Source organism: Taudactylus pleione, unplaced genomic scaffold, assembly GCF_031769625.1.
Source record: "Taudactylus pleione unplaced genomic scaffold, aTauple2 ptg000214l, whole genome shotgun sequence".
In the NCBI taxonomy this organism is placed as follows: domain Eukaryota; kingdom Metazoa; phylum Chordata; class Amphibia; order Anura; family Myobatrachidae; genus Taudactylus; species Taudactylus pleione.
In genome coordinates, this window is record NW_028284616.1 from 4,085,375 (window position 1) to 4,157,463 (window position 72,089).

The following is a 72,089-nucleotide window of genomic DNA, read 5'->3' on the forward strand; positions in this document are numbered from 1 at the left end:
GTCAAGGATTTGGACTGGTGAGGTTGTGGCAAAATGGGTGGCTTCTGGCATAACTTGGATGCAGCTCTGGGTTTTCCAACAGATGGAAGTGAAGAGGCACAGCTCGAGCCATCTTTCAAAAACGTTAAAGCTGAGATCATAAAACTGCCAATCTATACGTGCTGTGCCACTTTTTCACTTGTCAATGATCTTTGTGAATTGCTTCCAGAGGTTATTTGAGCCTATTGTTGAGATATTTGGATCCCTCATGAAGCCAGAATTTTAGCTATGTTCCGGTAAACCATACTGTCTTTAAACAGTGCCAGTGATCTGGTGCTGCATCTGTTCCTCTCCTCTTATAGTCAGGAGGTCCTGGACCCCTACCTGCATCCAGGTGCCATTGATTTTATTTTTAAGCTGTGGCTCCAGTAACCTGCTTTTACTTTAGCAATAACTTGTCTCCTTGCTGTCTGCTCTGTTGGACTCTACATCCCTTTTACACCTTTGATGCGTGTGCAGCAGTTGTGTCCTCATGGCTTGCAAGGCCACCCCCCATGAGTCTTCCCATTTCGGGGCCATGACTGCTTGCATGCCTCTGTTGTCATCAGTGGGGGCTTCCTTGAGGATTTGTGATTAAGTTTTCTTGATTTAACACAGATACCTTTATACCATATTTTAAAACAACAAAATCCATAAATTTGCCTCATAAAAATCAAATGTCAAATGTAGCCCTGTGCATTATGTAAGCCCTTTGCATCCACCCTTACCCCTCCTCCCCCTCGACGTGAGTCCAACAATGCCGAAGCAGCTGATACCCCCAAGTGTCCCCAGCACTGCAAATACCTCCACTGCTGCTGTTCCACTTCCCTCCCCTCTATGCTGGATGGCGCTGTGGACTTTAAACTTACTGGTCTTCTCATGTCCTTCTGCATTCAGGATTACACAGGGGCTGCAGATATAGGTTGGACCAGATAACCAGGGTTAGCCCTGGCATCCCATTCATACTGCCATTCAACTTGGGTAGGTCTCATGTTAAACCCTATAAGTTACACGGTTTGAAATACCAGGTGGCTCAAAACAGGTTTTTCTCTTTAAGGACTCTGTCAGATTAGACAAAATCCCAGGTTGCACGCTCACGTGCAATAACCCAGAATTTTGAGGCTAGTGTAAAGGGGTATTAGAGTAGGGTATACAGAACATGGGTCAGTAGTGTAACGTATAGAGGGGTCCATAACGTAGTGGCAGATATAGAGTAGTGTAAGGTATAGAGAGGTCATAAAAAATTGTACTCTAAAGTGCTTGCTACACTATTAATAAATTAAGATTCAACTTCCAGAAAAAAGTGCGCAATCTGGCTAAAATATATGCAAAGATGTGATGACACCCACGATATGCATTGCACATATTAAGCTTCAACTATTTGTTCTTTTGCAGAATCTAAAGCAATGTCAACTTCTACCAATAGCTTTTTTTCAAAAACACTGGACTGCTGTGATAATTGATGATTCTTAAAATTTACATTTGGGGGTTTGATTGCATGAGTGATGGCTGATTTGCACTTAATGTGGTGAACTTACTGCATGATTGATGTCTTTATAGGCAATGTGGGGATCTGATGTCATATGGAATATCTGTTTAACCTTAAAGGGGTGTTCAGATGGCATGGGGAATTTCTGCATAGCATTTAATTGCCAAGTGAAAGGGTGATCTAGTGCTGGCCTGACCAACCTGTGGCTGTCCAGCTATTGTGCAACACATCCCAGCATGCCCTGCCAGTTTTAGCATTCCCAAAAGCAAAACTGTAGCAGGGAATGCTGGGACTTGTAGTCTCACATAAGCTGGAGACCTACAGGTTGTCCAGGCCTTGTCTATTGACACAGGTAAAATCTAATTGGCATTTATATGCCATTTGGAGGGGTCAGATTGCATGAGGTATGTTTATTTGGCACTTACATGGCATTTGAGGGTGGTCTGATGGCATTGGGGAGGTATTATTGCCACTTAGAAGGAGTTGTAGAGTCAGATATCATTGTGGAGGTCTGTTTAGAAGTCATGGGGCATGTGAGTGGGAGTCTAAGAAAATTCCAATAAAGTAGTTTCAACTTAGAAATATGTAGGTCTTTTATTTTGCAAAATTATATTTTAAAATATATAAATGATGGTATCGACCCAATATTGGATAATGTTTCCTGCGGGCAACAAACCAATTCTACAGCATATATAGGACTCCCTCACTTTAAATATACTATGGCATTGTGTACATGATATGCAGCAGTATTATATTATAAACATGTTTAACAGTATTGCAGGACAAAATATATGTAATTAAGGTTTAAAGAATTTAATGTGTACCTGAAATATAACAAGTTATGATGTTTCTTTCTTCAAGGATCTTATATAGACATTTATTGATCTTTCCTACATCCTATGTAATGGTTTACTGTCGCTGGTAGCACCTCTCCTTTAGAAATTATAGGACAAAATGAAGTTTCAAACTGTAATAATTTCTCAATAGACTTTTATAATAAAAAAATGTCTCCTAAATATATTTTGGGGATAGATGATCACTCCGTTGTGTGTTACAGTTGACTTGGAAATACAGGTAAATTAAAAATTATATTTTTGAATAACTTGGGTACTATTTAAATTATATTTTGAATTTTTCCGATATTTTATTGTATATATAGATAATTGAATAAGCTTTGTGCTATTTCCATTAGGAAAATGTTTTTTTTTGATTATTATAAAACTTTGTAAAAAATATAAAAAAATTTAAACCACAATTTAGATTGTACAGAGTTTTGAATTTGTCTGTATTTAAAATCTATAAAATGCAATGCTAATCATATTTTATTTTTTTATATTAGCTTTCAATTTTCAACAGTAAATTTCATCAATTTTTGGATCCCATATACAGAGCAAAGTTAATTGCCTTAAATTGAGACTTAAAACATTGGGAGAGATATACTAAGCTCTGGAGAGTGATAAATGACCAGTCACTCAGCTCCTAACTGTCATGTTACAGGCTGTAATTGAAAAATGTCAGCTGCTGATTGGTTGGTCATTTATCACTCTCTACTACATTCCAGAGCTTAGTACATCTGCCCCATTGTCTAAGAATTTACATTTTCAAAGTAAGCTTACTGTAGCGTTCCCACTAGGATGTTTAAGCAGGGCACAACAGCCTGGAAGATTTTAAGAGTAAAATGTGATCTGCCCTTTATGGCAGCACCCTGCTTAAACCGCCAGCCGGGTGTCGTCCCCAGCCGTGGGTAACTTTATCCTGCAGATGGGAAATGTGACAGTGAAACAGTAACCGTCGGGTGAATAGATGCTGTGCATAGTATCTTTTCACTCTGCAGGGAAAGCTTTGGGGCTGCAAAGTATCTGTGTAGGACACGCCCCTACGGTGAGGAAAAGGGGACGCATGTTTATGTCACACCACCTTTCTGAAGGAGCACAACCATTTTTGGGGTAGGCAATAGTTCCTGTTTTCATGCCAGACGCTCTGCCTCTTTTGCTCTGGCGTGAGCACTATTATTGTAACTAATCAAAAATCAATAACACTATATTGCATAACTAATGTTCATAATAGTGGCAAACTGTTAAGAAACGGTAACAGATTCTGACATTGCTAAAACAGGGACCACCCATTACCAGATCTCTAGTTTCGCCTATGCAACCCACAACAACTGCCGGATGAGAAATGTCTACCGGGAACAGAAAGTCCTAAAGTGTGATGTTTTTGTTGGTGACGAAGCATTCGCACTTCATAAGCATCTACTCCGGCCTTATGGTGGGCAAAACCTTTCTGAAGAAAAAAAAAGAGTATTTAACTAATGCCTGAGTAGAGCCCGTAGGTATGTAGAATGTTCATTTGGCATTCTAACTAATAAGTGGCGAATTTTCCATACAATTAATGTAGATCCTGAATTTGCAGTTGACATTGTCAAGGCTTGTATCATTCTACATAATTTAGTACGGGATCGAGATGGAATACTAATTGAGATACTACAACAATAACAGGCTTGGAAGATGTACCACGAGAAGCCATAGTACAAGGAGGCTTATCAGCAAACAACATCAGACAAATATTTACCAGTTACTTTGTCACAGACATTGGAGCTGCGCCCTGGCAAATGACAAAAATATGAATGTGTAAAGTATCTACAAAGTGGCACAAACATTTCTAAGTGATTTTGATTCACAAAAGATGTTCACATTACATAAACACCAGCAAAAGGGACACATCACAGGGGGCAAGTCCTTCTATTATGTTTGATTAAATTGTATATTTGTGTGGCCTCTATTTATTTAAGCGTGATGAGGACTAGCAACCGGAAGTAGGGCCTGCAACTTTACAAATCATTGCGTTGTTGTGTTGTGGAATGGCTGTTCTTAGTTTATACATAACGCAAGAGTGGGCATCCTCATAATCAATGCTTTTACCACTACGCTACTGCCACAATACTGCATTGTGAAAATAGTTATGTCAAAATTATGGTCGCACCTTAGGAGGAGGGGTGCAAGCAAAAAACCTTCAGCCAGCCTCAACAGCGAACTGATTTGAATAGCTGCGGAACAGACTATCAAACGCAATTAAACATGACACTCTATTGTATTGTGTTCAAATTAAAATGAATAAAACCAAAGCAAAATCATGTTTATGGATTGTCTTTTTAAAATAATAATTATTATTATTATGTTTTGGTTTTAATGTTATTATTGTGAATATAAAGCATTTTTCAAAATGAATACAGATGTGTCCACAAACATCTATCCTCCGCGTGCTACAAGTCGCGCCACACATAACGTGGGAGCCTCGTATGACTTGGTAGCGTTGTGCGTCTTTTTTGGGACTTTTAACCTTCAACTGTATCTGAATTACATAGTGGTGTGAAAAGTTAGCAGGAGCAGCTTATTCTGATTACATTATGCAGCATGCCTATGTTCTGTGCGCATCCGCGGGTGTATCTGCATGTGATACACTACGATACAGTCGCTGACACTAACGTAGCGTTTCTCATGCATATACATCCGCAATCGCTCACAGAACATAGGCATGCTGCATATCAATGTAATCAGCATAAGCTGCGCCTGCTAACTTTTTGCACCACTATGTAATTCAGACTCATATAAAAGACGCACAACACTGCAGAGTCACATAGCACAACTAGAACGGCTGCACGGAGGCTAGATTTATGAGAACCCATCTGTACATACTGTAAGTAAAACAGTGCTATAGTTAAAAGTACTAACCATATACTGTATATCTTTACTATTCTCTGGCAAGACATTAAAATCTTTTAAGTCCATAAAAACCTCTTGCCACGCCTTTCTAGTGGCATTTCTATCTTTATAGCTATCCTGAGATTCATCCCATAATACTGGTCTATTATCAACTAAAGATATGAGCATCTCAGTATCTATGTCTATGCTTTCAGACATGTTGACACTGTACCAGACTGGGAAAATATGTAGTTGTGGGTGGGAACTAGCTTAAAAAAACCGGCCTGTGTGAATGGCTACATTTGACATTGTGCAAGACTGCCTTGCTAGGACGGCACGGGCACGGCAGCCATCCTGTGCAGTAGATATTCCTGGCTGTAACACGGCGACCGTGCCGTGTGAAAGAAGGCACCTACTTTCAACCACCACTATAACCGGGCGGCTTTTTGCCACTCGGCCAAAACTGGCAAATGTGAAATAGCCTTAAACCAAAAGCCATGGTTGGAAAGGAGATCTTGTCAAAGCCACAATTCGAACATATTGGAAAGTTACAAAATACTTAATTCTTCATTTCAGATGCATCGACAATGTTCCTGAGCCATCTGAGGACACTGCAAAGGCTCAGTGGCATAACAAGGGTGGAGCAACTGGGGAAAGTGCCTTGGGCATCAGAGATGGACCGGACCTGGCCCCATTGCTTCTATTTATTCCAATATCTTCAACAGCAGCTATCAGTAGAGGGTGGAAGGGAAGTACAGCTGGTGGGCTGTATGGTAATTACAGGGGGGATGATGGGGGCATGGCCTGGCCATGGATGGAGTAGGCAGCTGGTTGTACTAGCTCCCGCCTAATCTCCATATACTATCCTGCTTTCCTGGTGGTATCGGGCTGTAACTTGCACCATAGGTGCCTTAACCCTTACTGCCCCCTTCGGTGTTAGTTTGATCCCCCTGCATGCCCATTGACCTTACTTACAGCTTCCGATGCTGATGACAGTCTCTTGGTCTGACTGCAGTCCCAGCCACATTACCCTTCACGCTGCTCCCGGTGCTCCTGTGCTATCTGACCCGCAGCGGCCTCCATTGTCTGGTGAACGGAGCCCAGAGGTACAGAGGCCATAGATGCTAGTGTTCTGGCTCTCTACCGACTCGCCACGCTGCCGTTCCCTGCTACCACATTTTGAGTAAGCTTTCTGCTGGATCTGCAGCCCTTATCCTGCTCAGTGGTATATGACTGCCTGCTTTACTTCCACCTCTACCTCCCGTTAACCTACTTCAGAGGTTGGTTGATCCTGGGTATGTGTGGAGGGGCAGTTCCCTGCAGGATTGGCCGCGCTGTAATCCTGTCACGTCCATATTGTGTGGACCTCACCCTTACCTCCATTACACAGCTCCAACACCTCTTCACTGCTGGTTTTCTCCTTTCATTTCACCTGTTAATCTGTACATGGCAATAATGGAGACCTCTCTACAACAGATTATTAAAGCAATTAATGCCTTGCTCAGAGACTTAGCAAATTTGAAGAGTTACAGCAGGCTTTTCTCTCTCCTTCCTGGATCCCTTGGAAGCCTCGGGAGGAAGTTAAGGTGTCTGAATCTCCATTTCCTGATCCTGCAGTTGACATTTGTGACAAATCATTTTATGGACTTCTCCTTACCTATGACTGTGGTTCTCCCTGAATTTGATATCTATTTCGATCAAGGGCGGTTGTTCTCAGATGTGGTGCCTTTAAAGCACCATTTTTCAACATCGGATGTGCCATGGTTCCAGGATTTGCCGCTGATCTATGCTATGTACTTTTTTGTTTGTTCTCAGGTGTGTTGGGACGGGACTGCTCCTTATGTTACATTCTCGCAGAAGGCCGAGGCATGGCCGGATTGATATGCAGTAGCATATTATTTTGCTTTACCATTTGATGTATATAAGTTATACTACATGGAAAATACAGACAAGTGGGGTGCACTGACAGAGAGGGGCACAAGCAGACATATGGGAGAGCAAGACAAAGAAAAACAAAAACAATGTAGACAGTAATATAAAGCGAATAGATATAATCATACTATATACTGTATATATAAAATAGTCTTTATAGTATAAAAGGCTATTTATCCAAATATATAAGCTTTGAAATATCTTACAGAGAACATAAATTAGGTCAGATTGACAATTATTATTACATGCCAATTATGTTTTCTAATTACACACCTATTTATAAGATATATATAGATAATATAATTTTTTTTTGCATCATTTCTATTTCACATTTTTTGGAACATCTAGAGAAACCTTCCCTTGTGCCCATGCCAGTGATAGAATACAGAAGCAATCTCAAGCTAAAAAGAAAGCCTCAAAGAAATACAGACAGACTGGAAGAGGAACAAATAGCAACATGTGTCAAAGAGTGGTACGACAATTTAATCATACTTTTTTTAATCTTGGTGTCTTCATCAGATTTCGGAATAGGTATGGTGCCAGGGAGTGGACTTGGGTAAGAAGTATTAAATGGGAGAGATAGTATCAGAAAGTGATGGCAAGAGAAATTACAGTAGGTAAGTCATACTGTGCAGGTGTAGTGAGTAATGGGTATTTTAGTGGGTGAGATACAGTGCCGCTGCAACTGTCATTCATAAGTAGCAGCATTTGCGCCAGCCCTATGCAAGAGATCCTGTATGGATGACGAGTTGCACTGAGCTTTACATACACGTCTACGACACTCCCATGACATCCCCACAAGATACCCAATTTCAGTGGCATCACTGGGGTTGGAAACACCCAGTGTGCCAATAGACCCCCTGCGCGTGCTGAATGCACGCACATCAGAAAAGGAGGCATGACCTCACTGGCAAAGGGCATGGCTTCATGGGACAACTCCATTTTCATCACTCTGAGGTCATGCCCAGCACTGCCAGAGGTACTGGGCTGCCACCTGGAACTTTCCCCGCAAAGCTGGTGCATCCTCAGTGACCCGGCTCCCGGTCACTCAGGTGGAGCTGGAATTTTGGTATCACCTCCTTGGAAGGTGACACCCAGCGTGTTGAACTATAAGTGCCAGCATCAGGGACTTTTCTAGAGAGGAGGGGGCCCTTGTGCAGTCTCCGACATGGGCCCCCTCCTCTCTATCCGGCAGCCAGCAGCGCACTGAGCTGTGTGCGCGGCCAGCTGCGGAGTTATAGACTCTGGGCACTAGAGTGTGCCCTGAGTCTATAAAGTATGCGCAGGTCACTGGGAAAATTGCAGAGGTGGCCAGACGTTTTTACAGCGCCGGACCCCGGGCCGACGTGGGACTCCGGAGAGGTAAGTAAAACTATGGGTGCAGGGTGTGCGGTGCGGGGCCCGTGTGCCCCGCACACCCTACACCCATTATAGATACACCCCTGGCCAGCATGCAGATGTAACAAAACACAATGGCAGTTACTTTATGGATTTCATCAGCAGTTTTGAACGATAGTTTTAAAATGGCAATATACTGTAAATGAATGCTAAACAAGCCTGATTTAGCATTAATTCTTATTGCCATTTTAAAACCATTCATCAAAGCCGATGCTCAGCGGCTTTGACAAACTGGCAGATAGTAAATATACCCCTACATGTGGTTCTTGTCCTGAGCTCTGGGTGTAAAAAGTTTTTTTGCAGATAAAGGGCCGTATTCAATTTGAGGTGAAATGTCGGAATCGGCAATAATTATTAATTATTTAAATTATCCCCATATTCAATTACATTGACTTTTCGCCGGTGCGAAAAGTCAATGTAAAGAAACGGGGATAAGTTTTCACCAGCCTTTTGCTGGCGAAACAAAGTGCAAAATTGAGGTTTAGGGGTGCAGGCTAAAAAAAATAGCCTGCACCCCTGGGAATGTCCCCTAAAAAAGATATGTGTCAAAAAAAATAAAAATCGGGACACCCCAAAAAATGAACTTTAAAATTTGGGGTGAAAAATAAAAAAATACACTTACAAAAAAGAAATTAAATCCAGAGGGGTTCCCTTATATGTGGGAGGTGTTTTCTTCATTGCCGGAGTAGCGGCAGGTACATTTTTGAAGAATTTTGAAAAATTAATTTTAGGGACTTTAAAATATGCTTGCACCCATTTTCATGTATCCCAAATTTGATGGAACAAGTTGTTTTTCCAAAACAAAAAAACCTAAGTGTTATTCTTCACCACTTCATCAATAGCCGCATTTATGCACCTGCCATGCCTATTACAATCCCCGGACTTCCTTCAGCAGGCTAAAATGGGGGCACCCATAGTGAAACCCCATATCTGGACATCTTTAGGGGGGACCCAGGGACATTTCCCGAAAATTCACGATTTTTTTGCGATATTTACCTTTCCACCGGCTCCCGTTTTCGCTGCTTCCTAATTGAATGCTGGGATAAAGCGGGCACACACCCGATACTTTAACCCCTGAAAACCTGCAATGTGGAGCGAAAAGTCCAGCATGGACTTTTCGCTCCCAAATTGAATACCCCCCAAGACAAACCCCTTTCAGAAAAGTAAATAGATCGAGTGATTTTTTTTAAAATTGATAGTATGGAATTGAAGTAATGCAATGAGTATAGGTAGGTAAACAGACGAGGGGGTGCTGATTACTGGATTTTCTACTGGACATATTCTGCATGATTAGGCTGCCATGGTGGGTGATAGCTTTACATGGTGATATTAATTCAAAGAACTTAAGGTGCTTAAGATGTTAAAAGTTTGATGATTTCATGCATCTTATATCTTATCAGTTAATTTGAGTTGACAGATTACTATGATGAGTGGGGAGAGGGTTAATGCTAATTTAAATATTATTTTATTTCTACTACTGATCGTGATTTTACACTGGTAAAAGAAGATATGATGCCAAATTTTTCATTAAAAAAACATTCTAACACATCTGCTATCTTACAAAGAACGATCACAGCACCTGGTGTTTATTTTTGCCCAATTAAATGGTCGGGTGCAGTGCAAAAACATATTTTATTTGCAGTACACGTAGGAGTTCCTGCAATCTGCTTTCACACATTTACCAGATTTATAATTGATGTGATTTCAACAGAAATGAAGAAAGATATCTGGTTATCTCCCTAATTAAGCAAATCATGAACTTATTTTCTGTCCAGGAAATAGACAATCCACGCGCTTTAGTATTAAGTTCATTAAAAATACTTTTATTGTTAATTCACATCATTTGGCCTGCAATTATGTTTATGCCATTTCTCAAAAGCTGAGACTTTAGAACGATGTGTTCTTCCACTTTTTAATCACATCTAACAACATAAAAATCACAATATTTTAATTCATAATAGCTGATGGTGGTAGTTCCAATAAAGTCAGAATTACATTATAAAGGATATAATAAGTTCTACCTTATTGAATAGGTAATCTCTTTATTGTTTTTTTCTCCAAAATGGCCTGCATTAAAAAATAAATACATTTAGAAGACAACTTGCCTCAATGCACCTATTATATATAACATTTCAAAAGATAAAAAAGTATACTAAAGGTTTTTTGTAATGCAAGCGTAAATCCTGCACATGTAATTCATTGCACATAACCTTCATATGCAATTGTGTCATACACTCTACAGCCTGATTCAGAGTTGTATGCACACCAGATGGTTTACGTACAACTGTGATGTTTGGCAATCTGTGCAGGTGCAGATCTGTGTCTGCACAGACGGTCGCAGAGCCCGCTAAGTCACAGCATTATTGAAATGCTGCGGCCATTTTGGGGGCAGGGAAGGGTTAGCCCTGCTTTCTGGTCGTGACAAGGCCAGTGGCTGCATCCTTGGACGCAGCTGGATTGGCCGCGGCACCGTGAAATACACAGCCATCCTGAGTATACTTGGGGTTGCTCAGATGACTAATGCTCATGCAGTTGTTCCAATGGCTGCATCTCCAGACGCAGCATTGGATCATAGAAGCCAGTAGTGGGCATCTTATTACTTAAGACACCTCCTGCGGCTTTTGCATAGTGTAGTACAGCTGCTGCGTACAAAGACGCAGCGGCTGTGCTGCAGAGGCCATCTGTGAATCAGGCCCTAATTGTCTCAGAGATCTCTCATTGTGCAGCAGCCTTCTTTCACATCACAGGATCTGGCTTGTCAGTCCTCATCAATAGCACCTAGGTCTAGAACTAAAGATTTTCCACAAGGCTAAATGTTCTATATTCCTCCATATTGCTCTGCACAGGGGGCCTGATTCAGACCCGCTCACGAGCGCTCTCAAGCGGGTCGATGGTGCCCTAGTGCGCATGCGCACGACGGAGGGAGCTCCGTTGTGCACATGCGCGAGACCCGGGGAGCAACGGGGAAGCCGTCGCTCCAGGTCTCGCACCAAAGGGGGCGTGCTGTCGATGTTGATTGACAGCACGCCCCCTTTGGTGGGCGTGCCGGGGGCATGGCTGCCAGACGGAGGCATTCCCATGAGAACGCCTACCGTCTGGGTCCGGCCCCTCTGACATCACTAGTGATATCAGTGGGAGTGATTTTGGTTCTGATAGAGCCAAAATCACTCCAGGGCTTGCGGTCACCGAGACCCTACCGCAGGGTCTCGTCGCAAGCCCGATGGTCGCGATGGTCTTGACCATCGCGACCATCATCATGGACGCTTGCATTAGCTGTGGGTGGTAACCCACAGCTATGCGAGCTTCCAAGAGGCCGCTCCAAGTTTAGGTAGGAGGGCCCTGATTCAGAGCGAGCGCTCTGGTCAGAGAGTCCGGCTCTGAATCAGGCCCAGAGTGCTTTTAACAATTAGTACATGTAAAAATGTTTTACTGCTTTTCACACTGTGGGAGTGTGACACACCTGTGAGAAGGTTATTATAAAAAAATAAGAATTCAGTTCTATTTGCATGATTAAAATGGTTATTAAATGTAGTGATATGGATTATACCATCTCCAACGTTTAAATGTATGAAAGAGAAAAGAGCATTACTCAAAATAGCTAGTGATACAAGTTATGATGAAAGAAGGGTTGTATGTACTTACCTTCTACACTTAAAATAAATCTGTTCCTGTTGGTTTGGATCACCCAATAGGTCTTTAGAGCGTATCTTAATTCAGTAGACAAACTGTTGAGTCTGCACCTTCCACTCATTTACAACTCTTACTCCCCAGATCTAACCTCAGTCCTCGCATCTCAGCCAATAATCACATCTCTGTTCCTATTCATCTTAATAAATTTAACTTACTCTCCCACCTCCCAGTCACCCCTATACATTCCACTCACTCCCCATATCCCATTCAGCCCCAATATTCAAATAAGTCTTTACCTCTTATATCTGTTCCATTAGCTAATCTCCTAGTCATTTGTCATTTCCAAAGTCCAACTCATTCATCACTTTCCACTCATAATCGCCCACCACCCTGTCCCCACATTCCAGTGTCACCACATCTTACTCAATTTACACATCCCATTTACTATGACCATACCAGGTCTCACAGTCAGCAGAAGCAAACAATTCCAATAATTATCCATGACTTTCCTTTAACTGAATCTACACATGCAGACACTGAAAGCCTATATGGGGACTCAATGTGTCTATTCTAGTGACACACAAATCTGTGAATTAGCAGCTCACCACTTTGTTAGTGACAGCAATCTCACTCCATGATAATGCTGAATCTGTTGCTAACCATGGTATTGCATGTCCATATTGCGCAAGGAACACATTCTTTATTGTTAATAATGTCATTACCTTTTATTGCTTCAGTGACAGTGTTTCAATTGGTTTCTGAAATTTTAGATCTTTTGAGATTGTAAAAAGCCTTAATTGGACATGCTAAACCGTAAGGTTTTCTGCCTATGGGATTTCAAAGCTTTTTGAAACATTTACATTTTTATGATTTCAAACTTAGAAACAGAAGTTTACATTCCTCCACTGCCTACCAGCTATTCTCCCATGCTAGCCCCAGTCCACCAGCTGTTCTCACAGTCCACCCCCTGCCCACCAGCTGTTCCCACATGTTATTCTACACCCACAAGCTGTTATTAGATGTCACCCCATGCCCACCAGCTGTTTTTACAAGTCATCGTCTGCTCAACAGGTTTTATCACATGCCACTTCCTGCCAACTATCTGTTTTCACACACCACCCCCTGTCCATCAGATGTTCTAACATGCCTTCACCTGTTATGGTCCATGGTAGAGATGCTTTACATGTGAGGGTGGGATACAGTAGAGACCAGACAACATCAGTAGCAGTAATTTAAAAGTCAAAACCAACCTGGTTTTCCCTTTTATGTTATTGTCTCTTTCAATCTACCTGGTTTTGCCTTTTGAAATTATTGCAGAGAAAGCCAAAATCACACTGCTTCACAGAACTCACAACCTCTTTCATCTGACTGTAAGGAGTATATTTACTAAAATGTGAGTTTTTAGAAATGGAGATGTTGCCCATAGCAACCAATCAGATTCTAGCTATTATCTTCTAGAAGGTGCTAAATAAATGTTAAGTAGAATCTGATTGGTTGCTATGGGCAACATCTCCACTTCTAAAATCCCGCAATTTAGTAAATATAGCCCTCCTTTCAAGGTTCACTTCTTACCTCTTTAATATCTCCTTTTCTGTATCTTTCTATTCTGTCGGTGCCCCACAAGGGTCTATCCTTTGTCCCTCCTCTTCGCTTTACATCTCCTCCCTTGGAAAACTCATCAGCTCATTCGATCTCAAATTTGCAGTGATTACAGTCAAATATACTGTATTCTCCATCTCCTTCCCTCCCTCCATCCTCTTGTATCCCTCCCTGCCATCTCATCCTGGATGTTGCAATGTTTTCTCATATTAAACCTGACCAAAACCTCTGTCATTATTTCCCCGAAGTCTTAAAAACCCCCTCATCCCCCCTCTCTTTTTCTCTTGATATTTGTCTCTCTGTCCCTCAAGTCTATTGACTATGGGTGGGATGCATGATGCATCGCACTCGCGATGCATTGTGCAGGTCATCACATGCATCGAGGCGTTGGCAATGCTGGCATGCATGACGATCCCCGCATCGCACTCCGGGGCTTGGTGCATATGAAAAATGCGGTCAAACCCGCATTTTCGGGGTTTGACCACATTTTTACCCTTGATGGATCTCGCCGAGTGTCATGCTTCTTCACTCCTCATATTCGGAATATCTCTCACTCCTCCATTTGTATTGCTGCAACATCTCTATTATCTTTCTTACCCCTGCTGCCACATAGGCTCTCTTCTATGCACTCATCATCTCCCACGTCAACTACTGGAAACTCCCACTCTGGCCTCATACAAACTCAATTATCCCCTCTTTATTCCATGCAGTTCATCTAATTTCTGAATCTGTAATCAGTGGAAGAGAGGAGGGAGGTCACTCAGCACTTTCCCCCTCTACAACCTGCTTCACTGGCCCTCAGAATCCCGTTCAAACTCCTCACACTCACTGCCCTCCTACATATCCATCCACATTTTTGTCCCCACCCCATCCATCCAACCTTCTCCTTTCTTCCACTGTTAACTGATTCATCTTCACCCTAGTTATCGCCTTTCATGTCTGCCTCCAAGATTTTACCTATTCTATCCTCCTCTGGAACTCACTGCCTTGCCAAGTCAGACTTGCTACCAGTCTCACAGCTTCAATCACTTAAAATAATTTTCATTAAAGCCTACAAACCCATCTCCTAAATCTGCACTTCCCTCTCTGGCCTTGACCTGCTCCTCTTCTCTTTTCATGCTCTATCGGTTCACCCCTCTCTTTAGTATGTAAGCTTTTACAGGTTCCTGTTTTCTCTTGTTCTTCACACAGTCTTTTTTCTCCAAGTTCCGCTCAGTGACTCTGAAGCTGTATGCTTGCCCTTATGTTAGGTACTAGATCAATGAGTGCCAAACTGTCTCTCCTCCCTGCAACTTACTATACCACTTGCCTTTCAAAATACAATGAGTTGCCCTACACTCGTCCAGTGACCTTGTCCTATCTAGTCTGTAATTTTATTGCTTTGTGTTCTAGATGTTAAACATTGCATAGTACTTATAAGACGTCAAAATATTCACTTTATATATTCCTTGTACAGCAATATGGACATTTTGGATTGCCCTAAAAAGAAAAGGTAATAAAAAACCCACACCCATCCACATACATTAAATATTGTGTTTTTCAGAACAATTTAATTTTTCAGAAAATACCATTAGTCTTCTATTTCCTTCAGACGCAGAAAATAAAAACTTCCAAAATGGCCAAGAAAGGTTGTTTTTTTAACTGAATTTGCAAAGTGAATTAAATGCTTTCTATTCCTAACTACCACCAATAATATCTTGTGGTTCTTGCTTTGGTATCAAGTATCAACCCATCATCACAAAACAGAATAAAGCAGGATGCTATTCATATTTATTTTAGAATAAATTTGCAATTGAATATCATAATGCATTTTTGGTAGTTAGAGCCACAGGGATGTTATGGCTGTTGACGCTACTGCTTGACAGAAGTGATTGATTTTACATACAGTACAAAATGTAATGTATTAAGTGGCTTAGGCAATATTATTTTAATTCAATAGAAAGAATTTTGTCATCTCTGAAAATACCACTAGATGTCAGTGGAGCCCAATTGATAGTAAATTTGTTCAATGCTTCTATTTTAGTTTAGAGGCTCTGCAAAAAAGATCAGTCCAGCAATAGTCTAATGGGGGGAATCCACTACAAGATCTGAAAACGACTGCACGATTACGACATTGTAATCGTGCAGTCGTTTGTCAGTCGTGTGATGTGCCTGCACTGAACGAGCAGACGTTCAGTGCAGGGTCATCCATCATCTGGAAACATGCTGAGCCTGATGATATCGTCAGGTTGACCAGCATGTTTGCACGATGATAGATGTCTAAAAGACCAAATTTTAACGATTTTCAAACGATGTTTGAACGATTATTGAATGATTATATCTCTATCGTTCAACTTTATCGTTTAGTGGATACCCCCCTTAAGATGTAGCATATAAGTAACAGGATGTTTGTAGACGGCATTATCCTTCTGACTGGTAATAAAAAACAAGTGAAGATCGGCAGTTGTTGTACTACTTATGATAACCAGGCTAGGGGGCACTTCATGCCTCTCGGATCACACTTTGCTTTCTTGTGAAATGGTCAGAGCCATGAAGACATGATTTACATTACCAGACTACCCCTGCTGACTGAGGGTGAGATTTGTGTCATTGGGCAGTGGTGTGTGTCTGATCTTATTTTCACTATATCCAACCTTCAATCCAAATTGCGGTGCTGGTACTTAAGATTTCCGGGTATGCGTTCCACGACTGTGGAACACAGACATACATTTTTGTAGTGCAGTATTCTGTGGTAAATAACACTGCCTATACCATCTCTTTTTAATCCCTATAGATTGTAAACTTGCGAGCAGGGCCTTCCTACCTACTGTATATACTGTCTGTTATCGCCCAGTTTTGTACTATTAATGTTCCAATTGTAAAGCGAAACGGAATATGCTGCAATATACAGTATAAGAACCTGTAAATGATGACATGCTGCACTGTTGTATGGATTCGATGCACATACCTGATGAGGTTACTAATTGTGTTGGGCTGGTAATTGTTAATCTATTAAGGGGGAGTGTTCATGGTATACTACTTATAGTCCTACATGGACAGTTAGTCTGGTTTGTGACTTTGACTGCTGAACATTGGTCTTCAAAAAGGTCTTGTTATGGACCGAAATGTCGACCCTGAACATATATCCTGTTGATATGTAAACACCATCGTTTCTAACAAGTCTGGTGATTGCGGCCAATTTTTAATACTATTATTTGGATCCCAGTGGAAGTTGGGATATCTCTGGTTTGTTGCACCCCAGCAATGGATGGATATTTGGGCTACTGAGAGTGTGGCTCTTTCTACACCTCCCTCTCTCTCTATATATAAATTATATATTATATATAATTTATTAAATTATTTATTTATTCTATATAAAATCTGTCTCTACTGTCAAAATAAATAGTGCAATTTCCTGGCGTAAACAGCTGCACTCTGCATGCAACAGCCAATCACTATCAAACAAGTCCAGGGTCTTGTTACAAGTATCTGCAGCTAGTCAAATTAAACAAAATCGTAAGAATAAATCCTAGCCTGTCCACCTCTAACTAAACAGAAGTCTCCCTCTCTAAGGGTGGAAGGACCTAATGTCCAATTCACACAAAACAGCATTTAAATACAGGACTTACATAATGTCATTGCAGTTTCTCTCAAAAGGTTTGATGTGCCTGCTCCCAAGAGAAACTGATACACCTTTATCAGTCTCTCACAGGTGGTCTGGCAATCTAGATTGCTCATTACCAGGATAAGTTAAGCTGGGCATACATGTCAAGATAAAATGCCTGCCAGCCGCAGATGTCCGCAGCATACACTGTGAGATTACTCACAGTGTATTTGCCCATCATCTGCGCTCCGCCCCCGGGGGAGGAGACATTTCCTTGTTCCTTCCATGCGAAGGAACACAGGAAATGTCTGTCTGCCGGCCGCAGCATGGCATGCACTGCCCAATGCGGCCGACAGCTTACCCCATAAATATTGCATCGGACGGGCATGCTGGACAATCCGGCATGCCCGACCGAGCAATATTTAACCCTCGGTCGCCCGCACACACGCTACAATTATCGGGGTGATCCACGGATATCGGGCGGATCGCCCTGATAATTGTAGCGTGTATGGGCCAGCTTAACACACACAAGTTAAAAACCTGGGACAAATATATCTCTCATCTACAACTTCCCCAGTGTTTTTGTCACATAACCTGCCTGTTTCGACCTGTGGGGCGGAATCTCTGTAATCCTAATACAAAAGACATGGAAGAAAGCATCTGCATAGGCCAGTTAGCTTCCTGGCCCACTGAGAATTTTATATTTAGCAATGCCAAGAATCATCATGTTATTCTCCGATTGTTCTCAGATATCAATTTTAAAGGTGCATGATCTGCAATTAACTTAAATTTTATTCCCAAAAGTTAGTTCCTGAGTGTTTTTAATACTCACTTAAAATTGCCAATGCTGCTTTTACTACAGTGACAATTTCTTTAATGCACATTCAGTTTCATACTTAAATAAATGAGTGTTTTTCACCATCTTCGTTCTCAGACAAAATAGCACCTATGCCTATATACGATGCATCTGTCTGTACAACAAATTCCTTTTTAAAAGCTGGTGTCATTGAAAGTTTTTGAATGCACAGCGCTACCTTTAATACCTGAAGAGGCTTTTCTGCCTCAGGATTCTATTTAACCATAACGTTCGGTTTACTATTGAAAAACCTTCTGTAATACCCCATGATTCCCAAGAAAACTCTCACCAACACTTTATGTAGGGGTAGTGGCCAATTTTGTATTGCCTCAATTTTATTACGCTGGGGCTTTATCAAACCTCTGCCTATGGTGTATCCAAGGTACTTTACCTCTTCCTTCCCTAAGCTACGCTTTTTTGGGTTGGTTGTCAATCCTACCTCACGGATTGAATCCAACACTGCTTTTACACAAGTGAGACTGCCAATCAGAACTATAGATGACTACATCATCGAGATAAGCAGCAGTATACTGTCTAAGGCACCTTTTATCCATCATCCTCTGAAAGGTGGCGGGTGCCCAATGAAATACAAATGGGAAGCTCTTATATTGGAACAGACCCTCTGGTGCAGAAAGATTGGTCTTTTCTTTTGCATTGTCTGTCAGTGCAACTTGTCAGTACCCTTTGGTTAAGTCTGAAGTGGTTAAGTAATGTGCTAGCCTTTGTGCCATTAATGCAGCAATGAGCCTTGGACTTGCATGACCCAGTCGCTGGGTCACCATTTGTTCTTCCTTGGACCACTTTTGGTAGGTACGAACTAATGCATACTGGGGTCATCCCATAAGACTTGCCATTTTGGAGATGATCTGACCCAGTTGTCTAGCCATCACGTACTGTTCACTTGCTGCCTAATATATCCCACCACTTGACAAGTGTCAATGTAACAAGATAATCAATGTTATTCACATCAACACTCAGTGGTTTTAATGTTATGGTTATAGGTGTATCTATACTGTATTTATTAAGATCAAAACATAAATGCATACATTATTAAATGCAATTACCATATTTTTTTTAAACAAAGGTAAATAAACACAAATGATAAAACTACTTACATTTTAAAAAGGTCAATTAAAATGTATTATTTTTTTTTTTAATCATCGCGCCAAGATCAGCCCTTAACCTCTAAAAAAGGACTTTGGGCCTGATGCAGAGACGGACAGAATTGCACAGTCGCACACAAGCAGCTGTGCAATTCCATCCATGTAAATGCAAATGCAGAATAAGGTGTCAGACACCTCCTTGCAGCATCTGCGTGATCGCAGAGCTGAGACCGAGGTCACAGCCTGGGGTTAAATCGTAACAATCGGGTTGCAATTGTTGTCCCTTCGGCCAGGCTGCGGAAGCTAAAGCTTCCCACAGCCTGGCTGGGTCCTGGCAGCTTGCGAGGCCATGAAATCTGCATTAACCCACGCGGACCCAGGCCTCGTCCCTCCCGGAAAATGGGGACGACACGCCCCCATTTCCGGGAACAGTGCCAGGGAACGCCCCCATCCGCTGCAGCCTGTCTTTCAGGCTGCAGCTGAAAGACACTGCGAGCGAACTTGCAGACTGTGGGCTGCACCATCGGGTTAGCGTACATCTCTGAATAAGTCCCTTTGTAAAGCACTAGTCAAAACGGAGTTCCCTTTCAGCTCCAATGTTTTTGTTTGCAATCAGTACCAATATGGGGGTGGTATTATTATTAAAGTACACACATGTAGGCTTTAAGTTCATTATTTGATTTATCTTCCACCCAAATGTGGTAGGAAGGTGAGGTACATCAATGAAACAAGGGTATACTTTGTTATCTATAACCACTTAACTGGCCAAGATTTTTTTCAAAAACCGCTCAGGAATTGGTGTTGTTTATTATGCTCGAATTAGGTCAAGAACTTTATTTAAAACTTATCCAACATGATTTTATATATATTTTTTAAATAGTATACCATAAAAATAGCTATTTTTTTCAAATGCATTGTAAAACTTATTTAACAGTAATTTAACAATGGAACATTAGATTTTTTTTTTTCAGTATGAAAGACTTTAAAACAAGGCGCATCACACAGTCCAAAATTTCACTCTCTACAGTAGGACCGAGTCTCTTATTTTTCTGCCACTCTAATCTCCCTTAGAGCAGCAAATTGCACATTTTCTGGCTGGGTTGACTTTTTTTATTTTATACAGGATAAAAGCATTCCAAAGTGATCGGTCTAATAAGTGGGTAAGTATGTTTATATAAAATGTCTCTACTCCACCCATTGTCAAGTTATAGTCAACTACATTTGATTTTGGTTGTGCGGGATCTTTCAATTTCATCAAGTTTCATGTTGTGAACTGTAGACAAGATGCAGACATCTTTTTTGTTCTACCACTCATCACACACACTTTTCCTCGTTGCAATCCTATAATATCTCCTTTTCAGTTTTCTTTTTTTTAGCAATTCAGGGACATCTTTCCAGGTCCTCCTCTGGTTCCCATAGGTGTCATTCCGACGGGTCAGCAATATATCAGCCAGTAGAGGGGATGTATAAAAATGATCTGTTGTAAAGGCTCTATCAGTGTCATAACTATTTGTGCAGATGTCAATTCTTGGTGTTCTGCATCCAATACAGTCCTTTTGCCCATATATATATATATATATATATATATATATATATATAGCTGGACCATATAACTATATATATTTAATATGGTGGACCATATACCCATATATATATATATATATATATATATATATATATATAATGTTGGACCATATACCCGTATATAGCCTGATTTTGCCCCACATACTGTGACATGTACATTTTCATTCCAAACCTGATCTTTTGGTTAGTATATACTGCCTCCACCCCAGTCTGCCTTTGTACAGTAGCAGACATTCGTCAATGGAGACATCTCATCAATGTCGGAGAAGCGCTTGGACGAGTATGAATAAACAGGCCATATTTTCCAGATTTTGGGTTTGGGATGGGCGTCGTCTTCAGCCTGATTATCTGCAAATTAAGGAATCTCTTTAACAAAATAAACCGTCTGTGGTACATCACTGATGCAAAAGAGGTTTTTGTATCAGGCCTTGCAGCACAAGGAAGGAGATGAATACCAGTATTATACAGCATCCATTGTTGGGACCTAATCATTGCTCCTTAAAAATAGGTGTGGTTGCACCATGTATGCTCTGTTCAACATACCAATTTGTCTCAATGGTAATTAATTGGACCAAGTGGTGATCACAATACAACTTGAAGTAGCCCAGAATTCCAGAATTTCCATAAAGGGAAAATGCAGTGGCGCCAGACCAGTTTTGTGCGTCTAGAATGCAAAATTGGCGCACCTCCTCAACATCTTGCTCTTCCTGGGGGCATCCAAAAGCAGTTCTTGTTCATCACTAAAATACATGTCACTTCCAGATCTGAGTCCATATCGCTGATGGACAATATCGCAGGATAGATAATAAATGGATAATGGTTTTCCCAGAAATATGGACTCACAGTCCTGTGAGAAGATAAACCAGCAGCAGGGGGTGGGTAAACTGTATATGGAAAAAAGAGAGAGAGAAGTCAAACATCAATGTTTTTGATATATCAATTATTCAATATATTGATGTTGATGGGATGACACACGGGGTGCTGTGTTTATACTTCCCAGGCGGCTGCACCTCTCTGCAGTTGCCAGGTATACATAAACAGTGTGGCTCCCTTTATTACATTACCCTCTCTTCTCTGCAGCTGCTGGGTTTATACATGAGCTCCTTCATTACAAGGGCAGCCGGGCTGGTCGATCAGAGTGCCCAGAAGTGATCGGCAGACACTTGGGTAAAAGCTGCGGATGCATGGGGCAATGGACTGGTGGCTGCTGGAAGATTATCTTTCAGGGCGTTTCAGAATGGTCACATCTAATGTGGCCATGTCAGGGAAATCCCAGCCTGGCGTGGTCACTTCTGATGTGACCACGCCAGGCAGGTGGTTAAAGAAAAACAGGTTTACCATTTCACTTCCAGTATTTTGTGCCATGATTGCTTTTCCTGGTTTGTCTGAAAAATTATCACACATAATCTCCACTTTCCTACATGGTCTTGTGGTAACTGCTTTCTCACCATCTTTTCTATTGTCTTTAAGCATAGGCAGATCATTTAATCTTTGAGATGTTTTCAGGTTTTCTACCTCTTTGTCATCCTCTTTGCGCTATCTGGTGGGTGTTTGGCTTCCAATTGTCTCTCACAATGTTGCTCATAGGGATGATTTGAGACCATACTTGACACTCAATGCATTGATAAATCTACAGATCTTCTGAAAGTCGTGTCCAGAAATGTCCTAAATAAAAAAATAACAGATATGTGAATGGTTATAAAACAACTTACAATACATAAACACATAGTACATAACAGTTATGTCTATGAGAAGCATATCTTCCAGGTTTGAATGAAAGCAATCCATAGAATTTGCTTATTTGGCAAACACCTTAAACCAGTTTTAAAATAAACAAAAAAAAATAAAGAAATCCACGTATGCTTCTGCATTTGTTGTAGTTTTTAATCGATCCTGCATTTCATCCTTATTAATTTTGTCTTCTGCCACTTTAAAAAAAAAAAAAGAAAGTAGGAAGACAATGTTAAATTATGTGCTTGGCAGTGAATACTGTATATCCCAAAGATTTACAGTGTCACGCTCTGCTTGTCTCCACCTTGCCTCGCTCTAGTGTCACCCTCAACGTATCCCTAGTGTCACCCTCTGCCTGTCACCCACTATGTGTCCCCCAGACCACAGTTTTGTGCATCTAGTATGCAAAATTGGGTTCTCCTGTGCAGCATGAAAGCTCTCGGTGTGTCAGGAGAGCTGCAGTGTTTGTGTGGTCAGACTTACATGCTGCGTGACAGCCTGATGTGCATTGATGGTACTGATGTTTACGCTGTTGCACGTCGATGGACAGATATGAGAAGGCAGTAGTGGGCATTCCTATGCTCGGCTATGCTTTGGAAAGCACTAGTCTATTTTAGCAACAGCGATTCGTGAGCAAATGCAGTTGTGATTGCATTCGTGTAAATCTCAGAATCAGGCCCATAATTCATAATACAGGTGGATTATCAAATATATTTTATTCTACCATACAAACTAATTTTTTATGATTTATTTTGTAAATATTGAAAGATTAATAGTTACTGAGGACTATATGGTGTTATGTGGAGAAATGGTGTTATGTGGTGTAGTGGTAAGTGCACACGTTATGTGCAGAAATTAAGTTTTAAGAACTAAGGCCCTGATTCAGAGCCGGACGCTGTGACAGAGCGCTCGCTCTGAATCAGGGCCGGCCCTCTGAATTTAAGAGCGGCCTCCTGGCCGCTCGCATAGCTGTGGGTTTCCACCCACAACTATAATGAGCGGCCAAAATGATGGTCGCGATGGTCAAGACCCTGGAGTGCTTTTGGCTCTATCAGAGCCAAAAGCACTCCCACTGACATCACTAGTGATGTCAGTGGGGCCGTCCCCAGACGGTAGGCATTCCCATGGGAACGCCTCCATCTGGGTAACCACGCCCCCGGCACGCCCACCAAAGGGGCATGCTGTCACTCACCATCAACAGCACACCCCTTTGGTGCGAGACCCATAACGACGGCTTGGCCGTCGTTATTCGGGTCTCGCGCATGCGCATGACAGAGCCGCCTCCGTCGTGCACATGCGCACTTGGCCAACATCAACCCGCTTGCGAGCGCTCAGCGCTCGCGAGCGGGTCTGAATTAGGCCCTAAGTTTAATAGTTCAAATTTTTTTATAAAATGTTTCGGTTGCTTGTTCTCACCTGTCATTTTCTGATGTTTTTGATTTAACATAGGGTGATGATCTTCTAGTCAGCTATATGAATAGTTTGTGACAACAATTCAACTACTGGAGCTATTATTTTGACAGCTGTACATGTATTCGAAGTACACATAGCACAGCCCCTGGCTGCTGGTTTACAAACATGTATGATTTGTCTTTATTAAAATAAAAGTTTTCATTTTGTTTTTTTTCAGTTAATTTAAGTCATTGGTTGCGATTGGAGGCTTATACTACTGCATGCGCAGTCTGAACAAAAGAACTTGCAAGAGGAAGTGGACTTCACCAGATAGGTATGTTATCATTGTACTATTTTAGACAAACACTTAGGGGCCCATTTATTAATGATCACTTTTGCAATGCAATCAGGGCAAGTCAGTACCGCCCATGATCGCATTGCAAAATGCGATCATAACAGCCGGATGTATTAACTGGCACATACAGGAGGACGTCGTCCCTGCGATGTGGCCGGAGAGAACTCAGGGCTGCTGCGCATGCGCAGTCCCGCGGACTGCACATGGCGGCACCCATTACTGGCGGAGGGTTCCGGGAGATCCCTCTGCCGGCTGATATGCAGTAAGTACCCATATTCTACAGCAGCTAACGCTATCTTCAGATGGTGTTAGCTGCTGGGGCCAATATCGGGAATGCTTTGCTTTTTTTAGTTGACACTGTGCAGATGCAACCACAATTTGTTCCATTGAAATTTGTGCTTGTATGCCTGTTCATGCAAATTTCAGTATTTATCCTGGTGTTTTTTAAAAAAAAATGAATTCTTAGAGGGGGTTAGCCGCTGGTTCAAATACCACCTGTGGAAGTCCGACAGTATGAAATCCCGACAAGCTAAATTAATGTAACCTGACCCTGCCCCCCCTTAGTGGCGCCTATCCCTAAGTCGATGGACATCAAGATACCGGTGTCGACATCCCGACCGACGAAATACCAAACCTATACCCTAACCCCCCCTCCCCGCATACTAACACTCCCGGGGGGTGCCAAAACCTAATCCCCCCCTGGGGGTGCCTAATCCTAACCACCCTCATCCCCGTCTTACCTGAATACTTAGCCGCCGTCCAGACGTTTGGTATTCCATCGGTCGGGATGTCGACGCCGGTATCCTGATGCCCATCGGGATATCGCTGTCGACGTTATGCCTGCATGGCGGGATAGTGGCATAGGTATTTCGACTGCCGGCATCCCATCCGCTGGCATGATAACTGCATCATGTTTGTTAGATCTGATACATGATCAGTTTTGAAATGTATATCTACATTTGATGATACAAATTTCTGTTTTCTTTATCTAAACTATTCTTTTTTTCATTATGTGATTTCAGAAACTTTGGATAGTGACTGTGAAACTGGTCATTACTTAAACAAATTTGACCTCTGAAAATAGTCCAACTTCAATTGATTTAATTGAAGACACTGAACTATCCAATCAATCTTACTTACAGTACCACCAGGATAGTTTGGTTCTTTTATAGGAAGCTCGCTAGGGGTGTCTCCATCCTGCAGCCATTTTGAGCAGTGAAGTACTTGTTAGTCATTTATGCTATATTCACGTGTAGTCTTCCATACACATGAGTTTTGGTCGTCTTTGTTCTTAATGGATCTCAGAAGCGTACCCTTAATCAGGATTTTTTTAATTAGAACTTACTCGAATAGTTCCTGTATTCCCTACGGAAGAAGATTTTGAAAATGTCTATTTTGTCATGACATGTAAAGTGCTATTCATTAAACTTCATAATGAATACAAGTTATCCATCTTAATGTATCCTGGCTTTTAATGATTTTTTTTTTGTGGTTCACCTGTCTTTATGTAAGACGTGTTTTAATTTGTTATTATGTCATTTTCCATCTCATTTCTCGCTCCAGCTTTGGGCTAGCAAACATAACAGGCCTGCCAGGGGCCGGGGTTATCAAGGGAAGTCAATGGTTATAATGTACCTATTCCTCCTTCGGCACAACCTTCTTCAAGTGTAGTCTTTTATCTACCCTATTTAATTCATTTATACAAACTTTTCCTGGTAAGACTTACCTCAAAATGTTTAATTATGTACTTATCTGCATAAATTAATCTTAAAAATATTTGGCTAATTTAAAAAAAAAATATATATATATATATATATATATATATTATTTGTAATATATTTACATATAAATGAAACTAAAATGTAATAAGTTTTTTTTTGTAAATGAAAATTTGAGTAGATATTTTTTTTTATATAGTTAAATCTAAAAGAAGAAATGTAGAACTCGATGAGGAAAATGTATTTAACACGAAAACAAGAATTTACAGAATTAAAGAAGTAAAAAAAAACTGGCAAAAAGATCTACCAAATTCAGTATGACTGAAAATGAGGTTTTAATTGAGGGAATAGTAAAAAAACATAATTTTCTTTAAATGAAAGGACAAAATTTTAGTCTTGAAAAAAGAGAGAATACATGGCAAAGAATAGCTGAGGATGTTTCAGCAGTTGGAAAAGTTCCGAGAACTTCTAAAGTGTGAAAAAAAAGATAATCGGACTGTAAGATTAAAGTCAAGAAAAAAATTTCTTTGATTACAATACACCAAAAAAACAGGAGGTGGATCGCCAATTAAATTAAATTGGTCAAATTAGTAAAAAAAACTAAGAGACCACTTGTCTCCAATTGCTGTCATAGGCGTTTCCTTTATTAACATGGCCGATAGGTATAAATGGAAAAAATTTGATTTTTATATATAATGCTTTTTTTAATTTATAGTAATTGAAATGATTTATTTTTAAACAGGTGATCTGACAAAAAAAGAGAGTCAAATTCCCATGAAAACATCTGAATCCGAACAGGACTCAGAAACCTTCAAAAAAATCCAAAAAACTGCTGAAAAACCTAAGATGATAGCTCAACCTTGCAAGGATTTAAAAAAGGTAAATATTTGAAATTATAATTTATTTTACAACATGATAGATTTTTTCTATATGTTAATTAATAGGTCTTAAAAAACTGTAAATTGCATTTAAATTGAATTAATAAATTAAATAAATTATTATATTATTTGCAAATCTTGTTAATTAAAAAATATACATTAAAAATAAAAAAAATGTATTTTCCGCTACGTGCTATTATCAGCATATAAGACAAAAAAATCAATCAAATAGTAAACTTTTTACATTTATTTGTCACAAAAAACAATTTTATTTATAATTTTTACATTTATGGTTGTTGCGTCTCTATTATGTGCAAATGTATAAGATTAGATGGGTAGTATGTGATAAATAACTTGAAACATAAAATTTGCACTGACTTATATAATGCAAATGGACACTTGGTGCTTTAATGCATTTAGTTTTGGGTGATATACAGCAAGTTTTAATTTGAATGCATAGCAAAAATTCATACGTTTTTAACAATATTCTCTTATGCATCAACTTCAAAGTAAATTTTTTTATAATGGGTTTGGTTATTGCGCATAACGCCTTCTTATTAATGGCATTACACAAAGAAGCCCTAGGACCAAATCCCATGGAGTCAAGTGATAAGGTAACAGATGGATTCCTCCAAATAACACCTGTAGCTTATTCCTCTCTCTGAGTCCGCAGAAGGACGATGGTTAGGAGTTATAGATCACTGAGATGTACGTCCATAGACTGCAATGGCCTACGATTACTGATATAATGGTCCTTTGTGGAGATTGTCAGGGATACCTAGAATTATATAGATTGCTTTAATGCTATGACAATCAAAAAGCTTTGCATCTTGCGAGTTATATGTCATAAATAAAATCCATGGTGATCTAACATATTGAGTTACACAATACAAGCATATAGGCTTATATCAACATAGTAATTTATTTAAATGTTTTGAGTATAATTTCATGTGATGAATGTCTTGATGGCTCCAGGTTCAAATTCCTTAAATTCAAGGTAGACAATCTCCAATGAGCACACAATTCTGTGAATTAGCTGCTCCACCATTTTGTGAGTGATAGCATTCTCACTCTGTGAGAGTGCTGAATCTGCAGTTAACCACATGGTGTAATGGCATAACATATCTGTATTATGCAAGGAACATGTCCATTAAGGCATCATGCTCTTTGAAGTTTGAGTGGCAGAAATTCAGTAGGTTCTGTGAAATTTCAGATCATGTGAAACCGTAAAGTTTTTTGTCTAAGGATTTTCCTTGCTTATGTAAAATTTATAAACTATCAAGGTTTGGAGGAGCAAACTGGGCCACCTGCAGGAGAGAAAGGCAACAAAATGGTACATTAGCGCAGGTGGAGGAAGGCCGGCACAGGGAGAGACTGCTGCGGGGCGGGCTGTAGGAGTGTGGGGATGCGGACCAATGGCTGCAGTGGAGCAATGCACAGGTGCTCACTGGCGCTGGGGTATGCATCTCAGAAAATAATACACAGATGCATGGTTGAAACTTTGAGTGGCAAATATGCATCTGTGTTAAAATTTGATTTAAAGTAAATAAAAATTTAAAAAATTGAACAAGCCCTTCCTCACCCTAACACAACTAATCCTGGGCTTTTCACCACCGTTCCTGGTTGTGAAAATACGAAGGACAAACAACGTAGGGGTCCCCCGTATTAAGCACAACGAGCACCAGGCAAATCAGGACCATTCCTGTTTGCCAAAATACGGGGGATAAACGACGTATGGCTCCCTGTATTTAGCGCAACCAGCACTGGGCTTTGAGCCAGTCCAGGTTCCGGAAACACAGGGGAAAAATGAGGATTCTCCTTTATTTTCCTGAACGAAGACCAGACTTTTTAGAGAAGGGGAGTAAAGCCACAACCATGGGAGCACTATCACCGGGCAACCCAGACGAAGCATCAACCCTGACCACTGCTCAGACATGGCCGAAGATCCCTGGGGAGCTGGGGACCCCCCCAAAAAAGGAGTCTCTCTCTCCAGGGCACTCCAGGCCTAGACATATAGCCAGGGTTATACCCGGAACCCATAGGCAGTGTGTGCAGGGTTCATTGTGTATACTGTGGTGCATACGAAGAGTTAAAATATTGTCTCTTGCAATAGAATCACAGGTCTCAGTAAGCTTACCCCACATGCTGGTATTTGGAGAACCACAAGTACCAACAAGCGGGTCATTTATGGCCCGCTGGTACCTATAGTACCCCTGTAAAAGAAAAATGTAAAACAATAAAATAAATATATCGTTTGGTTAAATATTTTAATGGTCTGCACCTCACCTGGGGGACGGCAGCCTTTAAGCTCATTTGCATGACTACCGCTTGCCCCAGGACTTCCACGGCAACTACTCTGGGAGGGCGCCGCACATCAAAGGCTTCCCCGGCATCTTCTTTCTTCAGCAAATCTTCACTGCTTCCTCCCCGCCGACGGACTGGCCTGATGGCGCCTAGCGCTGGCTTTATATATGCCAGCCGAGGTGGTGGGGCGATGAAGTCACAAGCCGTGATTGGCTTGCAGCTGCCATCCTAAAATTTCAATAGGTGCTGATGCACCATTTTTGAAGTGGGCACGCGCAGTTCTCATCATTGAAGTCAATGGTGAAAAGTGTTAATTGGCTGACAAGCGGAAGGCTCACCTCTCAGCCAATGAGCACTCAGCGGCGGGTTTTCCATATTGAAATTCCGCCGCTGAGCACTCTTTCGGGAAGTACCGTAAAAAAGGACGGTACTTAATTCCGTGGGTGCCCGATATATCTTTTTTTTATATGCCTACTTTAGACAGAAGAGGACACAAACTTCACAAAGGAGAATCGTGAATATGGTTGTTTTTTTCAGTTACCCTATGGATAATCTACTGGAGAAGGGGACCAATGGTTACAGGGATACATAAATGAGTATGCGGGGGATGCTTGGTGGGAACTGCAGGTCCACAGCAAAAGACAATATTTTACTTGTATTTTGTACACCACATTACACTATCAACCCAGAAGGGGTGCCGGGGATAGCCCCGGGCTATCAGCCTAGGCCTGGGGTTCCCTGGAGAGGGGGACCGCTTTATCAGGATGGCCAGAGATACCCGGCCTGGGCTTACTAGCGCTCAGGGTTGATGCTTCGGCTGGGGGCACAGTGAAAGGGCACCCTTGGCTGTGGCATTACCCCCCGCTAGAAAGGGTCCGGTGCTAATTTTGGTATATACATGGGGACGCTATGCATTTTTCCCCCCTGTATTTCCAGAACCGGGACTGTCTCTGAGTCCAGTGCTGGATACTTTGAATGCGTTTGCCCACTGCATTTTGCACAACCACCACTGGGTCACTAAAAGCTCAGTGCTGGGTGCTCTTTTGGGGGAGGAGGGGGCTGCGCAGGTTAATTTATTTTTTATTAGACGTTAAAAAAAAATGTATACACAGATTCAGGATTCACAAGCCTGCATCTGCCAATGACACCGGCTACCTAGGCCACTAATGACCACCACCGCCACCTGCTTTCTCCCCCCCGGGTCTGAGCCACTGCTAATGCCCACTACTCCCCCCGGGTCCCGGCCACACCAACATCCGGGTCCCTTCCCCCTGGTCCTGGGCCCCACTACCAACCGCAGAGGACAGCCATCATGGTGCACCCAAGTGCAGCCACCTTGAGTACACCTGCTGGAGGCATCAACCTCAGACTGCACAACTAATTGATGCCTCCTTTCTCAAAAATGGGGCTATTGTTAGTTGAAAATATAGCATTAAACTTTCTCATTTAACTCAACCCCAAAGGCCCTACCCTGGAGCAATACCTACCTATTGAAACAAAGCAGTAGTCTAAATTCGACCCCTAACCTGAGTTATGCCTTTCAAAAAATCCCCCATAGAGAACAGGAGAAGAGTGGTTCTAACAGAGTGTTAGAAAAAATTGACAGTTGGGATTTTAGATTACTCCGAAATCCTCATTTTCCAAATTTATGCCCAGAAATTTGGCATGCACCATCAAGAGACAGTTCTATTTGGTCATGCCAAATTTCAGCACGGTACCTACTATAGCTTTTGAAGTGTAGCCCCTTAAGCACCATGCCCCCCCTCCAGAATTCTCTATGGCAATTTTTGGGGGGATTCAGTCTTAAGAAGGGCACGACTGTGCACTTCTAATAGTTTTTTTTTTATCCTATATTATTTTTGATTTAAAATGAACAAACATTTATTTACATGCATAGTATTCATGGTTATTTCATAAACAATTGGCGATAAGTTTTCTTAAAAACAATTAAAATATTTATTTAAGAGTGGATACTTCAAAAAATAAAAAGCATCTACATCATATCAGAAAAAATCATCTTACAGATCAATTGAATCATTTTATGAAAAGGGGGCATCTTTAAATGATTCAGATACTACCAACTCTGATATAGCTTTTGTGGAAATTTCATCATGTTTATAGACTATTCACCTCAATAAACAATCATTTGCACTGCAGTTTATTAGTTACTTGACGATTGTAGAAATGCCGGGCATCAGAGCTAGGCCTTGCTTAAACGCGGCACACCAACACTCATATTGTCCGGAAGGGACTGCATGCACAATTGTTGATCACCTTGGAGACCCGGCCATGCCTGTAGCTGTGATAGAGGCTGTATTTGTCTCATAACGACGCATTTCAACAGGCTTTTTAAATTTCTACACGGAGCATCAGTGAGAAAGCACTGCATTTAGAATTTAAATAGATCACTGATTGTGCACAAATATAATTTACCCGAAGAATTATTAAGGTTATGCCCCCACAGACTGCAATGGCATTTTAATCTTTTGCTTGTAGGATTCTTATCCACATTATTTTACCTTGTTTAAGGTCTCCAGATTTCCCTACCAGGAAGATTACATGTTTGTTAAAGGAGTACTGGCACCTGCGTTTTTTCCAAAATTCAGGACACCCTACTACATATATTGTGGTTAAGGAGTGGAAATATTTAGCAATTCCCCTCATTTACAGTAAGTCAATATCGTTTTTTTTAGTAAGTTCATAAGCTGTACTGGCAGACATCTGTCACTATAGGGTAGCACCTTTCACAAAAGTTATGTTCATCATCTTAGAATCGGTTTTATATTAAATAATTTTTAATATGCTTTTGCTTTGGATTGATCCATTATACATAAACTAACTCATTTGAACTGGGTAAATAGGAGGGGAGATAAGATGTCTCCCCGTACAGGCGCTACACAGGGCTAGATTCTCTATGCAGCTGTAAGCTAGGGAGATAGTCTCCAAACAACAGATGAATACAAGAAAATAACAGCGCATGAATAGAGGTAAAAATTATATTAATCTCTCTCAATGGATAAAATGAATAGTTTTAATAAAATGATAATGAATAATCAATGATGCAACTAAGCTGTTTCTGGTAGATAACTCATGTATAAAAATATAAAAACAATGGTAGCACCCCTGTTACATTCACTTCGGGATAAAATGGTAATGAAATTCCTGTTCCTATTGTGACCTCCAATAGTTGGTGAGCCTTTAGGAGAGTAAGTGTCCAGTCGTAACTGGTGATAATTACCATCCATATAGCAATGAGTCCTGTATATTAGCAGATGGCATCATGCAATGAAGAAATAACAGGATCCCTGATGGTCGGAAGGCAAAATCTTTGTTGTACTATACGTCTCCAATGTTAAGGCTGTTGACAAGTGCACTCGTGGCGGTGGATGTTGATAAGTGCACCGATCTTGCAACCTTTGACCAACAAGCAAGGGATATGGTAGATTCCTTTATCTTACGAGGATATCCAGAGGGCCTCATTGAAAAAGCGTTAAAAGTAAGGTTGATAAATAGAGAAAAATTATTAGAACCAACAGAACAAACACTAAAAACTAGACAAGGAAAGGAAAGAGATATAGCTTTTATTACAGTATTTAATAGCTATAGCTCAGAAATCAAACATATAATATTAAAAAAAACGGTGGTATTCTCCAACAGGATAATGTATTAAGGAACCAGATCCCAACAAGACCAGGGTTTATTTTCAAAAAGAACAAATCACAAAAACATTTTAGCTCCGAGTTACCTAAAAACTATTATCCCCACAATAAATTATGGACAGGAATTATCTTAGCTTATGGAAATCAAAGGCTTTCACAAATGTGGGGGCACTAGGTGCACCACTTGTGATTATGTCTTAAAGTCAACTACTATTCCAACAGTATATGAAGAATCAACATATGAAATAAAAACTTTCATTAACTGCAATTCAACATTTTGTATTTATGTTTAAATATGTGGGTGTAACTTATTATATGTAGGTAGAACCACTCGCATGATCAAAACTCGTTTTATGGAACACAGGAGGAATATCCTTAAGAGAATACAAACACATAGCGTGGAATTCAATTGTTTATTATTGGGCGTTTAACAGATGCCTGGCCCTGTTATCGAGCTAATCGCGCCCAGGCAAAGAAATGTACTGGGTGGAATTCAATTGTTTAAGCGCGCAATGTTAATAGGCGCGTCCAGACGGGGCGATCGCGAAGAGAGTGGGCGTGATTTGTGCCTTTTTGATGAACGTCAGTCTGCTCCATATTAAACTCCCGAGTCAGCTTAAATCTGGACGGCCTGCATCTGAGCCTGGTATGCTTGGATATTTAGCCAGTTCAACAGGACAGCTTGCTTTAGCGGTGAGTGTGAAGTTAATTTGGATTGCGGGCGGAGTGGAGGAGGTGGCAGCATGGACTAGTGGATGGTTTGATGATGCCTGGGCTGTAGAAGATGCTTCAAACGGCAAGGGAGATTACATGAGCTGCGTGCCAGAGGGGTAACAAACGGATGATGGGAATGGCAAAGAGGGTAAAAATCATTTTATTTGCGGATGATGAGGGTTTGGTTGGGAGAGTGGGTAATGTACTTGTGAGGAGGAGTGGAGGATTAATTATGTGGGCATAGATGAAATGGGGCACGGTTGGTGTGTAAAGGATGATGAGGGTGTTGTTTAGAATCAGTGGAATGCTGAGAGGTCATTGAGAAAGTTAGACTGGTCAAATGTTTTGCGTAATTAGAAGTATTAGTAGAATGGGTTGTTTTGTAAATCTCCCATAAAAAAACCTGTTTGCAAAATTGTTATAAGTAGTTTCATGGGTACATGAGGTTTTTTTGGGGGATCTCTATTTTATAATATTTGAGACTCACATTTGCATTGAGGGCCTTGTGATGGAGGCTGCACAATTAATTATTTGTCTGTCAAAAAAGTGTCTGCCCTAGGAAATGTGTCATGTGTCTGTCCTTGCAGTTGACTCTGCATATATCTATACATATTGGAATGTCCCAATGTGTTTTAACCGAAATGAGAGCCAGCAGAATGAGGTGTTTAATGTTAAGAGGCATGGGTTTTGGAGGGACCAAGGTTACTTACTGTAAAGGCTGTGATTTTATGATGGGGATAGTTTAGACACATTTGGGTACATGTAAGAAGCCTTGAAGCGGTTTTCAGTACATGTTTGTTTGGGGCGGTTGGGTGGTAAATGACATAGGTATGATGCACCCTTCTCATTATCGACACTGCTATCTACAAGATAGCAGCGGCGATAGCCTGGTCCATGTATAAATGGTAAAAATTGGCTGATCGTTCGGCCTGCTGGACATTTCGCTATTGATGGCTACAGCCTGGCCATGCCCTATCCCTTCAGCAGAGACAGCGCGGTCCCTGCTGTAGTAGCTGTTGTATCCAGGGCTGCACACTGGGATCTTGCGAGATGATGCGCATGCTCAGTGGAGCTGGACGGGACTGACACACAGCACTAGGCTGATGCACTGTGGTCTATAGCGGGTATTAACACTCCCCCTCTCTGGTTGATGAAATGTTTGTACATGTCATCGGAAGTGTTTCGTGCTTTTCCTCGTTAAAGAGGCAAAGTAGTTTTAATGCGCCACGTTAAGTTGCACTATCATACATCTACCACATAAGAAGAAGCAAATAGTGAAATGTAGACAGGCTTTTAAAAACCAATAAATCTCAATTAGTTTTGTTATCAATTTGAAGGTACTTGAATATTATGAAAAGTGAAGAAGATAGCAGTGGAGAACACTGTAACAGCTCACCCCAGTCTGCATCATAAAAAAAAGTGTTTTAAGTCAAATGGAAGAGAATGATTCTGGAGAAGATGCAAGCGGTAGTGCTCGAGCTGTACGGTTTACTTCAGAGGAGAATGAAATATTAGTTGAAAAAGTGATTGCTAAGAGTATTGTAGATGCTATCAATTCGGTGGCACCTCAACCACGCACCATTGATAATTGTAAAAAAACGATTTAGAGGTTGCAAGCGTTTCACAAAAAAAAAATGGCAAAGTTATCCAGACATCAGAAAGAAACTGGCAGTGGCTCTCCAATGAGGTTAAAATTGAATAAATGGGAAGAGTTTTTGAGGCAATTTATAAATCCTACGCTTGTTGAGGGTGTTTCAGGTGGAGTCGCCACATTGGATGAAACATTAACCAATCGTGGTAAATAAATTTATTGGGTCATTTTTCTATATATTTTTTGAATTTGTTTAATATTTTAAATTTCTTTCTTTTTTATTTAACTGTATATATGTTTATGGGAAGTATGGGTGGGAAAAAAAGGCCTTGATAGTGAGTTTTCTTAGAATAATTAACTTAATCTATAAATATAATATGTCATTTGTGCTATTTTTAAAAATAAGTTGTCAGATTTTTTTTTTTAGTGTAACAGAGACAGACAAGAACATGTCAATACCGCCAAAGAAGAGAAAAATAATGAAAAAACGTTTAAATCGAGATGGTGAGTATATTTAGTAATGGAAATTTAGAATTGTATTGTTATGAAATGTTATTTTTTTATAATTTTTTTAAAAGCCTGCAATATTTTGAAAGTTGTATGTCTTCTCACTGTAGAGATAGGGCATGTAAATTTAAAATAATATGAGTTTTTGTGGTGTATTCTAGTTCAAAATATTGATAACTGAAAAATAAGAATTAGCTTTCCATAAATTGCTTCACCTAAATTTATGTTTTTTTTATAACTAGATTTACTTAAATCATTGGACAATGGAGGTGGAGAAGGAACAAGTGTTATGAACCTTGGTCGATGTGGATTTTTAATTCCAGGTAAAAATTAATGAATTGTTTGGCTGTTATGTGTGTAATATATATATATATATATATATATATATATGTAGGATAGCCTTTTGCAAGTTAAAATATTGTAGCGATGTTTTTTAAAAATATTTATTTGTTGGCTTATTGTTAAATTAAACCATGCCACTTGTAGAATTCTTGACAAACAAATATTAGTTGATGAGAGCATTTTTAAATAGGAAAATTTTAAAACTACTGTATAAGGGAAGTAGACCAATAACATAAATTTAATTTTTTTTATGCCTTAATTTTGAACTTAAAATTTATTTTTTTATTGTAATAGCACAATCGAAATCAATATCTCGACAAAGCAAGAAGAACAATCCAAAGACTTGTATGATGAATGGTGAAATATTAGGTAGACAGAATTCAAATTCTAATACCACACATGAAGTACCATCCATGTCTTTGACAAAGGAATCTGCCAAAATTGTTTTTGATATAAATGCAGGTAATTTAAGTTTTTTTAAAACACATTAATAGGAAGGGAGTTTATTTAATTGTTTCATCAATGACTTATCAAATATAGGGGAGATCTCAATTGTTTCCAGCCCCCATCGCGCCACACGGAGCAATTCAATTGTTGCTCCTGTCGGGTGCGATCAGCTAGCAGTGTGCTATTTCAGCTAGCAGCACCAGCGGGGTGTGAGCTGAAATGTGCAAAAAGTTATGTTTCTGGGCGCCCAAACAGCAGTTTTGGTGGTTGCGCTATGCACTTTGGTGGGGTATAGCTGCTTTACGCGGCTAAACCCGAGCAGGGCGGAATTCAATTGTTTACGCGGTCCGGATCTCCCATCTAAAGTGACAGGAGATTGCGGGCCGCTATTCAATTGCTGCCATATTTTGCGCAAATTCTGCCCAAAGTGGTCGGGTTTAGCCGTGTAAAGCAGCTACCCCTGACCAAATTGCTGGGCGCGACCGCGAAAAGTAATGTTTGGGCAGCCAAACACGTCATTTCAGCTCTCGCCACCCAGGGGCTGCGAGCTGAAATGGAGTGCTGATAACTGATCGTGCCCGACAGGAGCAACAATTTAATAGCTCCGTCTGGTGCAAAGGGGGCAGGAAACAATTGAATTCCGCCTTTTAACTAAACACCCCACACAATTGAATAGGTCCGGGAGTAATCTACCAACGCTATTCACATTTCTGGCAATTGAATTGTGGCCAATTCATCTCTAGACACAGTTTGATTTTGGAGTAGTTCATTATCATGTATAATTTTTCTAAATGTTTTTTCAAATTTATTTTACGTGATAGCATCGTGTGTTGGTACATAACAGACTATTGGTTTTATTTAATTGTTATTTAAAATCTTTTTTAAATATATATATAGCATTAAATAATTTTTTTTGTTAAATGTTTATAACCCACAAAAAATATATATAATTTTTTTTAATTGTGTACTACATGATGGCCTCATGAAATAATGCAAAATGTTTTTTTTATTTTTTGGGGGGAGTTATTAAGGTGTTCTTATGAAATGGTTAATTTAATACTAAATTATGTTTTCAATTTTCGATTTTGTGTAAATAATTATTGTTTTTTAGATGGAATTTTTGAAATTGTTGCCTTTGAGAATAAAGTGTTGGTGCCTCCAATTATTAATTTTCTATTTTAATTTCAATGAGATTCTTCTCATCAAACTGTCATTTATGACGCTGGCGAAGGAAACCTTTCCAATGTTGAGAGGGGTTTACCCTTGAATGCAGGTAATGATTATTTTTATTTAAAACTTTTCTATACTATACTAAATGTTTATGTATAATAAAATGTCATGTGTATATATTTTAAGTGCAGAGTGGTGACCTGATCTTAAGGATCCATATATCCAAATAATTAGGTAGGAAATTCCAGAAGGGGGGAGGGAGTTTAAGGAGCTAAAGCTTATAAAAAATATTGAAGGTACCAAGCTGATTATAAGGGCAGTCGTTCCCTGATATTAAGTCAGCATCTTCAAATCTTGATTTCTCCATAGAGAATTCCAAAAGGGGGGGGGGGGGTGGGGGTGTTGAAGGGGCTACACCTCTAACATTTTTAGAGGTACTGATCATTTTTTGCCATGGTTGGGTAGAACTGAAACTGGGTGATGTTTAGGATAATTATTTTTAAAAAACATGTAGAATTTTGATTTTGGAGTTTTATAATGCTGCAACTGTCACTTTTTCCTGACAATCTCAATTAGGACCACTGCTCTGCGGGATAGTCTATGATGGATTATTTGACTTTTAAAACTCAGGGTAGGGCTTGATTTTAGTTTTGCCATTTGTTTTATTTTGTAGCTATTGTGACAGGGTAGGTGCTTTATGGAATTTGGAAATTTTTAAAGTTCCTTTTTAATCTATTACCTCAATAATGCGCCACTGTACATAAAGGACTTTTAAAATTTATGCGCTGCCGCAGTAGGAGCCTCTTGCAGGTGTATTGTGGCTTCACTTGTGCGCACAAAGATGGCCGTCTTTTGCATTCTTTAAGGGTGGTGGGCTTGGAGGAAGGAAACTGGTGTTATCTTTGGGGGAGGCAGTGGAAAGCTGCGGCGGGAGAAACGGTTGTTAGCGGCAGCCAGAACTTAGGGGCCTTTAGGGGCCGCTGTGCGGGGGGGGTCATGACACAGGCAGGATAGCCCTTTCCCCTGTCCACCCTGGTGCTGCATCACCCCTGAACGCTAGTCAACCCAGGCCCTGGGTCCTTGGGGACGGGCTTCCATAAAAGGGGTCCCCCCATCTGAGGGTACCCTAGGCTGATAGGCCAGGGCTAACCCCAGTACCCCTGGCCGGTGCTTGTCGGGTTAATGTTGCATTTGTAATTTTTTTTTTTATTAAAAAAAATGTTATTTTTATTTAAGGTGATCTAATGACAAACACGCAAAATTCTTCCATTCAAAATGGGCATTTCATCAAAAATGGTATTCAATGTCCAAGGAATATGAATACTTTGGACAAAGAGCCTTTTAACCGTCCATTGTCTAAACTACCTGAAAGAAATATTGTACACAGGTAAATGACACACATTCCAGCCTGAAGAACTTGCGTGAATTTAAACAAAAAATGCATATGGTTCATGCCTGCCCTATAATGCATCAAAATAATATAAGTAAATGCCTTCATTAAACATAATAATAATATTTATTTTATGCTGTCATAACATCTTACATACATTTAAGTAAAAGAAGAAGGGGGTTGTCAATAACGTTTACTTTTGTAACGCCTAGAGGAATTTATACGTCTTACTTAATACATAGTTTAAAAGACACAGTGGTCAAGGACATTCATTTTTTTCGTTTAGCAAAATATCATATGTTGTGCACAGGTGATTATTTTTTTTTGTGTTAAAAAAAAAGGCACAAATGATTAATTTTAAATACTTTTGTGGTTCTTTGTTTGTCACATTTGCTTATCTATTTAATGTTGAGGAATCAAGTAAATCATGTCTATTTCTATTTATGTTTTGTTGGTAGTTTAGAAAACTTGACATTAGTTTAAAAAAAAAAAAATGTTTTAAGGTTGTTTAAATGTTTTAAAAATAATGTGGTTTTTTTCCATAAAAACGTAATTTAAATATTGTTTTGTATATATTGTAAAAATGTGTTTTTTGTCAGTTTTTTTAATAACTGTAATAAGGTTAAAAAATTTGTAGAGAAAACCAAATAAATATATATTTTTTGGAAATAAATTCACAAGATTTATTTGACGACTCATCCACAATTGATCCAGAATATGTTGTATTGACAAATATTTCAATGTCAGGTGTTTATTTTTTTTTAAATAATAATTTTAACATATTTTAGCAACACAATTTGATTATTAAATCACAAACATTAACATCTTTGCAATTTTAGAATTGTTATGTCTTAAAATGTTTTGAAACCTCTCCTGGAGCTTCAAAATTATAGGGCGGAATTCAATTGTTTTGTGGCCCGGATCTCCCGTGATGGGAGATCGAGGGCCGCTATTCAATTGCGCCAGCTTTTAGCGCTGATCGCGCCCAAAGTGGTTGGGTATAGCTGCGTAAATCGGCTAACCTGACTAAAGTGCTGGGCGCGATCGCGAAAAGTGCTGTTTGGGCGCCCAAATAGGTCACTTTTCGCCGATTTCAGCTCGCACCACTCTGGGGCTGCGAGCTGAAATGGAGCGCTAGCAGCTGATCGCACCCGACAGGAGCAACAATTGAATAGCTCCGTCAGGCACGATGGGGGCTGGAAACAATTGAATTCCACCCATAGTGTACTAAGAGCTCTATTTATTAACATTATTTTGACTGAAAAACAGTGAAAAAGGGTATTTTCACACCCTTTTCACATTATTTTAGTATCACCTATATTTATTACGGGGCAATTGGAGTAGAATTCTTAAAATTCAACTCCAAACCCCTAATTATCACTTATTTTTAGTAATCTGATCGCATTTCCCATAATTGTAATGGGAAATGTGATCTGACCAGAGCTGCTAAAAATAAATTGTGAAAAAAATACCTAGGGAGGCCCTGTGATAATAACGCCACCTGGAGGTGGCGTTATCCCGGGTATCCCCCGGTTACCGGTTATCTGCTCCATTCTACCGGGGAGAGGAGAACCGGGAGTAGGTCCCAGTAATCAGCTGTGTGGTCTAAATAGACCGAAAGTTGATTACTGGAAAAAAAGAATTTTAAAAAATAGTACATTTAAAAATTAACTTACCTGACCTCCAGGGACCGGTGATCGCGGCTCCGGGTGATGTCTTCCCTCCAGTCAGCTGGTCTCCCATAGTGCACTGTGGCCCGGTCATCAGGTGATCGGGACCCAGTGCAGTAGGGGATATCACCTGACTGGAGGAAATGGAGGACATCCCTGGAGGGCCAGATTGTGCAGGTAAGTGTAATTAAGGGGCAGAGGGGGGATTGTGGAGGGTATGCATTCGCGGGGGGCAGGCATTAGTGCCTAGCGGCGGGGGGGTAGCAGCGACGTCCGGTCGGTATTTTAAAAAATACCATGACTAGTGTGCGGATGGGATTCGCAGGGACAGAGTTTTTTCCCAAATTCTGTCCCTGCAAGGGATTTGTTCTAAATTCCTGTAATATTGCCTGAATTCACAATGCGAATTCAGTTGTTAGTATCACACATGAAGTTGCATTCATATTATGCGGATTGTAGTAAATAGAGGCCTAAATGATTTATGTATTATAATTGAATGTGATTAGATTTTGTAAATTATTTATTTTTTAAATTTTTAAAACAATTTTGACATTTTTAAATGTAGGAATTCTATATAATTTGGAAATGTGGACATGGCACATAATGCAAAAAAAACAAATAAATTAAAACATTTTGTGGACTGTATTTTTGTTGCTATAGATCATATATATATATATATATATATATATATACATACACAGTCAGGTGCATAAATATTGGGTCATTGACAGAATTTTCATATTTTGGCCTCTATTCACCACCACAATGGCTTTGAAATTAAACAAACAAGATGTGCTTTAACTGCAGACTTTCAGATTTAATTTGAGGGTAATTACATCCAAATCAGGTGAACGATGTAGGAATTAAAACGGTTTCTATATATGCCTCACACTTTTTAAGGGGCCAAAAGTAATGGGACAAACTAAACAGTCCTAAATCTAACTTTCACTTTTTAATACTTTGTTGCAAATCCTTTGCAGGCAATTACAGCCTGAAGTCTGGAACGCATAGACATCACCAGACCCTGGGTTTCATTCCTGATGATGCTCTACTGCAAATGTCTTCAGTTCCTGCTTGTTCTTGGGGCATTTTCCCTTCAGTTTTGTCTTCATCAAGTGAAATGCATGCTCAATCGAATTCAGGTCAGGGGATTGACTTGGCCATTGCATAACATTCCACTTTTTAGCCTTAAAAAACTCTTTGGTTGCTTTTGCAGTATGCTTCGGGTCATTGTCCATCTGCACTGTGAAGCGCCGTCCAATGAGTTCTGAAGCATTTGACTGAATATGAGCAAATAATATTGCCCGAAACACTTCAGAATTCATTCTGCTGCTTTTGTCAGCAGTCACATCATCAGTAAATACAAGGAAACCAGTTCCATTGGCAGCCATACATGCCCACGCCATGACACTACCACCACCATGCTTCACTGATGAGGTGGTATGTTTTGGATCATGAGCAGTTCCTTTCCTTCTCCATACTCTTCTCTTCCCATCACTCTGGTACAAGTTGATCTTTGTCTCATCTGTCCATAGGATGTTGTTCCAGAACTGTAATGGCTTTTTTAGATGTTGTTTGACAAACTCTAATCTGGTCTTCCTGTTTTTGTGGCTCACCAATGGTTTACATCTTGTGGTGAATCCTCTATATTCACTCTTGTGAAGACTTCTCTTGATTGTTGACTTTGACACATATACACCTACCTCCTGGAGAGTGTTCTTGATTTAGCCAACTGTTGTGAAGGGGTTTTTCTTCACCAGGGAAATAATTCTTCTGTCATCCACCACAGTTGTCTTCCGGGTCTTTTGGTGTTGCTGAGCTCTCTGGTGCGTTCTTTCTTTTTAAGAATGTTCCAAACAGTTGATTTGGCAACACCTAATGTGTTTGCTATCTCTCTGATGGGGTTGTTTTGATTTTTCAGCCTAATGATGGCTTGCTTCACTGATAGTGACAGCTCTTTGGATCTCATATTGAGAGTCGACAGCAACTGATTCCAAATGCAAATGTCACACCTAGAATCAACTCCAGACCTTTTACCTGCTTAATTGATAATGAAATAATGAGGGAAAAGCCCACACATGTCCATGAAATAGCTTTTGAGTTGATAGTCCCATTACTTTTGGCCCCTTAAAAAGTGGGAGGCACATATAGAAACCATTGTAATTCCTACACCGTTCACCTGTTTTGGATATAATTACCCTCAAATTAAATCTGAAAGTCTGCAGTTAAAGCACATCTTGTTTGTTTCATTTCAAAGCCATTGTGGTGGTGAATAGAGGCCAAAATATGAAAATACTGTCAATGTCCCAATATTTATGCTCCTGACTGTATATATCAGCAATTTAATATTGTTTCTGAAAAAAATTTATGTAAGCAGTGGTAAAATTAACCATGTATTTCTCTCCAATAATTTAAAAAGAATTGGCCCGCAACAATATTCAAGTAGGTCATGTAGAAGGAGAATCGCATGAGGGAACTTTTGAAACTGAAGGAGGTAAGTTTCTAATATGCAGTTTTCTAGCAATTATCATTATATAAAGTTTGTAACACTGGAATTTTGAGGATTCCACTGGTTTGAAACTGAATTTGTTGCATTTTAAAATTACGATTCTAAAATGAGTTTCTGGAAATGTTGATATCCACCAGCCTTCCTTCAAAACCTGTATGTTCCTATACGAAAACCCTGTAACGACTTCTCCATCCTGAGTTGCCATCCTAAAGGTTTAATCTTTTGCGCAGCTGAATCATTAACCCTGAGCATTAGCACACCCATGACGGATGACACACTTTACAAAATCAAATTATGGCGTTTCTTGTGCAGTGTTTATATCTCTTATATCTTGCATACAAAGTCAACTGCTGAATCTCATGCCTTAGATAGCATACCCGAGCATAGGGACACCCACAGCTGGCTCTCAATAATGTTTGAGAAGGTGCAACAGCGTAAACATCGATAATACCAATGCACTTGCAAAAGTCACGCATCGTGTAAGTCTGGCCCCTCACATATACTGCAGGCCTCCTGACACCTGGACAGGTGTCATGCTTAATGGGATATACCAGTGTATGTTTAGTAAAAAGTATGATGTTCGTGCCCAATATAATTGCGCTGGTTAAAATTTTAAAACCGAAATTGAACATCCTGAGGGGGTGAGTAAATTAGCTAAGCCTAAGGGCTCAATTCAAATCTTTGTGACCCCCTTTGTGCCTGATGGAGGAATTAAATTTTTGCTCCATACCGGCGCTATCAGCTTGCAGCGCTCCAGATTATGCTTTCAGCTCCCGGGTTGTGAGCTGAAAAGGGAAAAAAGTTATTTATTTGAGTGCTGTAACAACACTTTTTTGGATTTTACCAGCACTTTGGTTGGGGAAAGGCAATTTACGCGGCTAAACTCAACCACTTTGGGTTGCGATCTGCGTTAAAAAAAAAAAAAAAAACTGGATAGGGGACTGATTTCCTGTCTCATTAGAGGGGGGATCCAGAGTGCAAAAACCAATGAAATCCGCCCTCCCCCTTTGTGCCATAACCCTAATTTTCCCCTTGTAAGTGGTTAAAAGTAACCCCCTCTCCCCACATGCGTAAATTTAACTTTAACGGTGGCCTGCCTAACCCAGTGCTGTTATTTTCCAAAGTTGTTATTTTAAATTTAAACAATAATCCCACTGGATTAATGTTGACAAGGGGATGTGAAAATCTGGAAGGTGATTTTGTATGTATGGATGTATTAAAACTTTATATTGCCGGTATGTGTATTGTATTTTTTAACACATTTCTTTAACGTTGAACTACAGCTACCAGTTGGCCCTTAATGGCCCGCATGCTGGTCGTTTTTGTTCTCTATGTATGAGTATGCGGTGGAGCCAAGGTGGGAGCTGCAGTTGTAATGTAAAGACAATTTATTTATTTACAACTAATTTTACTCTACATATATTACAATCAAACCATCACACAACGGCCAAGTCTGGCGGGGATAGGCCCTGCCTATCAGTCTGCCTCTGAGTTGCCCTGGAGAAGGGGGAACACCTTTATTCTGGTGCTTCCCAGCTCCCTAGGGATCCCCGGCTTGGGCTCAATACCGGTGAGGGCTGATGCTGCGGCTAGGGAGCCCGGTGAAAGGGTTCCTCTGGCTGTGGTATCACCCAAATGATTGAACCAACCGGTGCTGGTTCGGGAAAAACAGGGACACCCAACGGAAATATTTCCTCCTGTATTTCAAGAAGCAGGATTGGCTCAGAGCTCAGTATGATCATTATAGATGAACCTACTATATAAATTTGAAATTTATAGTTAGCCGCTTTAAATAATTTGCTTGCATGCATGTCCTTTGGTCATTAAACTCAAAGTTCACACATGACTTAATCAAGTTTGTTTGGTCCATGGTGCAGGGTAAATGATGGAAAAATTAGATGGTGAGTTTTATGTAAGTTATTCGATCCAAAATGTCATCGTTTTCATAAGATGTGATAAAAACTATTTTTAAACAAAAATGCATATATAAAATTTTCTAATCTGAAAAGTCTATGATTTTTAATAATTATGTTTACATATATAGAAAGCACGGAAAATGGACGCAATATGGAAAGTCCAGAAAATACTGATATAGGGCAATTTATTCTGTTTATAAAGCAACAATTGATATACACAAAACATTATCACGTTTGTCATGTTCATTATTTTTTTTTTATTTACAATATTTTTGCAAAACAATTTTGTTAGAAAAAACGTTTGCAGTTGCAGTCATCATTTAGGAAACTCAAGTCAACAGCCACAGGTTCCAGGTGGAACACCATTTCACGACATTACCAATTTTGCTAGTAGAATTGATGAACGGCAGGAAATTCATCGTCGAGATATTGAGAAAAGCTTTTCTGTCATTGGTGAAAATCTTCAAAAAATGATTACTGTATTTCAAATAGCGCACATAACCGAGCCACACTGCAGGACAGCATAAACCAGTCTCTAATGGCACAGTTAAATGCTATGAATACTTATATACTAAGCATGTCAAGGTCCGTGGATAATATTTGTAATTTACATCAGCAAAATGCAGCAGCATCGTTATCTCTCTCAAAGTCTAGAATGTATTGCTTCTGAATTGAAATTACGCAGAAATCTTGGATTATCTTTACATGAGCAAAACACTTCAAATGATGTGGGTCAAGGAGAGACTACTACTAACCATCTCTCTCTCTTTCACAGCTCTTTTTGACCTCGACATTTGTAAACGCTTTCAGAGGAAGTGGGTTGGAGTGTCACTATCCAAAAAAACAAAGCAATATAATTTACATTGCCTTGATATTTAACATATGGGCATCAATAAGTTTAGTAATGTTGAATAATTTGTTAACAAATAATTAGTTGAGCCGAAGTGTAGAGAATAAATGTTAAAATTATTCATCAAGTTTCAAGGAGTATTGTTTTCCTTTGTTAAAGGACTAGGTAAATTAAAAATCGGCAAAACAGTAAAATGTGTTTATTAAGAATATAATTTAAAAAACTTAGATTATTGTTACCCTTATTTTTAATACAATATAGTCTAATATTAAGGGGAGAATTCCATTGTTTCTAACCCCCGTCTGCGGCCGACTAAGAGATTCTATTGTCGCTCCTTTCCGGCACAATCAGCTGCCAGGGCAACATTTCTGCTTGCATCCCCAGCGGGATGTAAGCCTAAAATTCCTAAAAGTTTCCCGTTTGGGTGGCCAAACAGCACTTTTTGCAGTTACAACCAGCAGTTTGATGGGGGGCAGCTGCTTTAAGTGGCTAAAGCCTACCTACTTTGGGTGCAATCAGCCTGAAAAATGGTACCAATTGAATAGTGGTCCGCAAACTCCTGTAATTTTAGACGGGAGATCACCGCCTAAATAATTGATTTCCGCCTTATGGTCCCTAGCAAGGTAAATATTACTATTAAAAATAAGGATTTTACCAAATTTTTGGATTTAAACCAACTTTAATTTCTCAACTAAAAACCATATTACTAAGTCACCAAAATGTTTTGAGCTGGTCACTTAGAAGTTGTTTCTTTTTCAACATATACTGATTTGTGTGGATAAGGATGTCCTTAAATGACATATAACATCTGCTCAGGCATTTTATAATGTCAATACTAATTAGTATGTTAATGTAATCTAAAGTAAGATTCAATAATATAGATGAAAATTAAAAAATTAGGTTTTCAATATTATCAAAATTGTTATACTTTAATGATAACAAATTTTTTCAAAATGTATTAGGCTGATAACAACGTAGCTTATGTTACTATTCAGAATCAAAACTATGTTTATATGTAATGGTGAAAGTTAAAACTTACCTGAGGCATTTCTCACCTTTGCAAAATATGGTAATATGTGAGGCCTAACTGTGTTGCAAAGATTACCCTTTTAATAACATCTATGTACCTTTTATGTTTTTTCAAGAAAGCAGTAATTCACTTGAATGATATATTATTGTTAAAAATAAAAAAAACTGTTGAAAAAAAAAACTGTCATTAATTTCCTTATTTTTGTTTTTTAACAATTGTGTATCTTAAATTTATTAATGCACTACATCTGTGACACCTACATTTTCAAAATCATTATTCAAAAGTACAACCCCCAAAATCCTTAGTCTGCTTTGGAGAGTGACTAATTCCAAAGCCATCAATGGTCTCGATTCTATTCTGAGCAAAGAGAATAGAGCCACGATTCAGCTCCCGGAGCTATTCAAAACCCACCTAAGCCCGACTAAGAATTTCCCCTCCAGGGATGCGAGCAGAAATCCAACCAAAGTACTGGTGCAAGGCTGTTTTCTGGCATTTGCGCCTGGAAAACAGCATTGCGGTGGAAAAATTGGTTGGGGAATGCATGTTCTCACGCCAGAAACTGGGTGTTTAGTAGCGAGAATGGGTATTCTCCGACTAAACACTGCGCACAATTCTAAAGTTCTGGGAGCTATCTCCCGGCGCTATGTACATCGGGGGCAAATGAATTGAGGCCATTGGTTTTTAAAAATAAAAAATATAAATAATAGACATGTAATATAACATATTTGACCTAACTATGGAAATAATCACAAAAGACCTTACAGCATGGACATTTGGTTTAGGCTTACATATCTAAGCATTAGTAATTACACATATATCTTCTTATATAAATGAAATTAGAATCATAATATTTTGAATATAGCTAAAATTGTGATCAAATTATTTGATCATATATTACTATTAAAAATGTATAGTATTTTTTTGTAAAAAAAAACAAATAAATACAATTACAAAACTGCAGATAAAAGAATTTTTTTATTTAACCAATTTCCACAATATTAAACTTATTTTTTCAATTATAACCATTATCCAAAAAAATAAAAAGAATAGGTTCTTCAGTCCAAACAATAGTTCCTGCAATCCCAAAATATTATCCCTTTTCAATCCGCAGTAATCTCTCTAAAATAAATTTTAAAAAATAAGTTTATTTTGATATTAATGTGTTATTAACAGTTTTGATGCTAAAACATTTCCAAAAAATCACACACCTGACAGTTTTTTTTAACATAATGAAAAATATATACCAGCTAAAAACAAATTCTTCTTATTTACAATCCAAATTTTAAAAAAATGTCATTTGCTTTTACTGTTAAAATTTGTAGGTCTCTCATTTTTAAAAAACTTTACAAATTTTTAAAACAATTTTATATGATTTTAAAAAATTGTGATATAATTAAAAATTTAACATGGCCCTGACCAAACACATTCATCTATCACAATATTCAAAAGAAGATGATTTCTTTTATACTTAATTAAAAATTTCATTTGTAATGTTAATAATTTTAAATATTTAAAAATATACACATTTCATAAAAGGTTAATTTCATATCTCCGACAATAGCAATTTTATTTTATTCAAACATTTAAAATATACATGTAACTTTTGAAAGTTAAAGTGTTATTCTGCATAAACACACAACTTTCTACCTACAAGAAAATATGCATATGTGATCGTCATCTACTGTGCAAAGTTTGTATATGATCTACGTTCACAAAACGGAATGTCACAAACCCTAAAAGACACGGTCCCATTTATTAATGATCACATTTTCCAATGCCAACAGGGCAAACGCTACCGCCCTTGATCACATTGCAAAATGCAATCATTGCTTCCGGATGGATTAACCGGCACATGCAGGAACACAGGCTTCGAAAACAGCCAGTCCTTCCAGTGTGGCCAGAGTGCATTCGCGTTTGAAGCGCATGCGTACTCCACCTGAACTGCACATGACCGCCGCTAGTTTCCAGCGGGTGGATCCTGGAAATCCCTCCACTTGCAAAAATACCCCAAGTGCATATAGGCTACAGCGGATGACACCTTCAAATGGCTGTAGCTGCTGTGGCCAATTTCCCAAATGATTTGCTTTACGGATATTGGTGCATTAGGCAGCATCCCATCCCCCATAGACACTTTTGGGGGAGCCAGCTGCCAGCGGGACTTTAGGGATGGCAGCAGGTATCAGAGATACCTGCTGCTGACCCTCCTTCATCTGGAGGAAAACTAATATTTGAGGTAAGCACCCGAAAACTTGAGTTTTCAGGAATGTAACCACAAATATTGAATGAAAAATAGGCCCCATAATGCGGGATATGGCATCATGATAGGCGTTAACATACTGATGCCTGTCAAAATAATGACAGCTAAACCACATATATCTACAACCTCAACGTTGCTGGCGAGGTAAGTACTCACTTAGCCTGACAATAGGTGGGGTGAGGGTTTTGGTAATGGCCACCACAGGTATAGTTGGGGTTATGTCAACTCCCCGGGAGAGTTAGGGAGCATAGAGGGGGACAGAAAACATTTGTTTTGACACAACATATTTACCTTAAGTGACGGCAGTTCGCAGGGCACTAATAAAAATTTTAAGGCTCTGCACAAACATTACGGCCAAAGTGATTGGGTTAACATACAAAAACAGAAATAGAGAAATCAATAAATACATTGGGACAAAGGTGCATAGAGCGGCAAACTCTTCGTCCTTACCAGGCCAGCACTCACTATGCTCCTCCCAGAATGCCAGGCGCACCCGTGTGGCGTGATGATGCCACGACCGTACTTCTCGGTAGGAGTGCTTAAAATGGATCTATAGACGTGGTGGAAAGACCCCTCCTCATTCCTCTGTGATTTAGCAGTAAAAGGACTGCATGAAGGTAATGCCGTTTGCCACAAATAAATGTCATGGTCTCAAAAGAAAGGGCCATGGTCATTCAATAATTTTCCAAAATTTAAAATACACCACACAGTAGCACTATCTTATTCACATGAAACTGCACACTGGCCGGAATTCAATTGTTTTTCTAGTACGTATTTCACGTCTAAAGTGACGGGAGATTGCGGTCCCCTATTCAATTGTTAACATTTTGCGCTGATCCCATCCAAAGTGCTTGGGTTTAGCCACGCAAATTGCTTACCCCTGACCTAAGTGCTGGGCACAAACGCAAAAAATGCACTAAACAGGACACTTCTCACATTTAACCTCACACCCCCCCGGAGAAGCAAGCTAAAGCTATTGTCAAACATGAGCAACAATTGAATATCTCCATCGGGCGTGAAGATGACAGGAAACAATTAAATTCCACCCACTGTGCCCCTGATTGACATTACAACATAAAGTAGTGACCCTTATTTATTCAACAACTCACACTTGTGCCCCTTTTAAACAATGCACACAGTCATGCCCATTTTACACCAGGACCACATTATTTACCCTTATACACTATGCACACAGTACTTGTGCACCTTTTAACATACCCACCCTAATAGTGCCCCTTATTCAATGCCCCAAGAAGTATTGGCCCTTCTGCAATGCCCCCAGTAGTAGTGCCCATTATGCTATGCCCCCTGTAGCTTTGCCCATTATCCTGTTTCCCCTTTTGTTGTGCCTCTTACTGCAATGCCCCCTGTAGTTGTGGCCAACAAGCAGTGTATTATAGCCCTTTATGCAATGACTCCTGTATTATAAGGCCATTAAGCAATGGCTCTTGTATTACAGCCCCTTATGCAGTTCCTCCAAAACAGCCCCACCAATAGCAGCCCTTATGCACTGCTTCCAGTAGTGTCCCTTATACAGTCCCACCAGTAGCACCCCTTATGTAGTGCTTCATAGTATACGCCCAGGAGGGTCCTTATACAGTTCCCCCAGTAGTGTTGTTATGCAGTGACCATTATACAATAGCCACATTAGTGCCCATTATGCAGTGCCCCCTGTAGTACCCTTAATCAGTACCCCCAGTAGTGCTCTTATGCAGTGCCCCCAGTTCTGCCCCTTATACAATTACACCAGGAGCTGACCTAATGCAGTGCCCCCAGACAATACTGCCCTTAAACTCTGCCCCCTATACAGTACCCCCAGTACTGTCCCTATACAATGGCCCCGGAACTCCCCCAGTAATACCCCCAAATAGTACCCCATATTCAATTCCACCTAGGAGCTCCCCTTATACAGTGCCTCCAGACAGTAGTGCACTTATTCTCTGCCCCCTATACAGTACTCCCAGTAGTGACCCTATGCTATAACCCCAGAACTCCCCAGTAATACTCATTATGATGTGCCCCCTCCCCTGTGCAATACTACTTACCTCTCTTCACGATGTTCAGGCGGCCTTGCAGTTGGGATGTCCAGCCACGCACCAACTTCTTATCCTATCTCCCGCATGCCTCATGTGTCATGACAACACCACAGCCGGCGTCCATACGCACACTCAGTCACTGACAGATGCTCTGTGCCTGTGTCTGGGCAGCAGCCGCTGTAAGAGAATTACATGAACCCTGGCAGCGTTTAAAGTCAGCCCGTATGGGGTCAGCGCAGGTGCGGTGGTATAGGGGAAGGGGGTGTGCGGGCAGCGGTCATGGTACGAGCCTTGGGTATGTGATCCTCTTTATCTTGTCACCCCCTAGAAAGGTGACACCTGTTGCAAGCCGCACCCCCCTTGTGACGCCACTGGGTTTACGTTTCACTAATTAAATATGAAACATGCAAAATAAATTATTCACGTTTCTTTTCATACTTTTGAAAAAAATTATATATATTTTTTTTTCTAATAAATAAACTAACTTTTGAAATGTAATTATTTTATAACTCACATGCAAAATATGTCTCAAGAAGATCTAGTCTGACTCGATTACCAGTTGCAAGAGGTTCGTCAGGAACAGACATCACATCGGAATACACTAGAACCTCTGGATCAATTTCATCCTCGGAATTCCCAGCTAGGCAAATGTTGTGAAGTATACTGCATGCAAGAATTATATCAGAAGCCTTGGATGCTGAAAATTCCCAGCAATATTGCGCATGGCCTTCAATACCTGCCCTAAAACACATGAAAACGTTGGCTGGGAATATCCAGCAATTTCTGCCAAAGTGGGCTGGAATGATCCAGAAGAGAAAAAATGCAGAGCCCCAAGCAACTTTCCAATACCAGGTACAGCTCTATTGCTACAGTACTTCGGCTCCAAATCATCCTTTAGCATATTGTACAGTATATAAATGCTATTAGTAGAATGGCAAAATAATTTCCGCACTTTATCCTCTGGCATATTAAGGACACGTCTAGGCAAATATATATACGTGTCCTGGGAACACGACGAACAACAGCACTTAAATCTGATGTCTGTGGATCATCTAAATTTTCATTAATTTCAGAAATAGCTTCAGTTAATGTTGATTCAACTGATGTTTGACCATGAAGCCAGTCCGATTGGCTTTTTTCGGCAAAAGCTAACAAAGCTAGTATCCACACGGACTCTGGAAATTGCTCCATGAGGACTAAACAGTTGCCTGTCTATGTAAATAATAGATTTGTAGATATATAAAAATATGTAAATATTCAGATAGGAACAATAACCAGAGCAGCTTATTTTCACACACTAGGCTTCTGACTGCAGTGATTTCTCTGATACTTCCTTGATGGGTTGATGTATTATGACAGGGGAGAACGACCATACCATTTAACATATATTAAAGTAAATAGTATTTTCATAATTTTAAAGCCATTACGATTTTTTCTATATTATTAATTACACATTTGTTATAAAAAACTTATTTGTCATAGTTACTCGCTAGGGCAAGGGGTTGCGAGAAATAATCCGCGTCAACTACATTAAACAAATGCGAAATTACCAGGTATCGTGACCATTACATAGAATTGAATAGTGATCCCCATCTAATATACAGCTACTAAATGGGCGCTCTTTATTTTCTTTATCGCGTCTTTGCAAACATCAAATGAATAGCAAAACCTCATCGCACTTACAATATCGCACTCAATATACACGCGATACAGGATATTTTGACAATTGAATCCAGTGTATCAAAGCATTTTGATGATTACCATAATGGGGATCCTAGTTCTCTTAGAATAATAGGCTTGGAACATATACCAGTGACTAACGGGAGGAGATCGTTTCAAAACCCTATGCAAAGAAAAAATTCACTGGATGTTCAAGCTAAACACCCTTGAATGACTCTGTAGAACTGAATGTACTGTAGCTCTTTAAAAACATATTTAGCTAAAATATAGTTAGTGGGACAATACTTTATTATACAATCAGTTTTCAATTTAACAGCTGGTTTATATCAATTTGTACGGTGCAAAATCTTTTTGCACCATAATTAACATAAGGCTCCATTTATGACCTTTAAGTTAACCACTTTTTGTTTTTATGAGTTACTGTGTTTGCTTTTTACTTAGTGTTATTAAGGGTTTATATTAATTGGTTTAATACCAATGAGTTCCTTTCCTTCCCCCTTCTTTCTTTATACATATTAACTTATATATACACATTCCATATATGCATATTTTTTGATAATGCCATAAATGTTCCCTTCTGAATATATGAAGTTCAGTTATATCACTATAGAATACTCATCTCTAGATATTATTAATATGTATAATTTACTCCCATTTCTTCCTTTTACATGACTGTTATATGCTAACGAATATTGCAGATACGTTGTGTCTACTTCCTGTATATTTCTTGTCTCTGTCTCATTTATATGCCAAACTTTTGCAGTATTGTTTTAGAAATACTTGTCACAATGATTCAATCTATTGCTATGATATTGCTACTAAGTATTTTATGTCTTTTAAAATGTATCATTTGGAATCTCAGAAAAATGGGTGTGACCCAGTCGCACAAGAATTATAGGATATTATATATGTTCTTGAGATACCCCACAATAGGGGGGTGCTACCACGGACATATTAATAGGAAAATCGAAACAACAAGGAGAAAAACTGAAATGTCCAAAAAGTGGTGCACTAGAAATCCATTTTATTAAAACGTAACTTTTATTATAGTTCAAATAATGTTAAAAAATAGCGAAAATTGGGTTCAAAAATTATACAGAGAGTGAAAAAGTATAGAATACGTGTTTTAAAATGATGCAGCAACCTCGCTGAACTCACCAAATATTATAACATCAACAATTATTATGGCGTTTTAAGATGTCTCTAGCTTGTGTCAATATTATACAGAATTCAGTGAATCAAACTAATTATAGTGTTCTAAAATGACATCTATACTAGAGAACTAACGCCTTCTGATGAATGAACCAGTGTCAAATGAGTTTAATATTAATAGCTAAACAAAGACAACGATTTCTACACGAACCACATCTCCCTTTGGCTAAGGTACATTGATGACCTCCTAATTATTTGGGAAGGAGACCTACAACTTTTTGAGGAATTTCTAGCTAAACTTAACTTGAATGATTTCAACCTGAGGCTGACGTATGAAGCCAGCAAAGAGAAGGTTAATTTTTTGGATGTCTCACTAACAATTGAAGGAGAAGGTCATATATCATCAGATCTGTTCCGCAAGAAAACATCCACGAACAGTATCCTACACAATAAAAGCTCTCATTTCCCTCCAGGGCCTACCAAAAGGTGAATTTCTCCGTATGAAACGGAATTGTTCCGAAGAACAAACATTCCGAATGAGATCCGAACAACTAAGTACCAGACTAAAATCTCGAGGCTATAGTAGAACAATAAAACAAGCGTATAAAGATACTGAACATTATACAAGAGATCAACTTCTGGTACCTAAAAAGGAGAAACAGCAGGATTGTGTGAGATTTGTAGGAACTTTCTGTCAGGAGTAGAGGAACATCCAAGAAATTTTACATAGACATCTGGATGTGTTACGTACAGATCATGACTTAGCCGAGATTCTTGATAATAGGATACAAATGAGCTGGAGACGATCAAAAAATCTGAAAGATATTTTAGTGCAGAGCCATCTTGAATCTCCAAGAAAACCACTATACTTTAAGAAAGGATCTAGAAAATGTGGAACATGTAAGGCATGTCCTACGATGATTACTACTAATACCGTCTGTGACAGATATAATAAAACTTGGATTATAAAGGAACACATTAACTGTGATTCAACGGGAGTGATTTATAATCTTCAATGCCCCTGTAATAAAATTTATATTGGCAAAACTAAGAGACCCTTGAAGAAGAGGATTCTTGAGCATTTGGGGAGTATTAGGAACGCAGAACGAGATCGCCTGATGTTCAGACCCCTTACGCCAATAGCAAGACACTTCATGAAATATGAAGGGAACGTGAAGGGCTTAAAAGCTTTCGGAATGAAGATTACTCTAAACATTAGAGGGGGAGATGTGGATCGTGAACTGTTGAAACAAGAGACTAAATTCATATTCCTTATGAATACTTTAACACCTAAAGGATTGAATGAAGAGAACAATTACTCAGCCTTTTTGGAATAGGACAGATGACAAAGATATCTAGAATCTGAACTAATATTAACAGTTTATAAAAGTATAACAATTACTATATTCCTCTTTTTGGAAAGACATGATATTTTACTTCTCATTATACTTTTATGGACACTTATTATTATATATACTTTTTTGATATATTCACTTAACCTTATTATCTTATACATTTCTAAACACATATTAATAATTTTTATTTTTATATTTTTTCACTACTCTGAGAAGTAGTTTGGGTTGTTTTTTCTCCTCTCTCTTACACATATTTTTGATTTAATGTCACTTTATGTAAAACATAATCCACTATATTACCATGTATCACTTCTTTATGGGGTTTAATTACAAACACCATGTGAGTAAGTTATTTATCATGTATTGTATTGTATATTTATGTTGTGAGATTATGTGTGTATGTGTACATGGGTTTATACATGGACACGTGCATATGCATGTTATGGTTCTCATGTAATATTGGGTCCATATGATTACTTATGAAAACACATATATGTATTGTTTTATATGTGTACGTATGAGAAATATCTCCAACATAGGATTGATCACTTGTAATGTAATATAATATTTTTTTATATATATTTTATTTATTCATATACTAATTATTCATTATTTTTTGTTTCTGTTTTAGATTAATTTAGAACACTTTTTGGAACGGTATATATATTATTTATTATTATATACACTGTAATTTTATAGATATTTACAGACATAAGTATATATTTCTTTATTTTTCTTTTTATACGATTACTGTATATCTATGTATATGAATTGTGTACACACTGTATATATATTTATAAATCCATGAGAACTTGTTTTAATATACTAATAATATTCATAATGGAGACTTTCTGAATGGAGTATGTAAAATGTAATATAATATGGGATATATATGTATTGTGATTGAATCAAAGATATTTTGCAGAATATAGGCTCTTGATTTCATCTGTCTGCCTTTCTTTATGGATAGGGAGAAATGCATTAATCTATTTTTGATTGAGTCAACCTGAATAGACCCTGGACATTATATGATGACCTTATATATCATTTATCCTATGACCTAACAAACATGAATATTTTGAGAATAGTAAGATAACAACTATACCACTTTAGCAGTCTAGAATACTAGAAATGATTTAATACCTAATAGTATTATGAGTTACAACCACGAGTGAGAATCGGAGATTGATTGCTTCAGCCTTGGAGCAATCAACAGATCGGAGCTCCATTAGATTCTCCAGCATGTACGTCACACGCTCAGTAGTGAACATACCCTTCAATCATATCGGGAGAGGCGGGATTAACTGAGATATTCAGACATGATTGGTTGAAGAAAACGAGCATGTTTCTAATTGACCAGATAGTGTAGCTGTGGATATTTAGGGCAGGTCCAGAGTGGTAATCGGCTTGCCCTGACAAAGCTCTTAGCGAAACGCCGCGTCGATACTGCAGCGTGCCTCGCTGTCTACCACTATGCTCCACTGTGATATACATGTTTGACTGTATGAATAACCAGTTAAAATCTAATGTGAAGCGTACAATGACAGCAGAGTCTATAGTAGACTTTTATGTGTTATGAACAATGTGCACATACTTGTTTCCTGTCTGATCCAGTATATAAGAAATCAATATGGGAACATTCTCCCACTTTATATATAGATGGGAGACAATAATATATCAGCAAATTTAGCCACCCATGTTTATATCTCTTTACTGTCAGTAAGATAGATGAGAGTATATATATGAATGAAACACTCAGTACCAATTTGCATACTCACTTCCCATAATGCACTTTTATTGAAATGATGCAGTGTATACTTCTATAAATGAAATTGTGCATTTTTTTGGGTTAAGTGATACATTACTTTTTATTCTCAATGTATGAGGACAGATGTGTGGAAATATTAACCACATCGGATACATAAAGAATATATATTCGTCATTATAATAATAGCATCTTGGGAGATCTATCAACAGTTCACTGATAAATACTGAGTGAAAAATAGATTCTCCTAGTATGATAAATAGTAGGTTCTTGATTCATTGAATAGAACTATTTATTACTACTAAAGGTAATGATTCTCCTTTGGGAGAATCATTTATTAATGAATTAATAGACATGTTTGAGATCCAATAAGTGGCACGTCTTATACATTGGACTAACAGATTTCTGTTACCCATTACTGGAAAGTGTACAGGACAATTTGAGTTTAATTAAATTAAAACACTGTCTTTGTTTAGCTATTAATATTAAAACTCATTGAACACTGGTTCATTCATCAGAAGGCGTTAGTTCTCTAGTATAGATGTCAATTTAGAATACTATAATTAGTTTAATTCACTGAATTCTATATAATATTGACACAAGATAGAGACATCTTAAAACGCCATAATAATTGTTGATGATATAATATTTGGTGAGTACAGCGAGGTTGCTGCATCATTTTAAAACACGTATTCTATACTTTTCCACTTTCTATATAATTTTTCAACCCAATTTTCGCTATTTTTTTTACATTATTTGAACTATAATAAAAGTTATGTTTTAATAAAATGGATTTCTAGTGCACCACTCCTTGGACATTTCAGTTTTTCTCCTTGTTCTTTCATTTGGAATCTCCTTTCTGTGTATGAGTTCACCGGTCCCTAGTGCTGTTGCTACTATACCGTAGCTACACTAAGCCAACTAATCTCTCCACTCGCTCTACCCATGTTATCAGAAGAGAGCCATAGTGATTGGTTACTCCCACAAACGCTGCTTTACACTACCCGGAAGGTACCACAAGTGATCTCCGTTTGGGGATCACGGCGGAGCGATCGACGGGAGTGTCAGGCAGCGTGGGACATACTAAGTCCTTCCTAAAAAGCTGGTGAGCTAATGGTGGCTATCTATCAAGATATATTATTTGACTCACCCGCAAGGTGGTCATGTGATGTCTTTATTTACACCACATGACCGGGAAAACCTAAACGTAACCATTATTCTAATTATAATATTATTGTACTTATTTATTGTGCTTTTCTGTATGTACATGTTATTATAGATTATTAAGAGTAAAATAGATCTGGCTTTCGGTTCCGGCTTACACATAAGGCAAAAAAAACCTTTTCAAGGCTAATTTTAGCCTCCAGCCCAGTGCAGATTAAGCGCTTACCTGACAGACCACTGATGAATAAATACCTGTCCGCTCCACCGCCGCCGAAGACTCCACAGACTCAGCGGTCGCAAAGACAGGAGAAGAGACGGGCAGATCCCAATATGGAGCCGGACGCCGAATCGTTCTCAGCCTCTCCAGCGGCAGCCTCCTTCACCACAGATCCCTCTCAGGTACACAAATCCCCTGACTCACCTATAACTTATGGGGATGTGGTAGAAGCTATCAGAACAACCATGGCACCCCTTCTCATGCAAGCAGTCACTGACATTACACAGCAGCTGCAGCAACTGCTCCCACCGTGTCTCTGAGACAGAACACAGATTAGGCAAAGCCTTTACTGATATATCCCATCTTAAGCACTCTGTCACTAAGCTAGAAAAATAGAATTATCACCTCTGGAACATAATTGACGACCTGGAAAACCGCTCATGCAGAAACAATATCAGACTGGTCGGTCTCCCAGAGTCTATCAAAGGTCCAGCAGTTTCAATTTTTGTTCATGAAACGCTTTCAGAAATATTGGGCATAAAATCTGAATGCCGTGATCTAGTGGTGGAACGTGTACACAGAGTGGGTATAGCTCAAGCCAATGCTAATGCTAGACCACGGGATACTTTGCTGCGCTGTCTAAACTTCCTTCACAAAATGTTTATTAGGAATGCGTCACGAAAAAAATACCTTCAATCACATGGGAAGGCTCCAAATTATTTATTTTCCAAGACTATTCAGTTGAACTTACGAGTACACGGAAAGCGTTTGCCCCTGTGTGTTCCCAGCTCATCCAAGATAAATGTAAATTTGCCTTGATATTCCTGCAAGACTCCGTCTCTTTGAAGGAGCTTCTTACAAAGATTTTCTTAACCCAGACGACGCCACCAGATATATCCGTGAGAAACGTGAGGCTCTCAATCAAGATATATCAGACTCTGTCTCCGATCCATCCTAAAAATTATAAAAGGGTCTTCATCTAAGTTGGAACCCCCAGGTCATGGCCCGGAATTAGTCCTCCAATATCTTCTTTAGTTTGATATACGGTTATATTAGACTTGTGAGACATTAATGTTTGTATAAAAATATTTAGTGCTCACTTTCTCGAGTATTACAGTTAGGTTATATTCGCTCTCATTTCTTACTTACGCTTTTTTTTTTATACTAACTTTTACACCAATTTTGGGCTTTGGTGTTCTTATAAGTGTCACTACTCTACGTTTAATTACTATACTACGACTTTGAAATATTAACATTTAATTTTGTTCAACTACCACGGCATAATAATACCTACTTTCATGTTAGCCTTAATGCTGTGGAGATTATAGCCGGTTAGAAATGAATTTTCTAATGATCCTCTACTCTTTTCTCCTGAAGTCACTAGTATACTATTTTAGTGCACTAATCATATGTGCTATCTGCTCAATTCTGCGTTATATTGTCAATGTCTGGTTTGTCCCTCTTTCCTATTGTGTTTCCCTTCTGTCCCCTTCCCCCTCATCTGCCGAAAGAATTATTGATTTAGCTGTTATCTTCCAATTTTTAGCATTAAGTTTGACATGGCTAACCTACGCATAGGGTCCTTAAATGTGGGAGGCACAAACTCTCCTGCAAAGAGGAGAAAAATTTTGATTTATCTTAACCGTCAGAAGATAGATATTGCCTTTTGCAAGAGACACACCTTAAGAATGATGAGGTAAAAAAACTACAAATGCTCAATTGGTCCTTGCTGGCTGCAGCACTTTACAATTCCAAGGCAAGGGGTGTTGTTATCCTTGCTAGGAAAAATCTGAATACATCAGTCCAGCAGGAAGTATCAGATCCAGAGGGGCGCTATGTCCTGGCTTCCATACAATACAACAACTCGAAATTTACCTTATGTAACATTTACGCGCCCAATACACATAAGAAATCCTTTTTCCAAAACCTTTTAGTTAAACTAAGTAATTTTAGCCATGAATCAATGATAGTCTGTGGAGATCTAAACTTAATTTCCTCACCCTACCTGGATCGGTCTAATCCCCCTACTGACTCCTTACATCTCCCTAAAGTGGGGGTACCGTTTTTCACTAATAAACTACAATTGGTTGACACATGGAGAGCACTACATCCCACTGACAAGGAGTATACCTGTCTCTCTGTGGCTCATAAGACACTCTCCAGAATTGATTATGTTCTTACTTCACATAGTTTATTCCCTAGAATATCTGGAGCTGAAATTGAACCGATCATCATTTTTGACCACGCCCTACTTTGGTTTGATTTGCAAACTAACAGGAACTCATTTTGAGGAACATCTGCAAGCTATGGGAGACAGATACTTATTCTCGGTAAATTACAAATTCCACAAATTTGGGAATAAAGCTGGTAAATTACTAACGAATTTGGTCAATGGTAATCGTACCCCTATGATAGTGCATCCCCTTCGGCTTGCCAATGGATCATTCACAACTTCAAATGGCCAAATACTTAAAATTATCTGTCTCTTTATTCAACAGTAGAGGTTACCCTCCCAATTAATTCTCCATCTAACCCCCTACCATAGCTTCTACGCCCCTTTCTCCTCCATCCTTCTCAACCCAATGAGGGCTCCCTGTCTGGTGCTTCTCTCTGGGACTCTCTTCCTCTTCCACAGGTCCCATTGGAGTTAATTCCAGAACTAACTTCCCCGATTGAAGAAGTGCTAAATACAATCAAATGGCTGACCTCCATCCTTCTCAACCCAATGAGGGCTCCCTGTCTGGTGCTTCTCTCTGGGACTCTCTTCCTCTTCCACAGGTCCCATTGGAGTTAATTCCAGAACTAACTTCCCCGATTGAAGAAGTGCTAAATACAATCAAATGGCTGAAACCGGCCAAAGCTCCGGGTCCTGATGGATTCTCCAGTGATTTTTATAAAATTTTAGCCCCAAAAATTGGAGAATCACTAGTAACAGTTCTAAATTCCATTATTTCTGGTAATTTTAGCCCACTTTACTTTAATTCAGCCATTATAAAAGTGATCCCGAAACCGGATAGGGATCACTCACTCCCTGAATCATACAGGCAAATATCCCTCTTAAATCTAGACTACAAATTCTATCCGAACACCTCAAACTGATTCTACACCATATCATACACAAAGACCAGACTGGCTTTATTTGGGGTCGCCACTCAGTAGTTAATATTAGGAAAATTATATCAGGTATTCATCATTTAAATAACCCTAATAATTCTTCCCCTGGGGCTTTGCTGGCTTTAGACGCTGAAAAAGCCTTTGACCTTGTTATTTGGTCTCACCTTTTCTCTACTCTTCGTAAATCTGGGTTCCCAACAGAATTTATTCTATCTATTAATTCCCTATATGCAGGCTCTTCCTCCCAAATAGTGTGTAATGGTATTCTCTCATCCTCCTTTCCCATCTGTAGGGGCACCAGACAGGGATGCCCCCTTTCCCCTCTCTTATTTGCCCTAGCAATCGAACCACTAGCAATAGCCCTCCGGTCCTCCCCCATGGTTAAAGGTATCACAATAGTCGTCAATTATAAAAGTAGCATTATTTGCGGACGACCTTATTTTGACTCTTACTGACCCAGTATCTTCTATTCCAGCAGCTATAGATATCATTAACTCTTTCAAAACAATTTCAGGATATAAGATAAATATATCCAAGTCTGAGATTCTACCCATAAATGATCCCTCTCATTCCCTCCACCAATCTCCGAAGCGAACTTCTTTTCATATAGCCTCGGAGAAAATAAAATACTTAGGTATACAAATCCCTTCAATTCTAAATAACATGTATAAAGAAAATTTCTCTGCTAAATTATCAATAATCATCTCTCTCATGAATAACAGGTACTCTCTTTCCATTTCCCTACTAATGGTGCATACACACGGTCAGATTTTTCCTTCAGATATGAACGATAACGATTTAAAAATCGTTCAGTCGTTCATATCTGAAGGAAAATTGTTCATATCTGACATGCCTGAACGATGGACGATCAACGATGCGCGTTCCCGATGGTCAGATAACGATTTCTGACATCTGATGTGTTTGCAGTCAGACTTGGACGATTCTATTCATTTTAATGCAGTCAAAAATCGTTCAATCGTTCATCTGACAAATCTGACCGTGTGTATGCTCCATTAGTCGTATGGCTATAATTAAAACCATTATATTTCCAAAGATTTTTTATACCATGCAGATGATACCCATCGCTCTTTCTCCTCCAGATATCTCCAGGTTTAACAAAGAGATGTCCCGCTTTCTCTGGCAAAATAAACGATCCAGAATCTCGAAACTAAAATTGCAAACTTTAAGAAGTAATGGTGATCTAGGGGCTCCTGACCTTCATCTATACTCCTTGTCAATCTTCTTTAGATACATAAGTGATTGGCTCTTAAATAAATCTATATATACAGATAGAGATCTTGAATTAGACATTTTTAAACCATTTGCACAAGCAGCTCTCAAAATTGACGGATATCCCACCCACTATAACATCCAACATAATATTTAGAGACACTTACTTGGCTTGGAGGAAAATACATAAAAAAGTTACAAACTAACTTCTTTAGCACTCCATTTATTCCGATATGGGGCAACCCAGCTTTCCCAACATCCTTGTCTAACTCTAATTTTGCACTATGGAGGAAAAAAGGTCTCTCCTGCACATCTCAAGTTTGATCCAGGAGGGAAATTATACTCCTTTATTGACCTACAACTGTATAACTTACCCAATTATCATTTCTATATGTTTCTCCAAGTTAGGTACTACGTTCAGTCCTTAGATAAAACTACTTATAGCTCATCATCCACCGATCCACTAACTTCCCTTTTACGAATGATTTCTCGAACCCCATATCACAATAAATATTTATATTCCTTATTATTAAACAATTTGTCCGACTCACACATTAATAATCTTTATTATGCATGGAAATAAGATATTCCAGAATTACTCTCACCTTCAGTCTTGACCTATCACTTTAATGATGCGTGGAAATGGCTTCAATCCGCATATCTTCAAGAAGTGCATTTTAGAACTATTTATAGATCATACATTGCACCAGCTCATTGAAAACATTTGGTTCTTAATGAGTCGGGAAAATGCTCGAAGTGTAATTATTACTCTGCAAAATTCTTCCATTCCTTTTGGGAATGTGGCAAAATCAGGAAATTTTGGCATAAGGTCATTAATTATATAAATTTCTCATTTGCTCTAAAACTCAAACCTGACCCACTAGCTTGCCTTTGTGCCAATTTAGCTAACTGGGACTTAGGTAAACATAAAATTTTTTATGTCCTATCATCACTATACTACTTACAATTTGCGAAAAAAATCATTCTCAAGCATTGGACATCTAAATCAGCTCAGTCTCTTAATGAAGTAAAAGTTAAGATATTACAACTCTTATATTTTGATAGGCACTCAACATTCCCAGACTTAAACAATAATGTAGAAAAATTCTACAAAAAAATGGGGTTTGTACATAGACTCTCTGGACAAAAATACCCAAGACCATATTGCACAAATTTTTGATTCTACAGACTGGTATCATTTACGCCAATTGACTTAAGTCTAATTGTACTCCCACAACACCCTTATATATTCATACCGATAATTTTACCTAGTCAATATGAAGAAAATAATTTCAAGATTCTGACAAGACCCCTTTCCTGCCCTATTCTCATGTGTTCTCCTTTGTCTACCCTTATCCACTACCCATTAAATAAGATTTACCTGTATACATTCTTCATATGTATGTAAACATTTCATAATTCCAGTTGTTGAGAAATTTAACATGTAAAATGTTATTTCTATTTGAATTTTTATTGATATTCTCTAACATTTTCAATGATAAAAATCAATAAAATAATTTGGAAAGAGTAAAATAGATCTGCCTCCTATATATACCATTGAGAAATGCAATGAAATGTAATACAAGCTAAATATAGCAGATAACCAACTAGGCTCCAGGTGTGCTAATTAGCAGCCATATTGGCTAGAGTATAAAAACTCAGTTCCTGAACATCTAAATCACCTTTGATAAAGCTGTGCGGAACACAGCGAAACACGTTAGTGGTATCTGCACCCCTGAACTTCCACTTTACATGGGACATTGACAGGAACGATCCTTTCACCTGAACCAGACCTCCCGTTTTTTTTCATCACCGCCACGAGTGCACTTGTCAACAGCCTTAACATTGGAGACGTATAGTATAACAAAGGTTTTGCCTTCCGACCATCAGGGATCCTGTTGTCATTTCTACATTGCATGATACCATTGGCTAATATACAGGACTCGTTGCTATATGGACGGTAATTATTACCAGTTACGACTGGACACTTACTCTCCTAAAGGCTCACCAACTATTGGAGGTCACAATAGGAACAGGAATTTCATTACCATTTTATCCCGAAGTGAATGTAACAGGGGTGCTACCATTGTTTTTATATTTTTATACATGAGTATTCTACCAGAAACAGTTTAATTGTATCATTGATTAATCATTATCATTTTATTAAAACTATTCATTTTATCCATTGAGAGAAATTAATATCATTCTTTCTTCTATTCATGCGCTGTTATTTTCTTTTAACTCATTTGTACATATTTAATCATTTATATTAAAATTTTCACCTTGTTGTCTAACCTATGTTTGATAGAACTGGTCTGACACCCCTTTATTGATCTAATATTTCCTTAATAGAAATTATATCCATTACAAATATTGAATATATATTTTGACAGCTTTACATTAGAGTCCAGTTAAGAGTTAACTCTTTTGCCAGATCGAATCCATTCAGACAACACCACAGCAATGCATCATTCATTCCCGAATATGGGACGCCCAGCTGGGTGGCAAGAATGAGGATGAGTTGCTTTAATCGGAGGGTATAGCTAAAGGATTATGTTGATTTATGATGTGTTTTTTCATGGAACGGAATTGTGGGAGGCTGTCTATCTAACTCGTCTGAAACATCATTATGAAAAATGGGACCCTTACTATGAGGATTTTAGCCAACTAGTAAGAAGATGCGATAGGATAGATCTCTTGGCCTCCGGGCGCAACCAGCAGATGCCTCGGGACTTCTCCATGGAATTAGGAGCCAATTTCTGAGCTGGTAGACTCTCCTTAAGTTCATTTTGATGTATGATATCATGTAACTTTTACCATTTGTTACCCTAGTTCAATGAGGCCTTTATCATTTAAATGGAGAAGTGGACACTGTAATCCAGTTTGGCTCAGATATGGCCCATAGGGCCTGTTTATCAGATTTTCAAATGCTCTGTGTCAAGGATTCATGTCTAATACCTTTTCAAACAGAACTTTTACTTTAGGGTCGGTTGCTATTCCAAGAATTATTGCATCTGCAATCTATGACCTGTCTGAACAGGCTGATATCTTTTAGATGTAATGAGGTTCCAGGACTCTCTAGATTCCACCATGTTCCGGGCTCTCAGGCCACTTATGTGAGCTCATTATCATAACTTCAGGTGTTCAAATGAGATCTGGAGTGAATAGCTGTGATTTTTCTACACTTTCTATGATCACGTCTTCTTATATTCCTCACATGATTTTGGACACAGGGTTATGCTTTTGATTTCTAATTCTTTAGGTCCCTGCAATGTCATTCATTTTCATTTCCACGCAGGCCATGTTCACTCAGAAACAATTTTTTCTTCAGGTAGGTTTAGAAAAACACCCTCTTTTTGTTCCGCGTACAGCTCCGTTGGTCCATTAACCCGGGTCAGATGTTAATTCTATACTTCTTTGTTCAAGCCTTTAGAGGATGTTAAACTGAAAATTATTTCTTGCAGAATGTCCTTTAATTGGCATTGGCTCTGGACTGGTGGGTAATGGTTTTAGATCTTCTCCATTATCGGTCTCCCAAGCTCATTTATCTTAATGACCGTGCGTAAATCTGTACCTAGTCATTTTACAGCTTTAGTTGGTTTTGGCCATCAAAATAAACTAGATGATTGTTGTTCCAATGATATTATACAGCTCTTAGTCTTCCCTCATTTTGGATGGTGTGCGGGCTATTTCTAATTTTGAGGCCTGTACAGTAGCTTTGTGGAATATAGATTCCTTGTTTGTCGTTGATGACGCTGCAAATCTTGACTAGTCTGCTTATAAGCAACCTTTATCCAGAAAGATAAGTATGGCCATCTGACAAGCATATGTTACTAGAGCCCGATATATTTTTTTCTCAACATTTTTGATACCTTTGTGAGATATTTGGGACGTCTCAAAAGTCTTAATCTTCCATGTCCATAAGAGGAGAATGTTGAAAATAGCATATTGGGATTTATAAAAAAAAAAAAAAAAGTTTTTGGATTCAACGGAGGGCACTAGACACCCTTCTAGAGCACTGCTTTACCCACTATCAGGTTTCCTTTCAATAAACTTTGTATGCATTATATAGTTGAGCATGTTTTCTATTCAGCATTTGCTGTCCATTTTTTTTTATTCCCACTTCATAATTATGTCTTTTAAATATGTTTACTTACCCTGGGGCTCCATTTCTCTAACTGGGGCTTTGGGGGATTAGAGAGGGAGGAGTCACTATCACAAAATTAGAAGTGTCCGCTCTACTCCAAAACATCTATACCCTAATGTCTTTATCTCCAGTGTCACCAAATAAATTTAAAGAAAGTGTTTTTAAAAGGTAAGTACAACATGTATTAATATAATTAATCTAATAAATATATATTAAATATATTTATTTTCAATATTTCAGTTAAACAATATGAATTTAATGAACCTAATTACTCATGAGAGATGAGGGACTCGCTTTTTGACAAGCTAGAATCCATAAAGTTTATATTTTTAATTTTATTTATATCACCAAGCCGTTATAACACAAAGTATCATTCTATTAAAACTATAAATTATTTATTAATTTTTATTTCTAAAACTCATGTAGAATTCTTACCCTAAGTTACAGTATATGTATAGTAATTTGTAAAATGTATCACCAATTAGGACTAGCACCCTCCTCCATCTTAGCACATCCTAAAATACTAGATCCTATTTATTGGTCATATAAATTTGGTGTTTGGGGTTCAAAATATATTAATAGGTCTTATATGTAGGTATGAAATGTTTAAAAATCTCTCATTTCTTCTTCTTCAGGGTCCACATGATGTACCTTGATGTATGTAGTTGGAGAGATCCATTGCACCAAACAGCTACAGCTCTAAAGCTCCCAGCTTGCACTAGTCCTCCTCCCTATATGCCCTGCCTCCAGCCACAGGCATTCAGGGTTTTTTTTTGGTGTGCAGCAAGCATCCGTACCTGTTTAACAGCGGAATGGCCTAGGCAGTCCCAGGCTTTTTCTTTTATAATTTACCTTAGTTTTTTGAACTTCTGAAATTAGCAGTACTAAGCGCTGAAAAGGCTGCAAGTACTGCGGCTCCTTCTACCACCGCCAATGCCGAAACGGCTGTACTGCTATATGCCCTGGGGATTTCGGCAGGTCTCAGCGAGGAATAGCTAGTGGCGTCACTGGGGTCCGGACTGCGATAGGATTCAGAGATTGCAGGAAAGCGATTCCTCATGAGGGGAATTGTGTGCAACGCAGTCCAGGCCTCCGGTGTAGGAAACGCACCGGTGGCGGCTGCAGGTGAATGCCTAGTGTAGCATGTACTCACTAAGGCAGCCAGGGCCATATCATCTATCACCAGGGATGGGTAGTAGACGTACTAGAGCACACTAGTTAACATCTACTGCTGTGAGGCCAATGTACCCGTGCCATCAAAATTTCAGCTTAGGGGAGGTAGGCACTCCCCTGGCCGACAACTTCCAGTTACAGATGCCATCTGGATTGCTACTTCTGACTGCTCCGTGTATGAGAAGCTCGCAGTTCGCATTTGTGGATACTGCTGCAAGCTGGTTGTCTCAGAGGTCTGGTCTGTCTCCCTGTATACCTCTCCTCTGGGTCTGGTATATAGCACTCTATATCCTACCAATACCCCTGCGGACTGGTCAGTTGATTCAGAGTCCATTTGCAATTGTATGTACTTATGCATTGCATGTGACTTTCATTCTAGCTGCTGTATATATACTGTCAGTTATATCTATCACTGTGTTTCTCCTCATCCCTCTGAAAAGGTGTGTGGTGTTTTTCATTTGTGAACAGGGTCACATTGCATTTATACTGTACACCTTTTACTGGTCACATTTGCCATGTTTGTAAAGGCGAGAAGGATGAGCCTCCGATGCTGAAGTCATGTAGATCCCGTTTTGCAGGCCTGTTTGAACAGGATTTTGTGCAAGATGGGTTGTGTAGTGCCTGTTGCAAACAGCCACCTTTTCTATCTTGCACACCTGCACCAACACAAGAGCCATCCTGCGAGGCCTATAGGTCTCAGGTTTTGTTGCATTTGGTGGACAGGGCCGCAGCGTCTCATGCTCCTGCCACCATACTGCCTCCTGCTATGGGATACCCACAGCTGTTGCATCCTTCTATGTACATGTCCCCTATGAAACCCTGTTGGTTAGATTCTTCGGCTCACTCTAGTTAGAGTATGCTGCCGTCTATAGCCCCTTAGCAAGTGGCGCAGGTGAATAGACCAGTAGTAAGTAAGCAGGGCCATAAGAGAGGTTCTCTTCAGACATTGTCTCAGGATTCTGACTCAGCTTCCTCATCACAATCAAGATTCTGGGTCTTACTCAGTGGAAGAAGACCATCAAATCCTTTGTGGATGTCCCTTCTCTGGTGAGAGCGGTTAGATCTGTCGTCAGTATAGAGAAAGAGGAGGTTCCGCCGAAATCTAAGACTCTGGTCTTCAGGCGTCTGAAGGTGGCTAAAGATTATTTTCCTCAGTCTGAGCAACTGACAAATCTCATGTCTGAAGCATTTCCAAATAAGCATTTCCTTACTATAAGGAATTTAACCTCTCGATATCCATTTGCTCAGGGTGAATGTAGCAAATGGAAACTTCCTCCAACAGTAGATGCTCATGTGACTAAACTGAGCAAAAGCTCTACGTTGATAACTAATTAAAATCAGTATTTTGATTATCTGGGACTATTACCTGGACAGCTATGGCTGTAGCCTGGGTAGCCAAGGCTATGGAAGAATAGACAAAGTCTCTGGAGGACAGCATGCCTAATGCTACCAGAGAACATCTGTCTTCCCTCTGTCAGATGTGAGAAGCAGCCATGTATATGGGGAAAGCGGTCATTGACGCAGGTATCGGCAGCTACGGTTGCAGATCGTAGAACCCATTGGCTAAAAACCTGGAAGGCGGATACAGGTTCAAAGAAGGCCCTAGAGTCCTTGCCTATTATTGGGAAGGTACAGTTTGGACCAGAGCTGGATGACATAGTGTCTTCTCTGGCAACGTCTAAATCTGCTGGGTTGCCATCTACGACTACCCCTAAATATAGGCAGTCGTTAGCTCAGTCCTTTCGGAAACAGAGTAGGGCAAAGCAACAGTCCTCCTCCAGGATAATTTCCACAGGAAATGGCAGACCAAGAAATCCTGGTAACCAAGCGTACTGCTTCCAAGCCAGAGGGTAAGCCCACTGCATGATGGGGCAGGTCTCTCCCTGGGGGGCCTCAGAGTTTTAGGCCGACTTTTACAGTTTTCTCAAGCCTGGCATCAGACTACGACAGATGCCTAGGTTCGAGAGGTGGTCTCTCAAGGTTACACCATCACGTTCCCAGGTGCTGGGATACATGGTATCCACATTCGATACGATGGCCTATGCCCAGTTCCACTCCAGGTCCCTGCAGCAATGGATTCTGTCTCATGGGGATGGTCAGTATCATCGGATAAAGTCTCAGATGATCCTCATCTCACCAGAGGATCGGCTCTCCCTCGCTTGTTGGCTGGAGACGACACATTTAGACATGCATCCAATGTGGGTCCAAAATTGGGTACTCCTCACCACAGATGCAAGTCTACAAGGATGGGGAGCGGTGACAGGGCATTTCAGGGGAAGGTGGACGACTCAGAAAAGTCACCTACTGATAAATATCTTGGAGCTTCGTGCAGTGCACAGAGCGCTCAGTCTGGCGAAGGACCTTCACGGCCGGCCTGTCCAGATTCAGTCCAACGTGACCGCAGTGGCCTACATCAACCATCAGGGAGGCACACGAAGTCCGGCAGCCATGAGGGAAGTGGCGAACATTCTGCTGTGGGCAGAATGCCGTCTTCCAGCAATCTCTGCAATATTCATCCCAGGAGTCCTCAACTGGGAAGTGGACTTCCTATGTCGTCAGGACATACAAGCCGAAGAATGGGCTCTTCATCTGGATGTTTTTTAACTCCTGGCTAACAGGTGGGGACTACCAGAGGTAGACCTCATGGCATACCGCCACAACCACAAGTTCCCCAGGTACGGGTCCAGAACGAGGGACCCCTCAGCTGCCTTCGTGGACGCTCTGGCGGTGAGGTTGGCACACCTGTTTCGTCCAATCTCCCTCCACTCAAGAGTTGTCAGAAAGTTCAAGCAGGAAGGCGGCAGGTTAATACTAATAGCTCCTGCCTGGCACAGGAGACATTGGTTCACATATCTGCCATGTCTATCCATAGACAATCCACTTCTACTGCCTCTACAACTGGATATGCTAGTGCAGGGTCCCTGCCTATATCCGGATTTGCTTCAGCTGGCTTTGACAGCGTGACTCTTGAAGGCTTCCGTCTTAAAGGCCAAGGGTTTCTCTACTTGTGATCCAGACAATGATGAGGGCAAGGAAGCCGGCTTCAGCCCACATCTATCACAGGATTTGGCATTCATATTTTAGTTGGTGTTTCTACAGAAAATTACACTAAGATTTTCAAGGTTTCAAGAGTACTTGCTTTTTTGCAGGCTGGAATAGACTTAGGTCTTCTCCTGTCAACCTTGAAAGTTCAGGATCCTGTTTTGTAAGTTTTGTTTCAGTGCAGAAATGCTCCCCTGGCAGATTTAAGAACATTTTTGCAGGGGGTTCTCTGACTGCATTCTCCATTTGTCCCACTCAGGGCACTGCAAGCTCCCCCTTTTGAACCCTTGGATAAGGTGGACTTAAGATAGTTGACAGCAAAGACACTTTTTCTCCTCGCTATCTCCTCAGCTCAGAGTTTCTGACTTGCCAGCTCTGTCATGTTGCTCTCCATATTTGATTTTTCATCAAAATAGAGCTGCCCTTCATAATAGGATGGATATCTTCCAAAGGTGGTTAGCCGTTTCCATTTAAACGAGGAAATTGTAGTCCCAGCATTTCAGTCTTTAAACCTTTCTACAGGTGATGCTTCCCTGGATGTAGTTCGAGCCCTTCGTATCTATGTGGATCGTGCCAACTCCAACAGGAAATCAGATTCGCTCTTTGCATTATATGGGTTTCACAAACAAGGCTGGCCAGCAATCAAACAGACGCGCTCGCTGGCTGCGTATGACTATTTCTCAAGTTAATA

General features: G+C 39.5%; 1 protein-coding gene and 1 long non-coding RNA gene across 2 annotated transcripts; both read left to right on the top strand.

The window, feature by feature from the left end:
* The first annotated feature begins 26,858 nt into the window (after positions 1-26,858).
* Positions 26,859-37,713, top strand: LOC148517530 (uncharacterized). Its single transcript, XM_088478389.1, has 6 exons — positions 26,859-26,968; positions 31,801-31,940; positions 35,649-35,739; positions 35,985-36,065; positions 36,379-36,546; positions 37,643-37,713. The coding sequence occupies exons 3-6, from the start codon at positions 35,685-35,687 to the stop codon at positions 37,711-37,713; spliced, it is 375 nt and encodes a 124-aa protein (XP_088334515.1). The 5' UTR covers positions 26,859-26,968; positions 31,801-31,940; positions 35,649-35,684.
* A 1,238-nt stretch (positions 37,714-38,951) lies between these two features.
* On the top strand, positions 38,952-47,158 carry LOC148517531 (uncharacterized). Its single transcript, XR_015879270.1, has 3 exons — positions 38,952-39,088; positions 43,181-43,255; positions 45,962-47,158. It is a non-coding gene; the product is annotated as an uncharacterized LOC148517531 (long non-coding RNA).
* The last annotated feature ends 24,931 nt before the right edge of the window (positions 47,159-72,089 follow it).

Bases quoted from the DNA above. Each gene is read 5' to 3' on its own strand.
- LOC148517530 (XM_088478389.1), top strand. From the start codon at position 35,685: ATGTCAATACCGCCAAAGAAGAGAAAAATAATGAAAAAACGTTTAAAT. The intron at 36,066-36,378 runs GTAAAAATTAAT...TTATTGTAATAG, and splicing joins ATGTGGATTTTTAATTCCAG to CACAATCGAAATCAATATCT. The intron at 36,547-37,642 runs GTAATTTAAGTT...ATTGTTTTTTAG, and splicing joins TGTTTTTGATATAAATGCAG to ATGGAATTTTTGAAATTGTT.